Source organism: Labeo rohita, chromosome 9 (genome assembly GCF_022985175.1).
Source record: "Labeo rohita strain BAU-BD-2019 chromosome 9, IGBB_LRoh.1.0, whole genome shotgun sequence".
Taxonomy (NCBI): domain Eukaryota; kingdom Metazoa; phylum Chordata; class Actinopteri; order Cypriniformes; family Cyprinidae; genus Labeo; species Labeo rohita.
The window spans coordinates 37083140-37155228 of NC_066877.1; the positions used below are offsets into that span (position 1 = coordinate 37083140).

Consider the following 72089-nt stretch of genomic DNA (forward strand, 5'->3'; position numbering starts at 1 on the left):
ACTTTTCAAGCACTATTTTTTTATTTTTAAGGACTTCATAGATCATACTTATCAAACAATATCTTCTATTTCAAATTCTTAAAAAAAGAGAAATGGATAAATATAAATACACACTAATAAAAAATGGCAAAAAATTAAGTAAATCACATGCAAAGTATTACTATTAAAGTATTGCAAAGTATACTACAGTTTTACTATAGTAAAACCACGTTCATCATTTTCTTAAGGAAAATGTATTTGTGTGTACTTTCTCTTTGTTTTTATAACTGTACCTTGATGAAAACATCTCTTACTGTTTAAGAAAAAAGTCAGGAAAAAAACATTCGTGAAATCGCTCTAAAATCCTGATCTGAAACAAATGATTCGCGATTCGCGCTTTGAAGTTCCGATCTAAAACAAAAGATTTGCGAACCCGCTTCAAAGTTTCGAACTAAATCAAATGATTCGTGATCCACGCTCTGAAGTTCTGATCTGAACAATGATTCGCAAACCATTATTTCAGCTTAGGAAATGCGTATCGCGAATCATTTCATTTGAATCATTCAATTTGCAAAATGTTTCACAAACCCGTTCCGATCTAAATCAAATGATTCGCGATACACGCTCTGAAGTTCCGACCTGAATAATGATTCGTGAACCATCATTTCAGATCAGGACTCAGAGCGCGGATCGCGAATCATTTGACTTAAATTGGAACTTTGCATATCGCGTATCATTTGATTTTAATCAGGACTTCAAATCGTGTATTGTGGATCATTTGATATAAATCATTCAATTCGCAAAATTATTCACAAACCCGATACGATCTAAATCAAATGATTCGCGTTACGCGAAGGTCCGCGTTGAATCATTTTGCGACGCAGTGGTTTAACTGATTCAGAGATTCGAAAAGCTCAGTTTTGCCCATCACTATGTGCTGTTTAAAATCGATACAAGTGATGTTAAAATTCGATCGAAATTTGATCGAAGTCACGAGTTTGAATCAATCGGAGCGGTTCCAGGCGACTCAGTTGATTCTTTTCTTTAGCCATGTTTACATGACACTTTCTGACACTGAAATAAATGAGAAAGGTACAGTGTCTTTTGAATTGCGTGATTTTTGCATGAAAAGATATGCGCTTATTGACAATATTAAGCAGTTATTTTATAGATACATTGTTTTATAATTCAAGCACTTTTCAAGTTAAGTTCCTCTTCATGAATATTGCTATTTTCAAGGGTTTTCCAGGCTTTGCATTTCAAAAAGTCTAGTACTTCAAGCACTTTTATCACTTTACGAAGCCTGCTTGTCATACATATTGATTAACTTTAAAATGATTGAACCAAATTCAGCTTTATTTTTTATATTAAAGGAAAAACTTATGCTGCCATGACTTATCTTTTTTTTTTTTTTTTTTTCATGTTAAAATGTTAGTTTAAAATGTTAGATAGTCTGACTCTCCACAGACGCGGAGGAGAACGAGACGAGCGTCACCTGTCCACCTTCTGTTCTCCTCCACACTTCACATGAGATGAAAGAGCGAGCGATCCGTCAGCACTACAGCCATCATCACTGCTGCATCACATCTGGAGGCGTTTAGAGCTTTTAACTGACTTCAGGAGAACACAAGGTGAAGGTGAATCTAGTGCAAAAGCTCAATTCTGAGTTCACATCTTGCAATTAATTTTTTTTTTCTACAATTTTGATTTATTTATTTATTTTTTCTCCAGAGAGTTTACATTTTGCAATTAATTTTTTTTCCAGAATATTGAGTTTACATCTTGCATTTTTTAATAGAATTTTGAGTTTATATCTTGCAATTATTTTAAGAAGTCTGAGTTGACATCTTGCAATAATTTCTTTTTCTAGAATTTTGAGTTTACATCTTGCAATTTTTTTAATTGAATTTTGAGTTTATATCTTGCAATTCTTCTTTTTTTTTTTTTTGGATTCTGAGTTTACATCTTGCATTTGTTTTGTTGTTGTTGTTTTTTAAGAATTCTGAGTTTACATCTTGCAGTATATATATATATATATATATATATATATATATATATATATATTATTTTATTTATTTATTTTTTTCCACAAATTTGATTTTATTTTTATTTTTTTTCCTCCAGAATTCTGAGTTTACATTTTGCAGTTAATTTTTTTCCTGGATTTTGCTTTTTTTTTTTTTTTTTTTTTGGAATACTGAGTTAACATTCTGCAATTTAAAAAAAAAAAAAAAATCTGAGTTTACATTAATCTTAAGTTTTACATTTTGCATTTTTTTTGGATAATAATTGTGTTTACATCTTGCCCTCTATTTTTTGTAAGAATTCTGAGTTTACAATCTTGCAATTCATTTTTTTTTTTAAGTTTTTTTCTTATAACTCTGACTTATTTTCTGAATCCTCCATGTGCAAGTCAGGAATTCAGGGGAAAGAAGGTGAGAATTGTGAGTTGTAAACTCAGAATACTGAGAATTCCAAAGCAGAAAGAATGAAGTATGTTCTTGTAAAACATACTCCAAAAAATGTATTTACAACTTCAAAAAAATTTGTACAGTGTAGGAATCCTGAGAAAAAACATCCAGTTTCTGCATGCAGTATGGCTTCTTAATATGGCTTTTTATTTTTTCATAGGACACGCTTCCAAAGGAAATAAACATCTATGGAGTTTCTGTATAATCAAATCTCTTATTTCTAATTTCTCCATGTAACTGCAGCGCCCTCTGCTGGACAGACCATATTCGTCAAGAGAGTACTCAAGTTTATTAAGATTTATAAAGCCAGTCATTAAAGATTCAGATGTTTTTAAACATTTTGATCAAACAGGATGAACCATTTTAAGTAACAAACCAACGAACATCACAAAATAACATGCAATGATTTAATTAGAACTCTGTGATGCTTTGATAAAAGAAAATCAGCTGATTTTCCTCTTTAAAAAACCTTTAATATTTAATGTACAAATTTTTCCAAACTTTAACACTTTACCCAGTACTTTCACACATATATAATGAAGACATGACAGTGTGCTGTACAGTACAATTGATCCTCTTCACATTAAATCATCATGTTCACCTCAAACTCCTTCTGAATTGTTCTTCATAAACGCCCTTCTTTTGATGTGCTAATCTTGACATCATCATGAGTTCTGTAAGGAAGCTGATTTCCACCACGGAATAAAATTATTTTTAAAAAAAAAGCAACGGTGAGTTTATATCTTCCAACTGCAGATTATAATCTCAAAATTCAGCGCTGTTTTTCTTAGAAATGCAGTTTCAATTTTAGAGTTCCGCATGTGCATGTGGAGTCAAGGAGTCTAAACATTTTGGGGAAAAGTCAGAATTAAAATATAAACAGAATTCTGAGAAAAAAAAGTCCAAATTGCAAGATGTGAACTCAGAATTCAGAGAAGGTCAGATGTAAAATTGCAAGTGCATCCTGCAAAACTAAAACTGCAAGATCTGCAAGATTAAACTCCAAACTGACCAGGTGTGCTGTATCTTTTCTAACTGATCCGACTTACGATTTTCTTTAAAATAATGATTAAAACTGGGAAAAATCCCTTAGATTTACACTGACGGAATGTTCAAATGAGCAACACTATTCAAACTACAACTGACAAAACTCCCAGAATCCCTTGAGACTAAAAACTTCCCTATGTACTGTATTTCTAATCCATTCAAACTCATTCAAACTCATCTATCTGTCTGTCTGTCTGTCTGTCTATCTATCTATCCATCCATGCCTAGCAACCAGAATCATGCTATTAACTTTCTAATTATGCTAGAAATATGCTAGCAACATGCTAACAACTTGCTAATCATGTTAGAAACGTGCTAGCAACTTGATAATCATAAAAAAATGCTAGCAACATGCTAGTAACATGCTAATCATGCTAGAAGCATACTAGTAACATGCTAGTAAGTTGCTAATCATGCTAGAAACATGCTACTGCCATGTTATTAATGTTAGAAGCAGACTAGCAAACATGTTGATAACTTAATCATGCGAAAAGCAGACTAGCAACTTGCTAATCATGTTAGAAAAATGCTAATCGTGCTAACATGCTCTTAACTTGCAAATCAGGCTAGTGACATGCTAAATATGCTAACAACATGCTAGTAACATGTTAATCTTTATAAAATTGTAAGCAACATGTTAATTATGCTAGTAACTTGCTAATTATGTTAGCAACATGCTAGTGACATGCTAATCATGTTAGCAACATGCTAGTAACTTGACAATCATGCTAGACACATGCTAGCAACTTGATCATGATAAAAACATGCTACTCATGCTAGAAGCAGACTAGCAAACATGCTAGTAACTTAATAATCATGCTAAAAGCAGACTAGCAACTTGCTAATCATGTTAGAAACATGCTAATTGTGCTAGCAACGTGCTCTTAACTTGCAAATCAGGCTAGTGACATGCTAAATATGCTACCAACATGCTAGTAACATGTTATTCATTATAAAATTGTTAGCAAAATGCTAATTATGCTAGTAACTTGTTAATTATGTTAGCAACATGCTAATCATGTTAGCAACATGCTGGTAACTTGACAATCATGCTAGACCCATGCTAGCAACTTGATCATGATAAAAACATGTTAGCAACATGCTAGTAACTTGATAATCATGCTAGAAGCAGACTAACGACTTGTTAATCACATTTGAAACATGCTAGCAACATGCTAATCATGCTAGCAACATGCTTTTAACTTGTAAATACTGCTAGTGACATGTTAAACATGCTAACAACATGCTAGTAACATGTTAATCATTATAAAATTGTTAACAACATGCTAATTATGCTAGTAACTTGCTAATTATGTTAGCAACATGCTAGTAACTTGACAATCATGCTAGACACATGCTAGCAACTTGATCATGATAAAAACATGCTACTCATGCTAGAAGCAGACTAGCAAACATGCTAGTAACTTAATAATCATGCTAAAAGCAGACTAGCAACTTGCTAATCATGTTAGAAACATGCTAATTGTGCTAGCAACGTGCTCTTAACTTGCAAATCAGGCTAGTGACATGCTAAATATGCTACCAACATGCTAGTAACATGTTATTCATTATAAAATTGTTAGCAAAATGCTAATTATGCTAGTAACTTGTTAATTATGTTAGCAACATGCTAATCATGTTAGCAACATGCTAGTAACATGCTAATCATGTTAGCAACATGCTGGTAACTTGACAATCATGCTAGACCCATGCTAGCAACTTGATCATGATAAAAACATGTTAGCAACATGCTAGTAACTTGATAATCATGCTAGAAGCAGACTAGCGACTTGTTAATCACATTCGAAACATGCTAGTAACCTGCTAATCATGCTAGCAACATGCTTTTAACTTGTAAATACTGCTAGTGACATGCTAAACATGCTAACAACATGCTAGTTACATGTTAATCATGTTAGTAGCATGCTAATAACATGCTATCTATCTTTATCTCTGACAGACTGTGTTGCCTTCAAAAAAATTCAAGCTTTAACCTTTTTAAACTACTTTAAACTTAAAACTATTTCAGACTGAAAACCATCAAACTTGAAACTTTTTAAAACTTTTCAACTTTCTGGTGTGACTTTATTTTATCTAGTTTATTTTATTGTTGTATATTATTATCACATTTTCTGTAGCACTTTGAGATTTTCTTTAATGTAAAGTGCACTATAAATAAAATGTGTTGTTATTATTATTATTATTATTATTATTATTAATTTTGAAATAGAAAGAACTGAAAGGTGTAAACTCAATTGCAATTTTATAACTCGCAATTCTGAGAAAAATAAAAAATTGTGATATGTAAATTCATACTTCTAAACAAATGTCAAAATTGCAGTAAATAAACTCGCAACTATGAGGAAAAATGTCAAAATTGCAAAGTCAGAATTAAAAAAAAAAGTCAAAATTGCAATATTTGAAAATGCAAAATTGCAGTTTCATGCAATTTTAAAGAAAAAAATTCTGAATTGCAAGAAAAAAAGTATGAATGGTTGGATATAAACTTGCAACTGAGGAAAGAAAAGTTACATTTCTCTTCTTGTTTTTAAATCTATTTTTATTCTGTGGCAGAAATGAGCTTCCGTATTTCAGTCCTTCATTGTGGTCCTGCAGGCGTGCGGTTGGTCTCCTCACAGGAGCAGAAGGGGAAGGTCCCGCAGCAGGGCTGCAGCCACGGCTTCCACAGGACGTTCGCCCACGTCAGCTGTTTCTCCACCGGCGTCAAAGTTCTGCGGTGCTCCGTCACGGCCCGCTCGACCCGCTCCAGCACCTCTGCGAAGCGCGGCTCGGTGTCCGGTGAGAGCGGACGGCTCTCTGACGGATCCCTGCTGAGATCGAACACCAGCGGAGGGCTGTGATACGTCACGTAATCACGGTAACACAAGCAGATGTTGATGTCGTAACAGCCGACGGCTCCCGCTGGAGAGAAGTTTGGTGTGAAGAAATGGACCTTGAAGACGGAGTCACCTGAGAACGGTTTGTTTAGTCTTGATTAGTACAAAAAATTACAATTTATGTTAGAATATCTCTAGAATGTCTCAGTGTGTGTTGCTGTTACATACAACTGGGTAATAAACTAAATTTTTCTTTTATGCCAAAAATCATTAGGATATTAAGTAAATATCATGGTTCATGAAGATATTTTGTACATTTCCTCCCGTAAATATGTAGAAACTTAATCTTTGATTAGTAACAACATTGCTAACAACTTCATTTGGACAACTTTACAGGCGATTTTCTCAATATTTTGATTTTTGTTTTGCACCCTCAGATTCCAGATTTTCAAACAGTTTTATCTCAACCAAATATTACTCATCTTTCAGATGATGTATACATCTCAATTTTTTAAATTGACCCTTATTACTGGTTTTGTGGTCCAGGGCCACATATGGAATGCCAAAGCTGCCAAATAAATAAATGAAAATACATATAAATAAATAACTCAAGGCTTCATCCTTTCTTAAGCCAGAACTATTTTTAATACTTTGTCTTTTAAATAAAAAAAAAATAAAAAAATAAAACATAATTATACAAGTGAATTCTTCCTTTGAAGACATTTTTTTTTTTTTACCAATGGTTATTCCTTATTTTTCCTTCCACTTTCTCTTCCATTCCCTTTTTTCCCCCCTCCGTTTGTGATAATACCCACCACCAACACATTAACAAAATAATTTATTAAATAAAGAAATAAATAAGATTTACATACACAGACACTTTTACATTTGAAAAACAGGGACAAAAAAAAAATTAAATAAATAAAAATACAGAACACAGTCACATATTCATATCAAATCTCATATAATCTCTAATTCCTAGTAATTCAAATAATGTTTTTTAAACAGAAGCCAGAACTCTAAATAAATAAATAAATGTGAAAATAAACATGGAGATAAATTAATGAATAAATAAGTGAAAAATAAATGTGCAAAAAAAACAATTAATACATAAATAAAAGTAGAAATACTCATTTATCTATTTATTTATACATCTACCTGTAGATGTATGCGTTTATTTATTTATTTATTTTTATTTTACTAGTGCTGTCAAATGATTAATCTCAATTAATCACATCTAAAATAAGTGTTTGTTTGCATAATATATGTGCGTGTACTGTGTATATTTATGTATGTATGAAGACACACACATACAGTAAATATTCTTAAAATATTTATATGTATTTCCATGTATATACACAGTACATATACATAAATTATGTAAACAAAATCTTTTATTTTGGATGCGATTAATTTTATATTTCTTTGAATATTTATTTATTATGGCAGCTTTGGCGTTCCATAATGAAAGTGTTCAGACAGAGATTATTTAATATTTAAATTTAAAGCTAAATCAGTTTAAACTTTGTTTCAATGGATCGATTTAAAACTGATTCAAATAATAACAGTGAGACACACAATAACCGTCAAAAGTTTGGCATTGGTATGTATATTTTTTTTTTTTTTTGTTTAATGTTTTTGAAAGAAGTCTCTTCTGCTCAGCAAGGCAGCATTTATTTGATCAAAAATACAGTAAAATTGTGAAATGTTATTCTAATTTAAAATAACAGTTTTCTCTGTGAATATCTGTTAAACTGTAATTTATTTCTGTGACCAAAGCTGAATTTGCAGCATCATTTCTCATCTTCAGTGTCACATGATCCTTCAGAAATCATTCTAATATGATTTGATGCTCAACAAACGTTTCTGATTATAATCAATGTTGAAACACTTATGCTGTCCATTATTTTTGTGGAAACTGTCATAGATTTTATCTTTAAGGATTCAGAGATGAATAGAAAGTTCGAAAGAACAGTAATTATTTGAACTGGAAATCTTTTGTGACATTATAAATCACTTTTGATCAATTTAATGTGTCCTTGATAAATAAGATCAGCAGTGTAATTGTCGTGTGTTTGCGTCACTCACTGTGAGGCGGGTGCCAGCGTACAGCGTTCAGGTATATGCCGCAGTAGTGGAACATAAACTCGTGCTCTGAGCGGTTGGTTTTACCCTCCAGCAGAGGCATCAGATCATGACCGTCCAGAATCCTTACAGAATCACACAGACACACAGACCGCACTTACACATACAGCATTTACTAGGTGGTTGCTAGAGCATTGCAAGGCTATACTAACATATTATGTATTATTTGCAATAGAGATGCACCGATGGATCAGCCAGGGATTGGAATTAGCCAGTTTCTAGTCATACAGATAATCGAAACCGTGAACGTTTTGCTGATATTTCACATTCACAATAAAAACAAATCTTTGTGCTTTTGTAAAATAAAGAAAAATAGGATGCCGCTTTCAGCCATCTTCCTTTCGTGCAGCACAAAAAATGAACCAAATCTCTTTCCCCAACACTGCTCACCCCCTTGTCATTCAAGATGTTTGTGCCTTTATTTCTTCAGTAGTAAAGAAATTGTTTTTCGCTACAGAAGTACCAACCCAGTCTTTGCAAAGTGAACATGCAAAGAAGATCAAACAACCTTAACAAAAAAGGTAAAACAGCAATATGGGATGATTTTGAAGTTGAGGGAGAACAGGAGTTTTTCAACATACCCAAACTGTCATGAATCGGAACAAAAGCAGTTTAGGCAGAGTAAGACAAGACGAGTGCTGTCCGCAAAAAAGCTCATGAAATACTCATATACTGAGGCGGCAGAGGCTGAAAACACATGAATGTGTGTAGTAAAGAAAACTGCCCGTCTGCGCCATTCACTAACACAGACACGCCACTGATCTATAATAGAGAACTGGATAGCTCATGACGTCATAGAAGTGAAGCCACTGCGCCGCCATATTGCTATTCCCTAGTATTCGCGTTCATATACATTACAGCAGCAAACATCAGATAAACATGATAAACATCGGACGTTCACCATGTTTACAAATGACAAAATGCTCATTCTGAAGACTGAAAGATTTATGCTTTGTATAAATATATTTTGCCTTGTACAGTTAATAATTGTTTATGCCGTTTTGTTACAGTGTTTTTATTCGTAGCGTTACAGGCTAAATGCATGTTTCAACAATGATTTCGTTAACATCATTTTGAAGCAGGTAATGATTTAAACGTTTGTTAATTCAGCCTACATAACATTCATGTTGAGATAAATGTTAATAATAAACGTTAATAATGCAAAAACGTTAAATGTAACATTTTGAATATAGGAACATCAAATAATTTAAATAACTAAAAAGATAAAATGAAAATGAAACTTTAAAAATTTTAATTTAAAACTGTCAGCAGATGGCCGTAAATCACTGATTTTATCACTGAATCATTCATTCAAGAATGAAGCAACACTCTTCACGAATGGGTAATTGAATCAATGACTCAGATTCGTTTAAAAACGCAGGTTCATTCATAAACGGAACACAGCTGTGTTTGAATAGAGATGCGGCTTGTTGTGACTTTGTTTCACAGTATTTTCATTGACGAAATTGAGCAAAATCAGGTAGTGTTATAGTCAGATAAATGTAATTTAAGGCACTTAATGTAATAGAATTTGCACGATCTTTAAGAGTTTGAAATAGATGTTGCTCACTTAGGGACATTAAAATATACACATCATAACTTGGAGAAATAACGCTGACTAATTACATTTGGTACGGATTTAAAGACATCAAGCTTTATTTCCAAGATTTGAATTTCAGTTCAACATAGAGCAATATAACAGGCTTGTATTGTATTATTTATTGTATATTCGAATCAATTTCAGATACTAATTCCAGATATATGTTCATGTTTACTATTTCCTGCATAATTCCTTACGTTAAGAAATATATTTTGTGTTGGATCAGAACTGTGTCGGCAAGTGCTCAGCTGAAACACCCACCTGAACGATTTCAAAACATCGTTTTTCCTGCTCGAAAAGACGATAAACACTGCAGATAAGATTTTAAGTAAAAATTAATTTACATACACATATCATAAAAACGAGTCCTGTGTGACTGATAAGCTTAAAATCAGGTGATTTTAGGCCAGCGGGTTAGCTGTGAGTCTGTGGTGGAGCTGTGATGGCGGATCGAACACTTCCGGTGGCTTCACTGCATAACGGCAGTTTAGAACGCAATGAGCGATCCAGTCATATATATAGATCAGTGAGACATGCAGAAATACAGCTCTTATTAAAACACATTTTTAAAGTACCGGTACTAGTAAAATGCAGAATCGTACAGTTTTTAAAAGCAGGGTATCACGATATTTAAGTAGCTGTGTATCGTGCAACACTAGTTGATGCATCTCTAATTTGCAAAGCTCTGTGCTCTCAATAGTTCAAGTGTGTGTTTTCTGCAGCACTAGTTGCTGTCTGAGCTACAGAAGTATTTAAGGTGCTGGTGTTGTGATGTTGTACCTGTTCTCCGGCAGCGCTCCGCCTGCCAGCTTCACCACCGTGGGAAAAACATCCATCAGACTGGTTGGTTCTTCCACTTCCTTTCCCGGGATGAGACGTCCAGGCCAGCGGAATATTCCCGGCACTCGGATTCCTCCCTCCCAGCCGCCCATTGCTTTCCCACCTAGACATAAGAGGGTCAGTAATGACAAAATCAGATATTTTCAGCATCAACATTCACCTAAATGTTTGCTTTTGTGTTTCGTACCGCGATAGATTCCGTTCCAGCCTCCATTCGGACCGTCTTCGATGTGGCCGCCGTGATCAGAGGTAAAGTACATCAAGGTTTTCTCCGACAGGCCGAGTCTTTCAATGGTCTCCACCATTCTACCTGTGATCAAACACATGATAAATATAAAAATAAATACTAATAAAAATCAAGTCAGCAGCTACTGGCATTTTGAGAGTTAAGGAAAGCATATCAGGCAACACAAAATTAATACCCATAGCTTCTGACGACATACTGACATCTTATGAAGTGAAACAATCAGTCTGTGCAAGAAACTGGACATTATTTACAACATTATTACCTCAAAAGCCTCAGACGAACAGTGAAATCTGATTTTCTTTTTCTATGAACTGATTCTTTTGAACAGTTTGTTGATTCAATTCACTAGTTCCTTTACGTAATCAGACAATTATGTAACATATATGCAGTTAAATCACTAAAGCATCCAGTAATGATGTGAAACACTGATGACTTACACATCTAAAGTTTATACAGTTGAGGTCAGAAGTTTAATTACACTTTGCAGAATCTGCAAAATGTTGATTTTACCTAAATAAGAGGGATCCATACAAAATGCATGTCATGTTTTTTATTTGCTACTGACCTGAATAAGATATTTCACATAAAAGATGTATATAGTCTGCAAGAGAAAATAATAGTTGAATTTCTAAAAATTATGCCGTTCAGAAGATTACATACACTTGATTCTTAATACTGTGTTGTTTCCTGAATGATCCACAGCTGTGTTTTTTTTCCTTCTTTTTAGTAATAGTTTGTCCTGAACAGTTAAACTGCCTGCTATTCTTCAGAAAAATCCTTCAGGTACTGCAAATTCTTTGGTTTTTAAGCATTTCTGTGTATTTCAACCCTTTCCAATGACTGTATGATTTTGAGATCCATCTTTTCACACTGAGGACGACTGAGGGACTCGTATGTAACTATTACAGAAGATTCAAACACTCACTGATGCTCCAGAAGGAAAAATCATGCATTAAGATCCAGGGGGAGAAAACTTTTGAACAGAACGAAGATGTGTGCTTTTTTTTTTTTGCCTCAATATAATATTTTTTAATGCAGTATTGCACTTCAGAAGATACTTACATGTTTCCCAGAGGACAAAATACATTAAATTTACCCTGATCTCCACATTTCAAAAGTTTTCACCCCCAGCTCTTAATGCATCGTGTTTTCTTCTGGAGCATCAGTTTTTGAATCTTCTGTAATAGTTGCATACGAATCCCTCAGTGTGAAAAGATGGATTTCAAAATCATACAGTCATTGTTGGAAAGGGTTCAAATACACAAAAATGCTGAAAAAACTAATTTGTGGCACCTGAAGGATTTTTCTGAAGAACAGCAGGACAAACAAGGGACTTATGAACAACTATCACTAAACAAAAAAACACAGTGTGCTGCTCGAGCCGTGAACTGTTTTGATTAACTGATTTAACTAGGTTACTAAAAAGAATCTGTTCGAAAGAATGATTCATTCATGAACCAGATAACACTCTTGAACATTTGTGGTTGAGGTTCTTGATTACAGGTAATGTTGTAAATAAAGTTCAGTTTCTTGCACTGATCGTTTCACTTCATAAGATCTCATTATATCATCAGAAATCATTTTGTGTTGCCTGATGTTCTTTTTTTGACTGTCAAAGTGCTGGTAGGCATTGGCTTGCACTTTATGAATCACTTTCCACTCTATTTATTCCTTGTCACTTACCAACCATCCAGTCCGCCTCTTCCACGTTGTCCCCGTACAGCCCGTGTTTGCTCGTTCCGGCAAAGCCTTCAGACACGAAGAGGGGTGTGTGCACGTGTGCCAATGACAGGAAGAGCAGGAAGGGCCCGTCTCTGTGTCTGACATCATAAATCACATGATTAATAATCACCTTAAACCGAAACCAAAGACATTCCCCACCGCAGGCACATGAGATGAGTGCGTGGGAAACGGCTTGAGATGTACAGCTGATTTGTCAGGACAAGTCTAAGATTTTCTGCAATTGCACATGAAGCAGGCATGCATGCAAATCACAGGGGAATCTCCCCAAACATGTCAAGAACCTGTGAACACATTCAACAGAATTTAAGAAGAAATTATAGTCTGAATGAAGAAAATGAAGCTTTATTTATTTACTAATTAATTTACTGACTACAAATCCCATTTTTATTACTGTAATAACAAGACCCTAAATTGTAAAGTTTTTTTTTTAGTTTAATATTTATTTTATTGCAGTGTTATAAAACAATACCTTTTTTAGGTAAAATGAGATGGGTGGTAGGTGGTTGCTAGGGCGTTGCTAGGATTGCTGGGTGGTTGCTAGGGTGTTGCTACAGTGTTCTGCTGGTTGCTAAAGAGTTGCTATGTGATTACTAGGGTGTTGGGTGGATCCTAGTGCATTTTTAGGGTAATACTTGGGTGTTGTTAGGGTGATTCTTGGGTGTTCTGAGTGGTTCCTAATGTGTTGCTAGGGTGTTCTGGATGGTTTCTGGGGTGTTGTTAGGGTGATACTTGGGTGTTCTGAGTGGTTCCTAATGTGTTGCTAGGGTGTTCTGGATGGTTTCTGGGGTGTTGTTAGGGTGATACTTGGGTGTTCTGAGTGGTTCCTAATGTGTTGCTAGGGTGTTCTGGATGGTTTCTGGGGTGTTGTTAGGGTGATTCTTGGGTGTTCTGAGTGGTTCCTAATGTGTTGCTAGGGTGTTCTGGATGGTTTCTGGGGTGTTGTTAGGGTGATACTTGGGTGTTCTGGGTGGTTGCTAGGGTAATTTTAGGGTGATTCTTAGGTGTTCTGAGTGGTTCCTAATGTGTTGCTAGGGTGTTCTGGGTGGTTTCTGGGGTGTTTTTAGGGTGATACTTGGGTGTTCTGAGTGGTTCCTAATGTGTTGCTAGGGTGTTCTGGATGGTTTCTGGGGTGTTGTTAGGGTGATACTTGGGTGTTCTGCATGGAAGGTTTGCTAGGATATTGTTAAGGTGATACTTGGCTGTTCTGGGTGGTTGCTAGGGTGTTTTTAGGGTGATTCTTAGGTGTTCTGAGTGGTTCCTAATGTGTTGCTAGGGTGATATTTGGGTGTTCTGCATGGAAGTGTTGCTAGGGTTCTAGGTGGTTGCTAGGGTGTTGTTAAGGTGATACTTGGTTGTTCTGGGTGGTTGTTAGGGTATTGTTAGGGTGATACTTGGTTGTTCTGAGTGGTTCTTAATGTGTTGCTAGGGCGTTCTGGGTGGTTGCTGGGGTGTTGTTAGGGTGATACTTGGGTGTTCTGAGTGGTTCCTAATGTGTTGCTAGGGTGTTGTTAGGGTGATATTTGGGTGTTCTGCATGGAAGTGTTGCTAGGGTTCAAGATGGTTGCTAGGGTGTTGTTAAGGTGATACTTGGTTGTTCTGGGTGGTTGCTAGGGTATTGTTAGGGTGATACTTGGGTGTTCTGAGTGGTTCCTAATGTGTTGCTAGGGTGTTCTGGGTGGTTGCTGGGGTGTTGTTAGGGTGATACTTGGGTGTTCTGAGTGGTTCCTTCCTAATGTGTTGCTAGGGTGTTCTGGGGGGTTTCTGGGGTGTTGTTAGGGTGATACTTGGGTGTTCTGCATGGAAGTGTTGCTAGGGTTCAAGATGGTTGCTAGGGTGTTGTTAAGGTGATACTTGGTTGTTCTGGGTGGTTGCTAGGGTATTGTTAGGGTGATACTTGGGTGTTCTGAGTGGTTCCTAATGTGTTGCTAGGGTGTTCTGGGTGGTTGCTAGGTTGTTGTTAGGGTGATACTTGGGTGTTCTGCGTGAAAGTGTTGATAGAGTGTTCTAAAATGTGTAATGTAATGGATTATGTTACTAATTACATATTTTGTCATGTAGTCTGGAATCAGTAACAGATCATATCTAGTAACTGCACTGTTCCTGTGTTCATTAGTGACTGACAGATGTCACACCTCTCTACGAACTGCTCCGCTTCTCTCATCAGCCTCGCGTTCAGCGTCTCCAGCTTCATGGGCTGCTCCACCACCTCACTGTTCCTCATGATGATGCAGTTCCAGGTCTGCAGGAGTTCAAAGATCACAAACCACACCATGAAGCTCAGCAGTGACAGAACGGCCAGAAACGCCATGAGCGTCCAGCTGATCCGCAGCAGACCGGCGGCCCGGACTGCAAGCAGCGTCAGAATTGCCAGCGCCAGCAGTGCAGATGTCTGCCACAGCATCTCCTGCACGTCCACCAGGACGCCTTTACCCGCACCGGGTTTGCAGTCTTTGAACAAGGTGAAGGGAAGCCCGTAGAAGAAGTCAAAGCCGTGATTGTTGGGATGGTGGCAGTGATCATTCCTGCTCTCGCAGTTCACACCCAAATGCCACTTACCTGGAGAGTGAACACATTTATTATTTATTTAGTTAGTTGTGTTTTATTTATTTGTGTATTTTATTTCTTTAGTGTATTTTATTTATTTATTAATTAGTATATTTTAAATTAATTAATTAATTTTGTGTGTATTTTTTGTGTGTATATTTTGTTCATTTTTTTCTCCTTAATACTCCTCCATTTTTCATATACATGCAAGAATGTGAAGGGAAATGTGCTTATTTGCTTTGAAAATAATGTCACAATGCAAAATGTCTTTAATTGATCATTCACCTAAAAATTCTGGCATCATTTACTCTCATTTGTGTCATTTTAAACCTCAGTGACTTTCTTTCAGGGTTATTATCATTAACTAAATCTAAAACCATAAAAAAAAATAGTTAATTGAAATAAAATGAATGCTAACTTTAACATTAAATAAAAATATTTAAAAAAATAATTTTCATTTAGCTTAACTTTAAGTACTATAATTACTAAAACTGAAATAAATAAAAAATAATATAGACATTAAAAAAAACTAAAATGTTAACTAAATTTAAAGTGAAGATGATCAAAATAAAAAATGTAAAACAAAACAAAATAAACAAAAAAAAAAGGTCTTTAAGGGATAGTTCACAAAAATGGTAATTCTGGCATCATTCCAAAACTATATGACTTTTTCCTTATTTGAAATAAAATAAATGTCAACTGGTAATGTTAAATAAAATAAAACAAATAAATAAAATAAAAAATGTATAATTTTCCATTTAGTTTTAATTAGTACTAAAATAACTAAAACTGGAATAAAGATTAATAGGAACTATATAGACATCTAAACAAATTATACAACAAATGACAAAAAACAAAATTAACTAAAATTCTAAAAAGAAAAAAACAAACAAAACACTATTTTTATTTTATTATCAAATAAGCTTTGCATTTATGTATGGTTTGTTAGAATAAGACAATATTTGGCCAAGATGCAACTATTTGACAATCTGGAATCTGAGGGTGCAAAAAAATCAAAAGTTTATGAAAATTGCCTTTAAAGTTGTCCAAATGAAGTTCTTAGCAATGCATATTACTAATCAAAAATGAAGTTTTGATATATTTACAGTAGGAAATATACAAAATATCTTCATGGAACATGATCTTTACTTAATATCCTAATGATTTTTGGCATAAAAGAAAAAAAAAAACGATCATTTTGACCCATACAGTGTATTTTTGGATATTGCTATAAATATACCTGCGATACTTAAGACTGGTTTTGTTCTCCGGGTTCACATATATTTTTGACAAATCTCTTGTGTTTTGTTTTTTGTTTTATTTTGTCTTGTTTTGACAGTCGGTGTGTTTGGTCTTCAAATGTCATACAGGTTTGGAACAACATGAGGGTGATTATACGATCCTTTTGGGGTGATCTGTTGCTTTAATGGTTTTCTATAATTTTTGATTTCTGAATATGATTCATCCCTATATTAGTGCGTGTATGTCTTACCCACAATGCCGGTGGTGTAACCCTGCTTTTGCAGAAGTTTAGCGAAGGTGGTTTCATTAGGTGGAAGACCTCCAGATCCAGCAAGAAACAGAATCACCTGAACTCGACCTGTGCTGCCCAGACCTTCATATCAACACAGACACACACAGTCACCATATCAGACACAAACAATAAACCCGCTCATATTTGATATTCACACTCAGATTAACGCATCACACACACTGCTTATCTCGTTTTCTGAAAAATGCATCAAAATGAAGTGAGTTTTTGCATAAAACAAGAACAAATATCCGCAAGTGGGGTCAGAAAAATAAGTCCATGGAAAGATATTTGCTCTTGTTTTAAGCAAAAATAAAACTTGCAATCATTTTGCTTCTCTAGCAAATGTAACATGGTCAAAACAAGACAAAAATACTGAGGAAGAACATCATTGCATGTCATTTGTGCTGTATTTTAGAGTTGGACCGGATAAAGCGGGTGTTTTTGGCTCCTGTGGGTCTCACCGGCGCGTAGAGCGTAGCGTCCCGTCATGAAGGCGGTTCTGCTGGGAGTGCAGAGAGGAGCCGCGGCGAGATGTTGGGTCAGTTTCACTCCGTCTGCCGCCAACCGATCGATATTTGGTGTCCTTCAAACAAAGACATTTAATGATTATTCCAATAGCTGACAATAAATGAACAGTCTGTCATTATTCACTCATGCTCATGTTGTTTTAAACCTGTACACTGTTACTTTTTCAGTAAAACACAAACGATGATCTGAAGGATCTTCATGCAGCTCTGCTGTGTTTACAGGTAAATTGAATTACTTATTTTGCATGTTGTTTTTATTCCAGCAATTCATTTTCAATTGATCCACAATTTTTTTGTATTATTAATGAAATATGCATAATGCATATTACATAAATCATTTTTGTAATTATAACAATGTAATGGCTTTGCCAATATTATTATTTTATACTGAAAATTATTTAAAATGATTTATATTAAATTCAAAATACTCTGCATCCATAAAAAAAACATTTTTTTTTTTTTTTTTTTTAGAAAAGAGTTGCATGAGTATTATTGTTAAATATGCATAATGCAAATGTAAAAAAAAAACTATAAATAATAACTGCATCCATAAAAAACATTGATTTTTGACATTGCATGAAGAGCAACATTTTAGTTGTATTATATATATTAATACTACTGATTTTTGTGGATATTATATCAAAAAAGCAAAGAAAAAGTTGAATGAAGAGCAACATTTCATTCTATTAATATTATTATTAAATATGCATAATGCAGATGTCAAAAAACAAAAACAAAACTATAAATAATAATTGCATCCATAAAAAACTATTTTTGATCAAAGGAAAAATATTTGCATGAAGAGCAACACTGTATTTTATAATAATAATAATAATAATTAATTATTATTATTATTATTATTATTATTATTATTATTATTAATGCATATTACATATTTTTATAATCTAATGATTTTGCAGATATTATTTTTGTCAAAAAGCAACAAAACAACTATATGATAACAGTAATTGGGCACTTAAAAAATTCTCTGCATCTATAAAAAGAAATTTTGTTCTCTAGGAAAAAAAAAAAAAACTGCATGGAGGTTCTTCAGACATTCTGAGAAATGTTGTGTTCCAAGGACAAAATAACATCACACAGGTCTGAAACAACATGAAAGTAAGTGAATAATGACAGAAAACTTTATTTTCAAGTCAATTATTGTTTTCATAGTCATTAAGTGTAGCTTCATTAACCTGATGGTGTGGTTTCCATAGCAACCGACGTCTCCAATGCCCAGATCATCCACCATCATCAGGACAAAGTTGGGTCTGGAATCCTGAATTTGTGCATTTGTGATGTATAAACCGGACTGGAGCAAAACCAGCAGAGCAGTAAAGAACCTGCAAAAGCACAGCAGAGCTGGATGAGTTTTTCTAACTGCTGTCATATCGATATCTGTTGTGAAATCTGCAGATACACAAACCTCAAGCTGCTGTTTTCCAACATCATGTTCCTTTAAGAGATGAAAAACATGTTTAGATGTAAAGAAGAAAAAGCAGCAGAACTTGTTCTCCAAATTCCCGGATGAACTTTGATTTGTCAAATTCGGGGAAACACGGAAGCGGTCACAATTCCACACTTTTCGCTTCCGCTGTGGAATGAGAGGAGTTTGACCATCAGCTGATTTAATGATTGATTATTAACAACAGATCGCAGACACGAGTGCAGGAGAAATCAATCAGTGTGCTTTATTTGACGCTGCTTCCGGTTGCTTTCTTCACATAAACTCTGCGATCAGCGCACAAACTCTCTTTGGGCTGCTTTTATTCTCTTACCTTCCCTCAAACAGTCAGTTTTCCCGATTCCTGACAGGATTCCCACTCACCGTCTCTGCTGACAGGAAAATCTCCCACATTCCCGCTGTACCTGTGAGAGACTGTGAGTTTACCGTAAACACGCGTGTACAGACGCATTTACTCATAAACGAACCACACAAACTCAGTTTATTTCCACGTTACTGTCTAATTTGCTCAGAATGAGCGCTTTTTATTCCACACAGTTCTGTATGATTGTATTTTAAGTTGTTTTATTTCAAGCGGGGTTTGTCAAAAGCGAGTGCGCTTAAAGCGGACACTGTACGGTAGATTCAAACAAAGAGTCATTTATAAAGCTCATTTTTAAAGTTTGTTTGCCTGGAAAAGCTGCTCTGCACAACTCAAACATCTATTTAAATGTGTGTAGTGATTATTTACACAGATATGTAATGAACATTGAACATTTAATAATAATAACAATAACATACAACAATGTAAACTATAATTACAATTAGTAGTAACAGTATAATAATTTACATGATTGTATATTTGTATGAATTTATATTTATAGTAAATTTATATGTATAATAAATATATACAAATTTGTATATATATATGTGTGTATATATATATATATATATATATATATATATATATATATATATATATATATATATTAGGGATGCCGAAGCCAAAAACAAACAAGTATTCCCATGTATTTTGCCAATTTAAGTTAGTATAATATATATGGATTTTTTTATTATCATATTTTTCTTGTGTTTGTGTTTATTATTATTATTATTATTATTATTATTATTATTATTGTTGTTGTTGTTGTTGTTGTTGTTTGCCTTATATCAAAATAACCCAACTGCAGTTTGATTGACATTAATTGGAATGCACAATAAAAAAAACATTATTTTTGAAAATTGTTAAAAACTGAGTTACCTGTTTTTGCAAATGAACTCTTCATATACTTTTTGGCATTTTTGAGACCCTCTTTTTAAATTAGTTATGTATTTTTTATTATTTATTATTTATTTATTTTTACTGTACAAATGATACACAAAGTAAAAATTATTCAGACACCAGATATAATTTTTAATATTTTTTTTTACTAGTGGGAGCAGGACACTCTAGTTCGTTTATGTAAGTAAGGATAGCAAAATAAACTGTGACATTCTTTATACAGTGGACTAACAGTAAAACCTAAAAATTGGGGACCAACATTTATTCAGATGATTTTTTGCGTAAGTGTTTGATCTTTAATTGCTAATGTGACATTTTACACCAGACTGTATATATATTGAAGTATTTATATATATATATAATTTATATACAGTATATTTAATATGTATGACCCTGGACCACAAAATGTGTCATATGGATTTTTTTTTTTTTATTATTTATTTAGATTTATGCACCATCTGAAAGCTGAATAAAGAGCTTTCCACTGATGTATGAGATAGAACTATTTGAAAATCTGGAATCTGGGGTGCAAAAAAATCATAATATTGAGAAAATCAACTTTAAAGTTGTCCAAATGAAGTTCTTAGCAATGCATATTACTAATCAAAAATTAAGTTTTGATATATTTCTGGCGTAAAATCGATCATTTTGACCCATACAATGTATTGTTGGCTATTGCTACAAATATACCCGTGCTACTTAAAACTGGTCATATTATAATGTTTTATCATATACAGCTAATATAATAAAGGGTATTTCCTCCAAAGAAGTTAATTGCTTGTACAGAGGACCTTTTCATGTGTTTGCAGTTCTGTGTTTGTGTCGTTGCATTATGAAACTTTGTGCAATAAAATGCACACACAGTCATTTAAATGTAACCAACCCTTTTATTCAAACAATTATTTACAGAATTTTAAAACAAAAACAAACAAAATTGAAAGAAACGTCCTATGAATTCTATTTGGTCAGACACAATTTCAAAGTGAATCATTCCACGGTGTGTGATTTGCTTTTTTTTTATGAATCAAACAAAACTGTGCGATTAATGACACCGTAACAAAACTAAACAACTCTTTTTAAAGTAATGAAATGAAATGCCTCTCCCCAAAGGCTGTCAAATTACACATGCATACGCACACACACATCCCATCACACTCGAACAATGTGAAATTACATTCAAAAACATTATTAACAGTCCTGGTGCTAGTTTAGAACTGTAGTCGAAGCAGTAGGAAGATACAATTATGCAAAAGTTAAGTCTTAATCTGCATCAGAAACTCTGTGCAGAAATGCTATTTGTGCTGATGTTCTGTACTGTGAATGTGTTTGTAAAGCTGACTCCGGTTCTCTAGATGCGAGTAGTTGCAATGTGCTGTTCCAATGTAAAGCACTTCACAGTAGCTTCATGGGAATTGGCTGCTTCACTGCTGGAGTTCAGATGATTTCAGGAGAGAGTTTGAAACTGCGGATGAAAAACAAAAATATCAAAAATACAGTAAGCCCTTTACATCAGTGTCATGTGGGTGTAGTTTATGGCAGCGCTTCTCAACTGGTTTTTCCCTTCAGGACACGACTGGGCATCACATGCCGACCAGCACAGTACTGGAATTGTTCATTCATCGTATAAAAACAAACAAAATGTCTTTAGAATCAATCCCTAAATTCTATTAATATTATCATAAACTGAACAGGCCTTGTTTTATAGATGATCGATTGGACACACGACCTTTGACATCAACAGCTAAACAGATGAGAAGTGTTTCTTCTCCTTCTGAGAGTTGGTAAGTCTGTTCATTTTGATCTAAATGATGCATGATTATGTGGTTAGTTGTAATTTAGCAAATAGGGCATTGCTAGGTAGTTGTTAGGGGGTTCTGGAGGGTTGCTAGGGTATTGCTGGGTAGAGTTTGAATGTGTTTTTTTTATGGTGTTGCCAGGTATTCATTAGAGGGTTCCAGGTGTTGCTAAGTAGTTAGGTAGTTCTGGTTGGTTGCCAGGCTGTTGATAGGTAGTTTTATGGGTTTCTGGGTGTTTGCTAGGTAGTTAGAGGGTTCTGGTTGGTTTCCAGGGTGTTGCTAGGTAGTCGTTAGGGTGTTCTAGGTGCTTGCTAGGTAGTTGGGAGGTTCTAGTTGACTGTCAGGGTGTTGCTAGGTAGTTGTTAGGGTGTTCTAGGTGGTTGCTAAGTAGTTAGAGGGTTCTGGTTGGTTTCCAGGGTGTTGCTAGGTTGTTGATAGGGTGTTCTAGGTGCTTGCTAGGTAGTTGGGAGGTTCTAGTTGGTTGTCAGGGTGTTGCTAGGTAGTTGTTAGGGTGTTCTAGGTGGTTGCTAGGTAGTTAGAGGATTCTAGGTGGTTACTAGGGTGTTGCTAGGTTGTTGTTAGGGGGTTCTAGTTGCTTGTTCGGTAGTTGAGAGGTTTTCAATGGTTACCAGGGTGTTGCTAGGTAGTCGTTAGGGTGTTCTAAGTGGTCGCTAGGCAGTTGGGGGTTCTGGTTGGTTGTTTGGTGTTGCTAGATAGTTGGGAGGTTCTAGCTGGTTGCCAGGATGTTGCTAGGTAGTTGTTAGGGTGTTCTAGGTGGTTGCTAGGTAGTTAGGGGATTCTAGGTGGTTACTAGGGTGTTGCTAGGTAGTCGTTAGGTAGTTGTTTGGTAGTTAGTGAGTTCTGGTAGGTTGCCAAGGTGTTGCTAGGTAATCGTTTCGGGGTTCTAGGCGGTTGCTTGGTGTTGCTGGGTAGTCATTAGGGGGTTCTATGTGGTTGCTCAGTAGATGGGTAGTTCTGGTTGGTTGCCAGGGTGTTGCTAGGTAGCCATTAGGGGATTCTGGGTGATTGCTAAGTAATTAGGAGGTTCTGGTTGGCTGCTAGGGTGTTGCTAGGTTGTTGTTATGGGGTTCTATGTGGTTGTTTAGAAGTTGAGAGGTTTTCATTGGTTACCATGGTGTTGCTAGGTAGTCGTTAGGGGGTTCTAAGTGGTTGCTAGGTAGTTGGGGGTTCTAGGTGGTTGCTTGGTGTTGCTAGGTAGTCATTAGGGGGTTCTAGGTGGTTGCTCAGTAGCTGAGTAGTTCTGGTTGGTTGCCAGGGTGTTGCTAGGTAGTCATTAGGGGGTTCTAGGCGGTTGCTCAGTAGCTGAGTAGTTCTGGTTGGTTGCCAGGGTGTTGCTAGGTAGTCATTAGGGGGTTCTAGGCGGTTGCTCAGTAGCTGAGTAATTCTGGTTGGTTGCCAGGGTGTTGCTAGGTAGTCATTAGGGGGTTGTAGGCAGTTGTATGCACGATTATGTGGTTAGCTGTGTTTTATTTTTTCCTTTCATCATTGTTTCTCCCTGCTGAGCAGATCTGAGAGCCACCAGCTGAGAAGCGCTTGTTTTCAGCACTATCCAGTGCCATATAAACGCAATAATATTCAGTGAAAACCAAGATTTAAAAGCGAAAATAAGCAGCGAATGTCTCACCCTGTGGGTCGCCCTGTGTGCCGTTCTCTTCTCTGGCGCTCTCTAGGTCACCTGAAGAGAAAGCATATGTCCTCATCACACTTCCAGCTTTATCTGTGTTTTTTATGCGAGTGATAGTGTAAAGACCCACACACCTCTCTGGACCTTGAAGCACAGTTTCTTCTTCAGATATGCGAAGTATCCGGTTATGGCACCAACAGCTGCGACTGCAATCCCACAAACAACACCAACAACCGTACCAGATCCACTGTCTGCAACAGAACAGGTATTCACTGTCGTGTTACTATGTGTCTATATAGTCATCAAATGTTCTGGGTGGTTTCATAGGTAGTTGTTAGCAGTTCTTGGTAGTAACTGATTACTTGTAATCTGGATTACATAATCAGACTCGAAAAATGAAGTACTTGTAGTTAGATTACATTGCATTTTAAAATAAACAAATAAGGTCAACAGTAATGTAAAAGCAGTGTGATTATATGACCTTAAATGTTTAATGTAATGGATTATGTTACAAACTACAACTTTTGTCATGTAGTTTGGAATCAGTAAAGGATTACAGTTTGTTAGGGGGTTCTGTGTAGAAATCATAAGGAAATTCTGGGTTATTGTTTACTGTTTTGCATGAATAGATTTCAGATCTTCAGGTCTGTAGATGTGGCTTGGTTCCTCTCGTTTAAAGCCAGTCTGTGGGATTTTTAACCTGTTTTAACCCCCATTGCTATAACAGTGATGCTTGATTGAACAAACACCAGTAATAACATGATCATTTCCAGTTAATCGTCCGTAATTCCTGCCGTCCCACCCTGTCTAACAGGCACAAAGATCTGCATGTTCCTTATTCTGCTTCATGTGTTCATTAAAGTCATCAAACATGGAACCGTTGTTAAAATCACTATTTATTTTGTCATAATATTTTTGGATAAGAAAAACGAGATTTACATAATGGTCCACTAGATGGCAGTGTTATGTTGGAGCTAATTCAGGTTTATACTGAAGCCTACTTCTACCACATATGAAAAAAAATGCTTTCATAAATCATAATTATGATATAAAATCATTAAGTACTTTAAATGAAATACTTACAACTTAATTATGAGATAAAACTCAAAATTATGAAATACTAAGTCATAACTGAGATTAAAAAGTCAGTTGACAAAAAAAAATTAAATTATGGCATAAACTTTATCTTAATAGTTTTATCTTTACATTCTATCTCATAATAATTCTGACTTTTTCTTACATGAAGTATGTTAGATGATATTAGTCAGAATGTTTGTGTTTTATGACATCAATGCTTTTTATTTAATAATTATAGCATTTTATATCATCATATTTTGAATTTGAAATGTTTCATATTTTAAATTTGAAATTTTTACTTTTTCTCAAAATTATGGCTTTTTAAATGCCATTTTTTTTTAAATGTCATAAACAACATTTTATCATAATTTGGGGGGGGTTGTATTAATTTAGTTTTTTTTTAAACTCATAATTTAAACATATTTTGTCATGTCACAAACCCGTATTACTTTCTCAAACACAAAAAGAGTAAATTTGTCATAATTACATTTTTTTTTTTGTTTTATTTTATTTTATTTTGTAGTTGACTTTTTACTCTCATTAATTGACATTTTGTCCTAATTTAGATTTTTTTTTTTTGATCTCATAATTTTACGATAAAGTATTTTTATAACATTAATTCAATTTATGATTAGACTTATTTAATAATTAATAATAATAATAATAATAATAAAGACAACTTTATCTCATAATTGACTCATAATAATAATAAAAAAAAACATAATTAAGTTTTTAAAGTAAGAATGTATTTTTATTTCAACCATTTATTTCTCCAATCCAACATTATTTTCTTCATTCCATTAAACATATAAGATGATTTTTAGTCACACTGGTTTTATCTGATAATTTTGCATTTTTAACTCTCTTTTATTTTCTCATAATTGTAACTTATGTCAGTTTTTTTTATTATTATTTTAACATGTTGCTCAAACCCACATTCTTTCTTCCATTAAACATGTATGAATATTTTTAGTCATAATTCAACATTTTATCTCATAATGACTTAGTTTATCATAATTGTGCCCTTTTCTTATAATTCTGTCATGTCAGACAGTGTTTTTGTTTTATAATGTAAATCTCTAAAATCATGTCTTAATTGTCATAATTTATGCTTTTTATTTCATAATTATACCATTTTATGTCATCATTTTTTGAATTTGAAATTTTTACTTTTTCTCAAACTTATGGCTTTTTAAATGCCATATTTTTTTAATCTCATAAACAACATTTTATCATAATTTAGTTTTTTTGTATTAATTTAGGTTTCTTTAACTCATAATCTAAATTTATTTTGACGTCACAAACCCGTATTACTTTCTCAAACAGAAACAGAGTACATTTATGTCATAATTATTATTTATTTTTTTTTTTTTTACATTTTGTAGTTGACTTTTTACTCTCACAATTGACATTTTGTCATAATTTTGACTTCTGTCCCAATTTAGATTTTTTTTTCTCATAATTTTAAGATTAAAACAGATTAAACAGATTTTTATAACATGAATTCAATTTATGATTTAGACATATTTAATAATTAATAATAATAATAACGACAACTGTGTCTTATATATTATGACTTTTTTTTACATTCTATGTCAATTTCAAAAGAAATGGGAAACAAGAAAATATGTTTTAACTATAAAAGTCTTTAGTTTTTACACCTGTCAGTTTCTGATATTATGACGCAGATGCTTCTCGTAGCTACAGGTTGGTTTGTGCTTCAGTTTTTATCACCAGCACTAATGCAGCACTGACACTTATCAATAGTCTACCCACAATGCCTTGCTGCAGAGAAGCATCAGTACGCCCGTCACAGTCGGTCCCACCGGACGCCTCCTCTATGCCGCAGGATTCAACGGAGCGGAGCGAGAGTCCACACATGCGGTGACAGGAATGTTTGTGAGGGAAAAGCCCTCAAAGAGACGACAGGCAAGACCAAACCTGATTTACAGATCCTGCAGGAGATGAAAGAGAGCGAAAGTGCCGCCCGCGGAACAAAAGACGCTCAACAGGAGTTTATTTACTCAGTGACACATAAGAACCATGAGAGGAAACGTGGATCCTCAGAGTCACTGATAATAAAAACTGAGCCGTGATTATTCTGTCATCATTTACTGCCTCTTATGTCACTGCAATCATTTATGGCATTTTATGTCATCGTTTTTTTTTTTTTTTTTTTTTTTTTTTTTTTTTTTTTTTTTTTTTTGAAATTTTTACTTTTTCTCAAGATTATGGCTTTTTAAATGCTATATATATATATATATTAGATTTAGATTTTTTATATCAATTTCTCAATTTTTTTTATTAATAATAATGATAAAGACAACTTTGTTTCAGAACTATGACTCTTTTTTTTACATTTTAGCTGTGATTTTGAAATCGTAATTCCATCTTTTTGTCATCATTTCTATTTTTTTTTATTTTGACATGTCACTTCATGTTAGATGATCGTGCCAGAATGTTTGTGTTTTATAAGGTCAATCCATACACAGACACAGTTTTACATCACTGGTTCCTGCGTGCGTTGAATGCAAACATGACGTGTTCAGCAACTGATCTCTGTTTGTTCTGAACACATGAGGCAGAAGAAGGAACGAGCAGATCCTTTGTGTCTGTTAGTCTGGGTGGGACGGCAGGTGTTACAGATGATCAGCTCATGCAGGACATCACGATCATTGCTGTCATGTTATTACTGCTGTTTGTTCAATCAAGCGTCACTGTTATCAGTGCTCAGCGTTAGGAGTTTGTTCTAAACACTAAGAATTAGTACTTATAAGTGACAAATATCTCACAGTTTTGTTTCAGCGAGGGACCCAAGCCACATCTACAGACCTGGGGCCAGTTGATAAAGAGGGATGTTAAGACAGTGAAACAAGTCCTAAGAAGCAGTTAACCAAAGGATAATCATTATTAGATTCAGCTTAGAATAATTTACATTTTTCTCTAACTGTTTTTAAATAAACTTACCAGTCTTAAAGAAAAAAATCTGACTAACTTTTTAAGACTAGTCTAAACCTTTTATGCTCTGAACCCCAGATGATTACACCCTGAGTAACCAGAACCCTCTAATGACTACCTAGCAACCACTCTGAACTTCCCAGCATCTAGCTAGCAACACCCTAGAAACCACTCTGAACCCCCAACACCCTAGTAACCACCCCCAAACCCACTAACGACAACCTAGCAACACCCTAGTAACCACTCCGAACCCCCAACACCCTAGTAACCACCCCCAAACCCACTAACGACTACCTAGCAACACCCTAGTAACCACCCCCAAGCCCCCTAACGACTACCTAGCAACACCCTAGTAACCACTCCGAACCCCCAGTACTCTAGTAACCACCCCCTAACGACTACCTACCAACACCCTAGTAACCACTCTGAACCCCCAACGCCCTAGTAACCACCCCCAAACTCTCTAACAACTACCTAGCAACACCCTAGTAACCACTCCAAACTCCCAACGCCCTAGTAACCACCCCCAAACCCCTTAATAACTACCTAGCAACACCCTAGTAACCACCCCGAACCCCCTAACAACTACTTAGCAACACCCTAGTAACCCCCAGAACCCCCAACGACTACCTAGTAACACCCTAGTAACCACCCAGAACCCCCAACGTCCTAGTAACCACCCTGAACCCCCTAACAGCTACCTAGCAACACCCTAGTAACCATCCAGAACCCCCAACAACTACCAGGCAACACCCTAGTAACCACTCTGAACCCCCAACTCCCTAGTAACCACCCCCAAACCACTACCTAGCAACCATCTAGAGCCCCCTAATAACTACCTAGCAACACCTTAGTAAGCATCCCAAACCCCCCTAACAACAACCTAGCAACCACCCAGAACTCTCTAATGACTACCTAGTAACACCTTAATAACCACCTCAAACCCCCAACACCTTAGCATCCACCCAGAGCCCCTAATAACTACCCCGAACCCCCTAACAACTACCTAGTAACACCCTAGTAACCACCCTGAACCTCCAATGCCCTAGTAATAACCCCGAACCCCCTAGCAACAACCTAGCAACCACCCTAATGACTATGTAGCAACACCCTAGTAACCACCCCAAACCCCCAACACCCTAGTAACAACCCTGAACCCCCTAGCAACCACCCCGAACCCCTTAATAAGAAGAATCCACCCAGAACTTTTACACGCTTCTCACAAGCATGTAAAAACATTTCTAAACACGTCTAAGAGATGTTAGTTTATATGATGTAGATGGAGAGTTTGATACCGTTCGGCTCAGAAACGGCTCCAGCGCTGCGGGCTGTAATGACAGAGAAAACTTAATGAGATTCAACACAGATATTGGCAATAACCACTGATGTGTAATTTGAAGAAAATACAGTTGCCCTGCTTTCTCATTTGTTTACTGTAGATGCTTTTTGCCGCACACATTTAGCCAATGTATTAAATATAATGCAATACTTAAAACAAAAAGTGCCGTACCTTTGCCTTGACCTGCGCTGTGCCGGCCTGCGTCTCCTACCACTATTATCAAGTTGAATTTGTAAATTTCAAAAGCAGCTTTTGAGAAAAATATTACATGTTCATGTGTGTTTATGGATATAGATTGTTACCTGGATCCACTGGTAGTGCTTTCTCTTCTGTGAAGTAAATGATAATTTTTATTGTTTATTATTTATTTGCACACACTGTCTAATTCAAAGCACATGTGTTTTGTGCTGAATTGCTGCAGGTAAAGTTGTGCAGCTGGTTTGTGGGTTCTGCCATCTCACTGTGGATCACTAATCATCTCTTTTAATCGTTGGTTTTCGCTCACCAAACCAGGAGCAGCAAATAAATGAGATGTGTGATGTTTACCAACAAGAAACACACACCACTAAATTCTGTTCCAGATCAGTCATGTATTACGTGAGCACTTGAAATGCGCTCAAACCGCAGAGACATGAGGCTTTTTCACATGCAGAGTTGTGAGATGCGTCACATGTGCAAAGTCATTGGACAGGGCCAACGAGGTTTGGAATTTACTTCCATGCATTGGATATTTGTGCAGTGACTTTCAATCATGCACTTGAATAATGCACTTGAGGTTTAGAATAATTAAGATTGTTTTAATGTTTTTAAAAGAAGCAAGGCTGCATTTACTTGACCAAAAGTTCATACAAATTGTGAAATATTATTGCTATTTAAAATAGCTGTGTGAATCCATACTAAAATATAATTTACTGTCACTTTTGATCAATTCGTTGCATCCTTTCTGAAGGATCATGTGACACTGAAGAGTGGAGTAACGATGCTGAAAATTCAGCTGCGCATCACAAATAAATTACATTTTAACAGATTCACTTTATATTAGAATATTTTACAATTTATGTTAAAAACATGCTAGCAACTTGCGAATCATGCTAGAAAAAAGCTAGCAACATACTAATCATGCTAAAAACAGGCTAGCAACATGCTAATCATGTTAGAAACATGCTAGCAACTTGCTAGTCAAGTTAAAAACATGATAGCAACATTCTAGCAACTTGCGAATCATGCTAGAAAAAGGCTAGCAACATGCTAATAATGCTAAAACGTGCTAGCAACTTGTTAATCATGCTAAAACATGCTAGCAACATGCTAATAATGTTAACAGCATGTTAGCAACATGTTAGCAGCTTGCTAATCATGCTAAAAACATGCTAGCAACTTGTTAATCATATTAGAAATGTTAGCAACATGTTAACAACTTGCTAATCATGCTGGCAGCATGTTCATCATGCTAGCAACATACCAGCAACTTGCTAATCATGCTAGAAACATGCTAGCAACATGTTAATCATGCTAAAAACAGGCTAGCAACATGCTAATCATGTTAGAAACATGCTAGCAACATGATAGCAAGTTGCTAATCAAGTTAAAAACATGATAGCAACATTCTAGCAACTTGCGAATCATGCTAGAAAAAGGCTAGCAACATGCTAATAATGTTAAAACGTGCTAGCAACTTGTTAATCATGTTAAAATATGCTAGCAACATGCTAATAATGTTAACAGCATGCTAGCAACATGTTAGCAGCTTGCTAATCATGCTAGAAACATGCTAGCAACATGATAATCATGCTAGAAATGTGCTAATCATGCAAGCAACATACCAGCAACTTGCTAATCATGCTAAAACATGTTAGCAACTTGCTAATCATGCTAAAAACATGTTAGTAACATGCTAGCAACTTGTTAATCATGTTAGAAACATGCTAGCAACTTGCTAACAACTTGCTAATAATGCTAGCAACATGTTCATCATGCTAGCAACATACTAGTAACATGCGTATGATGTTAGAAACATGTTAGCAACATACCAGCAACTTGTTAATCATGCTAGAAACATGCTAGAAACATAGTAGCAACATGCGTATCATGCTACAAACATGCTAGCAACATACCAACAACTTGCTAATCATGCTAGAAACATGCTAGCAACGTGCTAATCATGCTAGAAACGTGCTAATCATGCTAGTAACATGCTAGCAACATGTTACCTTGCTAATCATGCTAGCAACATACAAGCAACTTGCTAATCATGTTAAAAACATGTTAGAAACATGCTAGCAACTTGCTAATCATGTTAGCAAAATGCTAAAACATTAAATAATCATAATTATTCCAAAAGTTCGAGCAGCAGCATAGAGAAGGAGAAGGTGAAAGCTCAAGACTGATGCCTGCAGTTTCTGTTAAATGATGAAGAATGCAAGTTTAATTCAGTGTTAATGTACTGACACAACAACACAGCGTTACAGCATTAACTGTAATAGTCAGGGATCATTTTGTGTAATTTCAGACTGAAGGCACGTAATTTGCTCGCCTGCTTGTGAACCGGCTAAAAACGAACACAAATGCACTAAAGCTTTGTGATAATTTCTTACCTGTATCTTTATCGAAAGCATCAGAAAGATCAAATTCTTCAAGATGAACTGGAAAAAACATAAAAGCACATGTAAACAGCAGCAGGACGAGTTTTCATGGTGTTCAATGATCTAAACGTGTCTGAACGTAAAGGCTTTATTAAATGACAGATAGTTCAGTGTCAAACCTTTCACTGATTCATCAGGGTTCACAGGTTCCTCTAGTACAGCAGTCAAGTCTAGAAAACAAACAAACAAACAAACAAATAAACATTTGTTATGTTTAGTTCACAAAGCAAGGCTCAAATAACTATATTCCAGTAAAACTAGCATGAATCTCATTAAATGTGTTTTGATATGTCAGTAATGAGAATTTGGGAAAATATGCGTAACAAAAACAATGTAAATATAAATTGTAACACAAATATTTTAAAAATTAACATGCTTTATGTTAAATATTCTATTTTTTTTCTTTTGATTATGGGCAAATAATAGGTCATTTTATTTATTTTTTTACATGATAGCAATGAGAATTTAGAGAATGTGCTTAATTGTCAAACTAATGTAAATATTTTAAAAATATAAAATTAATATTTTAAAATGAATGTTTATTTTTATATATTAAACATAATATCCTATTTATATCTTTTGATTATAGGTGAATAATAGGTACTTTTTACGATAACAATGAGAATTTGGAGAATGTGCTTAATTGTCACAAAATAATGTAAATATTTAAAAAATATAAATATAAAATTAATACTTAAAAAAATTAACAAGTTTATTTTTATGTTAAATATAATATCCTATTTTTTTCTTTTGATTATGGCCGAATAATAGTTTTGTTGTTGTTGTTGTTGTTGTTTTTACATGGTAGCAATGAGAATTTGGAGAATGTGCTTAATTGTCACAAAATAATGTAAATTATTGCAATTATAGCAAACACTAATATAAGTTTCTGATGTTCCTGCTCCAATTCCTGTTTTTTGATTGACCCTGTTCTCATTTGAATTTGTTTCAGTTATAGAGGAAATGATCACGAGTCTCCTGAGAGAAACTAACCTGTTTCACCATCATCTGTGTCTGCATCGGTATCTGCATCTGCATCTGCATCTGTATCAGTATCTGTTTCTGCATTTGTATCTGCATCTGCTTCACCTGCAGATGTGACAAATGCAAACAAACAACATCATTTCACTGGACACTGGAAAACCCTCAGCTCATCTGAGCTTTCAGAACAGTTTCATAACTCTTCCTGTGCACCATCTAAAGCAGCATCCCAACAGGAACCTCTGAGTAAGTGATTTTAGTTTGTTTTCCACAGGAAGTGACTCAGAAAAAGAGGATTTGATGCTCAAGTGATTTCAGTAGAGTTTGGTACAGACATGTCTCTATGTTATCATCATAAAAGACCCTTTTCACATTTCTGTGCTTCACAGAAACAGTCATAGTTGAGTGAACTTTTATGGCTGCAAATGGAAACTACAACAAATACACTACTGCTTAAATATTTGGGATCAGTAAGACTTGTAATGTTTTTAAAGAAGTCTCTTCTGCTCATCAAGGCTGCATTTATTTGATCAAAAATACAGAAAAAACAATAATATTGCAAAATGTTATTGCAATATAAAATAAAGGTTTTTATTTGAATATACTTTAAAATATAATTTATTCCTGTGATGCAAAGCTAATTTTTCATCAGCTGTTACTCCAGTCTTAAGTGTTACATGATCCTTCAGAAATCATTCTAATATGCTGATTTCTTATTAGAATTATCAATGTTGTAAATATATATTTTTTTGAAACCTGTGATTCTTATAATAACAAGTTTAAAAGAACAGCATTTATTCAAAATATAAATCTTTCAACAATGTAAATCTGTTCTATCACTTTGTATTAATTTAACACATCCTTAGTGAATAAAAGTATTAATTTCTTTCAAAAAAAGAAAGAAAGAAAAAAAATTACTGACACCAAACTTTTGAGCAGTATATATTGTTACAAAAGATTTCTATTTTAATTAAATGCTGTTCTTTTTAACCTTTTAATGATCAAAGAATCCCGAAAAAAAGAATCACAGGATCCCATAAAAATATTTGTCAGCACAACTGTTTCCAACATTGATAATTCTAATAATAAATCAGCATATCAGAATGATTTCTGAAGGATCATGTGACACTGAAGACTGGAGTAACAGCTGATGAAAATTCAGCTTTGCATCACAGGAATAAATTATATTTTAAAGTATATTAAACTAAAAAACATTATTTTATATTGTAATAACATTTTGCAATATTATTGTTTTTTTCTGTATTTTTGATCAAATAAACGCAGCCTTGATGAGCAGAAGAGACTTCTTTAAAGTCTTACTAAGTCTTACTAATCCCAATGCAATGTATATTTTTGCACTCAAATTGCAAAAAAAAAAAAAAAAATCCAATAATGTGTCCATGGCTTTCCGAAAGAGGAAAAAATACGCTAATTTCGTCAGTCTGAATAGAGAAAGATGTCAGATTTGTCATTGTGTTAGAAACACTCAGACAGCACACGAAATATAGTGTTATAAATCAAAACTAGTTAAAAAAAAGTTTGTCAAAACAAACTTTAGGTTGGCTTTAGGTTAGGAAAGCCGCACCAGAAAGTTTAAAAAAGTTTAAAAAGTTTAAAATGTTTTTAAAAAAAAAAAAAGTTTGATGGTTTTCAGTCTGAAATAGTTTGAAGTTTAAAATAGTTTTAAAAGGTTAAAGCTTGAATGTTTTGAAGGCAATACAGTCTCACATAGATAGTCTCAGATAGTTACTAGCATGTTTCTAACATATTAGCAAGTTGTTAGCATGTTGCTAGCATGTTTTTAGCCTGATTAGCAAATTGCTAGCATGTTGCTAACTTGTTTCTAGCATGATTATAGTGTGATTAATAAGTTGCTAGCATGTTTCTACCATGATTACCAGGTTGCTATTAAGTTTCTAGCATGATTAGCAGGTGCTAGCATGTTACTAGCATGATTTTAACACGATTAGCAAGTTTCTAGCATGATTCTAGCATGATTAGCATGTTACTAGCATGATTTTAACACGATTAGCAAGTTTCTAGCATGATTCTAGCATGATGAGCATGTTAATAGCATGTTTCAAGCATGATTAGCAAGTTACTAGCATGATTCTAGCATGATTAGCATGTTACTGGCATGTTTCAAGCATGATTAGCACGCTACTAGCACGATTCTAGCATGATTAGCATGTTACTGGCATGTTTCAAGCATGATTAGCACGTTACTAGCATGTTTCAAGCATGATTAGCACGTTGCTAGCATGATTCTAGCATGATTAGCATGTTAATAGCATGTTGCTAGCATGTTTTTAGCCTGATTAGTAAGATGCTAGCAAATTTTTTTCGAAAACTATAAGTTGGATCAATTAGAAAAGAGACAGCAACCTGAGTCAGATCAATCTGAACTTCAGAAATTTGGCTAATAATAATCATAATCATAATAATAATAATCATAATCATAATAATAATCGTAATAAGCTGAAGTAGTTTTCTCAAGCCAACCTAATGACATTTTTTAACGCTGTTCTGTGCTGAAAATCTTGGTGTTCCTGGTCAAAAATGACTAGTCTTTTGTTTGTAAAAGTTCTGATTGTACTATATTATCACCAGATATTGAATCCAATCTTTTATCAGCTATTTTTCTTTCAGTTGGCGCAGGTTCTATGTTTGTTTAAGGATCATGACAGGAATACGTGGATTCATTTAACAAAGAGCATTGAGTCCTCAAATCTATTTTAACATTCCCAGCATTCTCTCACACACACAAACATCCAGACAGAAAACATTCCTCAAAACTTATGAAGTTGACGACATTTTACCTCCTTCTGCTTCCTCTTCTGGTTCTTCTTCTGCGTCACCTGGAGCTTCTTCAGGTGTGATCACTGACAAAAACACTGTGTTTAGATCTTCTAGCACGAACAATCAAAATCCAATGAATCGTATACGTTTTGTTATTGTAGAAAATTTGTGAAAATGTTCATATGACGTCAAAGATGTTTGTATGTAATGAAATCAGTTTTATAAAGATTGATAAAACAATATTTACATAACGCCATAGTAACGCGTTTAACTGTAACAATAAAAGGCTGTTCATAAACATCTATTGTTTCTATGTAGCGAAAGCAAAGTTTCTCGATGATGTCACATTGTGGCTTTGTGAAGATCAAACTGTGATAAAGACGACTGTAAATCTTTGTTTCACCATCTTCAATCACTTCAGGATCAGCAGGTGGATCGGCTTCTGAAAGTCAAAGGATTCGATGTCTTTAACCTTCAAATAATCTTAAAGCAGAATAATAATACGGATATTTTCTGCTGTTATGATAGAAAGTGAGCTGCGTACCTGTTTCAGTTGTGTCGGCTTCATCTAGAACGACAATGAACAATTCTATTAATACAGGCCTTGGAAATAATCACAAAATACTTACTCATAAATTTAAGGTTTATGTGTTTTAATTGCATATAAAATGTCTGTGCATTTGGATTACACTGATTTAATATAAACGAACTAATAAACTTAATGTAATGCATATTTGGCAGTCATACATAACACTGTTATTATAGGTAAATGAAACTAAAATAAAAACATTCAAAATTCTGTTTTGTTTTTTTTTAATAAAACAAAATGTTAACTGAAAAAAAAAAACCTTTTGATAAACTAAAATGAAAATTAATAAAAACTATATAGGCATATTTAAAAACAACAACAAAAATACACAAGAAAATTACCAAAATGTTAACTAAAATTACAGTGAAAGCAGAAAATATACAAATAAAATCTAATTCAAAATCTAATATGAAATAGGAAATTATGATTTCCATGATGTGGAAAACACTGGAATTGCAGAATCCAGTCATAAAAACGGAATTTACTGTATAATCACAAAATTTGACAAATTTTGGATGGATAAATCAAAAGTAGGTCAATACACTTCAATTAAAAAACAATCAAAATTAAAAATTAATTTATTTTGAAGAAAAATGTAAATACACAATACTTAAGTTCTAAAAAAAAATAAGGAAATAATATTTTTAAAAAATTAATTAATTAGAGATGCCTTTTCATTATTAAAATGTAATAAAAACATTAAAATGGAACCCAGAGAATTAATGAAAAACAGAATTTGTTTAAATAAATAAATAAAAACTGATTTGAAAAAAAAGCAAAACATTTCATAGGGCTTTGAAAAAATGTTAAATATTGTAAGTTTCATGATTTCAGTTAATTAGATTTGCTCTTTGAATAATAAAATTTAATTCAATCATTAAAACAGAGTTTTAAAAATTTAATTCAGAAAATGTATAAAAAAAAAACAGAATTTGGGAAAAAATAAAACTGATTTTATAGGGCCTTAAAATTGTAATTTTTGTTAAACTTTTAATAAAGTGCTGTTAAATATTGTAATTTTGATGACTTCAAATAATTAGAATGTTTTTTAATATCTATTTAATCTATTTAACAGAGTCTAGAAAAATTAAAATGGAAAGAAAATAAATCCAGAAAAATGTAAACACAAAAAAATTGGAGAAAAAAAAATCAAACAGATTTCAGCACTCAAATTCCATGCCATAGTTTATTATTGGCTATTTGCATCTATTTGACTGAATTAAAATAATTATATTCAATGATAAATATATATTATTGTGCATTTAAAACACATTCGGTTTATTGTGTAATCCAAAAAACTAAAATGTTACATGCAAATACATAAAAAAATGTAAAAATATTTTTTGAATGCACAAACTTTGACGTCAGTGCTTTAGAGGTCAGTTTCCAATATAAATTGTTAACACAAAACTAATATTTCAATTCATTTTTAAAAGCATTAATATCTTTCAAAGTTGCTTTAAATAAAAGCATCTTTACTCACGTTCAGCCAGTTATTACAAGTGAACAGGGCTTTTAAGCCCTTTAGTCCAGCGATCACAGAAAGAGCTCCAGTATGGATTTAGTTCCCATTATGAGGTTAGAGAAACTAAATAAGGATGAGTTTGGGAGAAAACTGTCCTGAATACCTTTTTGAGAAAGTCATTTGAAAATGCCACAGAGTTTGACTGCCAAAGCAGCGGCCACACGTGTGAAAATATCAGAGAGAGCAGAGGAAAGCAGAGCTGCTAGAAAGACATTTAACGTGACGTTTTGTACCTGCTTTAGCGGGAGCATCAGTTTCTGCTTCTGCTTCTTCTTCTTCTTCTTCCTCAGCAGCAGCAGCAGGTTCCTCTTTAGCTGATGAAGCAGAAGCAGTGAAATATGAGTGAGATGCACATGACGTTTGTTTGCAGTATACAGTGTGTGTGTTCATTCGATAACATCAGTCCGTCTGTGTGAACAGAGTGATTGTCTCACTTTCATTTTTTCAGCTTTGTTTTGAATTTTAGTTTTGTGTGTTTTTGTCATTTGTATTTGTTTTGTTTTTTTTAAATATTTCTATTTAGTTTTCTTTTTTTTTTTTTTAGTTTTTATTAATTTCCAGTTAGTAATTTTAGTTTCTCATCTTAAACTTTTTCATCTTCCAAGGTTTTTTCTATTATTATTTTATTTTACCTTTTTTCATTTACTCTTAAGTTTTGTTTTTTTCTTTCTTTCTTTCTTTTTCAGTAACTTTAGTTTTTAATAGTTTTAATTCAGATTTATTTTTTATTTCCATTTACTGACTTAGTGTTTTAACTCATTTTATTTAGTTGCCAGTTTTTGTTTTAATTTTAGTTTTGTTTGCTTTTGTCATTTGTATTAGTTTTTTTTTCTTTTTAATCTATTTAGTTTTAATTTATTTTTATTTTTCTTTTTAGTTTTTATTCATTTCCAGTTAGTAATTTTAGTTCTTTAATTTTAATTTAAACTTATTTCAGGTAGATGCCAAAGCATTTCTTTAATATTTTACTTTAATTTATTTTATTTTATTTTATTTTAGCTTCATTTCAGTGACTAAAATGATTTTTTATATTGTTTAAAGTTTTTCATCTAATATTTCATCTTTATTTCAATCATTCAAAATTATTTTTAATAGTTTTTAATAGTTTTAATAGAGAAATTTTAGTGTTTCAACTCATTTTATTTAGTTGCCTTTTTTTTTTTAGTTTAGTTTTGTGTGCTTTTGTCATTTGTAATAGTTTTTTAAAATATATTTCTATTTAGTTTAGTTTTATTTTTTATTTTTTTATTAATTTCCAGTTCCAGTGAAGCTAATTGCTTCAGCTTTTCAGTTTTTTTTTTTTTTTTTAACTTTAGTTCTTCAACTTAAACTTCTTTCAGGTAGATGCCAAAGCAGCATTTCTTATTTTATTTTATTTTATTTTATTTTATTTTATTTTATTATTTTTTTTTTATTATTATTTTGTCTTAATTATAATTATTGAAAATTATTAAATTAATTATTGAAAATAATTTAAGTTTTAAGTTTAATTTTAGTGCTTGAACTATTTGTTACTTTCCAAGTTTTTTTTTTTTTATCTAATTATTTTATTTTAGCTTCATTTCAATTACTGAAATGATTTTTAATAGTTTAAATGCTTTTTAATAGTTTTAATCCAGATTTTTTTTTTATTTCCAGTTAGTTATTTTAGTGTTTTTGTTTTAATTTTAGTTTTGTGTGGTTTTGTCATTTGTAATAGTTTTTTTAATATTTCTATTTAGTTTTAATTTATTTTTTAATTATTTTTAGTTTTTATTAATTTAGTTTTAAATTAATTTATAATTTTTTTTATTATTATTTATTTGAGCAGTTAGCAGCATTTCTGACTTATTTTATTTTATTATTTCAATTTTATTTTAATTATTGAAAAAGATTTATAAGTTTTAAGTTTAATTTTAGTGCTTGAACTATTTATTTGTTTAATCTAACAATTTTTTTTCGCTTCATTTTAATTACTGAAATGATTTTCAATATTGTTTACAGTTTTTCATCTAATATTTATATTTTATTTCATCTTTATTTCAACCATTCAAAATGCTTTTTAATGGTTTAAATTCAGATTTCCGTTTTATTTAGTTGCCAGGTCAGCACGTCTGATCCGTCGCGTCTGTTTTTTCAGCTCCCGACTCTCAGCGAAACGGCAATAGAGAGGAAAATATGTCATAGTCAAAACCACATGATTATTACAGGCTTCCCGGCCCTCCGACCGACGGATTTCTATGAGTTTTCCAGGCCTTCATGGTTACAGGATATTTGAAGGATTTTTAAAATCATTTTATTAAAGATTGCGTTCAGTAAGTGCAGCTTCTGGCTATGAAACGTATTAGGACTGAGAATAACCAGGACACGTTATCTGGTAGAAATTCCCATGACTTTTCCAGGCCGTCTTTTATAAACTCCTGATCTATCCAGGTGTCTACGGCCGTTGTATTGATGTGTTGTTTGTGGCGTGTAATGACTGTATATTTGGTTGCGATCACCTGCTGGTGTTTCCTCAGGGTCTTCTGCCGCGGGCTGATCGTCTGTCGCAGCGTCTGAGCAAAAACACATCAGAGGTAAAACACTTTCATACATCACTGAACGCTGAAACACACCTGTTTGGTGAATGAACACTGAACAGCTGTAGTAAATAAATTGTACCTGTCTCAGGGTTTGTGTCTTCAGCTTCAGGCTCTATTGACACACACAAAAACAACACATTTGCTGCTGTTATTATACACATTCTATATTAAACTGTGTGTTACAGTGATTTTACTGCAGAAAACAAAGGCTATTTGCATTGTGCCTAAGAATCAGGATTATTTTAATGTTATTTAATTACTATTTATTGTTATTTCTATTTTGAATAAGCTGCTATTTTTATGTGCCTTTGTTTCAATTTTATCAGTTTGTATATATATATAAAATATTTACAGTTTATATATAATATATATATAAACTGATAAAAAAAATTTGTTTTAGTTTTTATTACACACACACACACACACACACACACACACACACACACACACATATATATATATAATTTTTATTTATATTTTGAATAAGCTATTATTATATTTTCAGTTCTTGGTTTAATTTTTAGTAATTTTCTGCTTGTGCTGCATTTTTATTTTATATGTAATTTACATATATATATTTTTATTTCACACACACACACACACACACACACACACATATATATATATATATATATAATTATTATTTATAGTTTGAAGAAGCTATTATTTTTATATTTTCTGTTTTTAGTTTAATTTTTAATAATTTTATGTGCTTTTGTTTAATTTTTATCAGTTTTTATTTTATGTAATTTCTATATAGAGTTACGTGTTTTTTTGTTTGTTTATTTCACACACACACACACACACACACATATATATATATAATTTTTATTTGTATTTTGAATAAGCTATTATTTTTTTATTTTCAGTTTTTAGTTAAATGTTTAGTAATTTTGTGTAATATATGTGTGTGTATATATATATATATATATATATATATATTTTTTTTTAATAAGCAATTTTTAAGTATTTTTTGTTTTTAGTTTAATTTTTAGTACTTTTATGTGGTTTCAAATTTTTATTTTTTTTAGTTTTTGTATAAAATCTCTCTCTCTCTCTCTATATATATATAAATAATTTTATTTATATTTTGAAGCTATTATTTTTATATTTTCAGTTTTTAGTTTAATTTTTAGTATTTTTATGTGCTTTTGTTAAATTTGTATTAGTTTTTATTTTATATGTAATTTGTATTTTTCTCATTTTTTCAGTTTTAGTTTTTGTTTTACATTTTTATTTAGTTCATATTTTTCATCTAATATTTTTTCATTCTTTTAATTAATTCATTTTTGTTTCAGTTTTAAATTTTTTTATTTTTTTATTTTATTTATATACATGCATGTGTGTATTTATATATATATATATATATATATATATATATATACATAATAAATATTCACAGTACACATTTATTTATGTACACAAAATCTTTCATTTTTGATGCGATTAATTGTTATTAATCATTGCCCAGCACTCATTTTTTTCATTTTTTTCCCCACTGTTATTTTATTTTATGTAATATTTCTATGCATTTTAGCTTTCATTTAGTTCTAGTTCTAGTCAATTTAGTTTTTCAGTTTTTCATCTAATATTTATTTTTATTATATTTTATACTATATTTATTTTATATTTTATATATTTTTCATGTTTTATTTTTATTTAATTGTTTATTTATTATTTTTATTTTTTTCATGGTAAAATCACTGTAAAGTGCTTTAATTTGGATGTTTGTGTTTGTTTAACCTGCAGGAGCTGCTGCCTCATCCACGGTCTCCTCCGCTGGATCTTCAACAGGTTCCTCAGGTGCTGTTTCTTCAGGTGCTGTTTCCTCAGGTGCTGTTTCTTCAGGTGCTGTTTCTTCAGGTGCTGTTTCTTCAGGTGCTGTTTCTTCAGGTGCAGGTTCTTCAGGTGCAGGTTCTTCAGGTGGTTTTTCAGCATCTGCAGCTGTAACATCACAGAGATCTCACAGTGAGACAGGAGACATGGTCCCACAGATTTGTCAGCATGAGCTGCTGTCAGATCGTAACTCTCCAACACGTGGCGTCTCTCATTTACGCCTGCAGCGTCACAAACACACAGATGACCATAAATCACACTCACCGTCTCCATCGGCCTCGCTGGAATCTAAGTCTCCCGTGTTTTCTGCGTATAGAAGATCTATATGTTACATGTCAGGACAGTTCAGCATTTCTACCGTAACATCAGAAACATCCATGAGGGAGTTTCTCAAGAACAAACCTGTTCCAGACCCTCATATCAGCTTTACAAGAGCGCTTCATTACCAGGACAGAATGACAATATACGTAAGAAGTCAGGATAAATTTAAGCCTCTGTACACTGATAATCTTCCTCTCATATCTCAAACATGACACTTGAAAATGAATAGCGTTTCCCATCATGTGATCTCTTTAAAAAGTTATATGTTAGGACAAAACGTTCTTAAAGTAACATTTGTGGAATGTAACTTATAACTTTAGTAATATTTGATACACATTGTCATAACATTCTGAGATCAAAACACTCAAACTGTCTAGGAAACGTTATTGTAACATTTAAATAACATTCTAATCATGACACGACCACTGGACGTTTTAACGTTTTTAGAATATTACAAATAAACATTCAAATAATGTCACATTTTGGGTGAAAATAAAATTAGTAGAATGTTTTAGAAACATTTTAGTAACCTTTAAATAAATAATGTTCTAATCGCAAGAAAACATTTTTAAAATGACAAAAATAAACGTTCAAATAATGTTAGTACTATTAGTACAACATTTGAGTAACATTTTTGGAACTTTTTGGATTTTTGGTTATAATCACAACATAAAAACGTAACATTTAAATATTACATTGTAACATTTCTAACAAAAATAAATGTTACATTATAAATGTTACAAATGTTACAAAACATTTTTAGTACATTTAAAAAATGTGTGTAACCTTTAAAGAATGTTACAATCATGACAACTGGACTTTTTAACATTCTTAGAATATTGAAAATGAATGTTGAAATAACACTCAATTTTTGGTGAAAATAACATTAGCAGAATGTTTAAGAAACATTTTTGTAACCTTTAAATAAATAGTGTTCTAATAACAAGAAAACATTTTTAAAATAACAAAAATTAACGTTCAAATAATGTTAGTACTATTCGTACAACATTTAAGTAACATTTTTGTAACTTTTAAATAACATTAGATCACAGCACAAAAATGTAACATTTTAACGTTACATTGTTACATTTCTAACAGAAATAAATGTTACTTTGTAACATTAAAAATGTTACAAATGTTACAAAACGTTTTCGATACATTTAAAATCACATTTTTAGAATAACAAAAATAAATATTCAAATAATGTTAGTACTATTAGTACAACATTTAAGTAGCATTTTTGTAACCTTTAAATAACGTTATAATCACAACACAAAAACGTAACATTTTAATGTTTCCAGCAAAAATAAATGTTACATTGTCACATTAAAAATGTTACAAAACTTTTTAAACATTTTAAACATTTAAAAACGTTTTTGTAACCTTCTATTAACTGGACTTTTTAACATTCTTAGAATATAAAAAAAAAAATGTTGAAATAACATTCAATTTTTGGTGAAAATAAAGTTTTAAGTTTTTGTAACCTTTAAATAATGATATGACCACAACAATAAAACTGGACATTTCAACATTTCAGAAGCATTTTGTTTTTCTTTTACATCTTATTTTTTATTTTATTTCCAGATAGTAATTTTAGTTTTTCAGAACGTATTTTTATTTATTTATTTATTTTTTTATCTAAAATTCATTATATTTTAGCTTTAAGTTAGTGAAAAATATTTTAATAGTGGTAGTTTTAGTTCATCCTGATTAAAATGCCACTTACTCATGGTGAAATCACTGTAAAAACTATATTGTATCCAAAACTCACAATATTACAAGTCTTGAGAAGTCATATAATGCCTTGTGTGAGGAAAAGATTGTCATCTTACCGAAACTTTAATTTTGGGGTGACTTATTTCTTTAAACTTGAAGGAAGTATATCTGATGTCACGTTGACGTACGGTCTGTTTCAGCTCTAACAGGTCTGACGGTCAACACTCTCACGTGTGTTTCAGGCTCTAACAAACTCATTACTCATCACTGCGTTAGAAAGAAGTACTGGTGAAGGCAGACAGACATTTAACTAGTTACTAAATCCTACAAAACCTCTGAATCGGTGCCTTTGAGAGCCGGTTTTGACAAAAAGTTCACTTTCATGCTCTGAACAAAGATGAAGTTCAGAACGGGGCATTCCTGAAGCACAGACTCACAAAACCTGGTCAGTGGTTTACATTCGGAGAAAGCCAGAAACCACTGCCAACGCTTACAAATGGTGGGGAATCATAATGATACGGGCACACGTCTTAACAACCTCATTTGGTCGTACGATGCCATTGCCTGAGAACATTTAGAGGCCATTTTACAGGACAAAGTATCTACTGGTCAACAAGGATGCATTTGTTTGATCTAAAATGCTGTAAAAATTCTGAAATATTATTATAAGTTAAAATAGCTGTTTTCTATGTGAATATCTGTTCAAATGTAATTTATTTCTGTGTTATTTCACAGCTGAATTTTCAGCATCATTACTCCAGTCTTAAAAGTCAAATGATCCTTCAGAAATCATTCTAATACGCTGATTTGCTGCTCAAACATTTCTGATTATGATCAATGCTGAAAACAGTTGTGCTGCACAATTGTTTGTGGAAACTGTGACGCATTTTAAACTATAATTTTTAATAGTTTTAGTGTTACCTAAATGTTATAGCTTTTATTAATTGTTTGAATTAGTTTTTATTGTATTATTGTATTTCCTGTTCATTTATTTTTTAATAAGTTTATATAGTTTTTATTCTTTTTCTTTTCAGTTTTAGCTTTAGTTATTTTAGTTCAACTAAATTAAAAAAAAAAAAGAAATATTACCTTGACAGCAAACTAAATATTTTTTTAAGGCAATTTTATTTTATTTCAATTAAAATATGCTTCTAAATGAGCTTTTATTTATTTATAGTGCATCAGCTTATTTTATGTAGCTGCCAAGCTGAAGTTTTTCATCTAATATTTATATTTTATTTTTATTTCATTATTTATTTATATTATATTTGATTTTAGTACCTTCAGTTTGTAGTATTTAGTTTAGGGTTTTTTTGTTTTTTTGTTATTTGTTATTTTATTTCCATTTAGTCAAACCTTATTTTAGACCTTTGATTTCAGCTTTATCTTAGTTACTAAAAATGACTTTAATAGTGGTAGTTTTAGTTAACCCTGATAAAAACACCACTTATTCATGGTAAAATCACTGTAAAAACTATATAGTGTCCAAAAAGCACTATAATGCTTTGTGTAAAGAAAAGATTGTCATCTCGAATCCCAAATTCAGGTTTGTTTTGACATGACAAGAAAATGATGCATGTGTTTGATCAAAAATGCTGTAAAAATTCTGAAATATTATTATAATTTAAAATAGCTGTTTTCTATGTGAATATGTGTTAAACTGTAATTTATTTCTGTGATGCGCAGCTAAATTTCCAGCATCATTACTCCAGTCTTCAGTGTCACATGATCTTTCAGAAATCATTCTAATATGCTGGTTCACTGCTTAACAAATATTTCTGATTATTATCAATGTTCAGATGAATAGAAAGTTCAATAGAACAGCATTTATTTAAAATAGAATTCTTTTGGAACATTAAAAATATCTTTACTGTCACTTTTGATCACTTTAATGCATCCTTGATGAATGAAAGTAATAAATAAATAAATAAAACATTTTAAATCTTTCCCTAAAGTTCTGAATGGCAAATAAAAATCTAAATTAATGTAAACTTTTGTAGTAATTTCAACCATTTTATATAATTTTTCGAATACCATTTAATCTCCAGTTGTGTGCTGTGTTGTTTTCATAAGTAAGTTGAAGATAAGACGATATCTCTTTCTCAAGGATTTGGTTGTGAAGCCATAATTTTCCATTGCTTTGGGATAAAAACACCTGTTGAATTCATGCTGATCAGAATTCTTGGAGAAGCACACTATAAACTAATATAAAATCTAAAAAAAAAAAACTAATGCACTCTTGAGCTTATTTCACTATCATTTCTCCTCTGTCTCCGTCTGTCTGATAGCGGATAGAGGAATCAGTTAATGACTTATTTGGACGTCAGACAAAACAGTTTGTGGGTTTTGGCTTTCAGACAAATTTCTGTGTTAAACAGATAATGAATATCATCCGACGGGATCCAATATTACATTTCCTTTTTCCAAGGAAGTTTTCAAGAAGGATTTAATGATCACATACACATCAAAATAAAGGTCGAATCAATAGAAGAAGCATTTTTGGCTCCCAGAAAACCTTTCAGAGAACAGTTGCTAAAGAACATTTTAATAATCTAAAGAAGCTATAAAGTAATGAATTTGAAATGATCAATGCCAGTGAAGAACCTTTATTTTTAAGAGTGTTTATATACATTTTTATAAAAGGGTTCTCTTGCACTTTAAAAAGAAATTAAGGTGACTTACTACCACAACTTAAATAAGTGCGTTTAATTAAACATTTTAAGTTGCAAACATTATTTTAATGAGTTCTATTGACATACCATTGCATCAATTTAATACTGTGCAGTTTAAAACGTAAAGTGTAATTTAAAAATTAAATTTTGCATTAATTGATTTGAACTTGTTACTTGACAAACTGTGCAGTTAAAATGCATTAATTGTACATTTCTAGTTGTCGGTGTGCATTGCACAGGAAGTTTTTCAAAGGTCTGAAATAAGGTTTGACTAAATGGAAATAAAATAACAAATGAAAGTAAAAAAAACAAACAAAAAAACTAAACTAAATACTACAAACTGAAGGTATTAAAAATCAAATATAATATAAATAAATAATGAAACAAAAATAAAATATAAATATTAGATGAAAAACTTCAGCTTGGCATAAGGAGAATAAATGTTGATTAAGCGTCACTGCATATGTTTTCTAGTGAGGAGAAAAAGGTTGTTAGTGTTTTATGCTGTTATTTGACATTGAATAGAGTTTCTGTCACATGTTTATGGTTGTGTTTGTCTACATGAAGGTTTAAATCACATTTACAATATGAGCAATGACTGCACTAATGCCAGTGATAAAAAATGTCTCACTTGTTCATTAAATTTACATGTGAAATAAGTTACAATTAACATGTGCTGTGCTGTTCATTTCAACTAAATAGTAGATCGGAATAATTGGTTTAACAGCTGATGCTTAATTATGTTTTTGTAAGTAATCTACTCAATAATCTGTGTTAATGCTACAAATTATTATGTTTCTCTAACTCACTAGTTCAGCAGAACTTATTTTATTACATGTTGTGGAAACATTGTTTTCAAATGTTTCATTATTTAAATGTTACAAAAAAGTTTCTTCTAATTTACTTTCAACTGTTATTTTACAATGAGGTGTCATTTGTTTTACTTTTACTTATTGTATTAACCAACATGAACAAACAATGAACAATATGTTTATTACACTATTTATTAATCTTTTTAATGTTAATAAAATTACAGTTGTTCGTTGTTAGTTCATATTAGTTCACAGTGCATTAACATGTTAACAAACACAACTTGTGATTTTAATAAAGCATTAGTAAATGCTGAAATTAATATTAAGCTTAGTAAATGCTGTAGTATTAAGTATTGTTTATTCTCTGTTCATGTTTAACTAATGTAGTTAACTAATTATCGTAAGGTGTCAGAGTTATTTGGTTATATTCCAACGCACTGTTAAAAAAAAAAAAACAACTCAAGGCAGCACAAACACTAAGTTGTTTCAACTTAAAGTGTTCGTGCTGCCTTAAAATTTAAAGTTTACACAACTCAAATATCCACGTTTTCATGTAGTACAACTTAACATTTCATGTTGATTAAACTTAAAATTTAAAGGCAGCACGAACACAGTTTTTTACAGTGTGGTGTATGCACAACAAATACACCCAATTTGCCTGTGAATTTGTCTATTCATGTCTTAATTATTGTAAAAAAAAAAAAAGTGTCCAAATAATCAATTTAGCTTTTGGTGTGTACACACACCACTGTAAAAAAAAAAAACTATTTGTTGAGTCAACTTAAAATAATTTGTTACTCTGCTGCCTTAAATATTTAAGTTCAGTCAACTCAAAAAAGTTTAGTCAACTTGAAATGTTAAGTGACAACTTAGATATTTAAGTTGATTCAACTTAAAATTTTAAGGCAGCTGGGTTAAACCACATTTTTTGTTAAGGTTTTTTTTTTGTTTGTTTTTGTTTTTAAAATTTGTTTGTTAATAAAAAAAAAACATTTTCACTAAACATTATTAAAATGTTTATCAAATACAAATAGTGCCTTAAAAATCTCAATAACATCATCACTGTAAAAAAACACTTTGTTGAGTCAACTTAAAATAATTTGTTAACTTTACTCAAAGTTTAGTCAGCTTGAAATGTTAATTTGCACTAAGTGACTAAGTTGATTCAACTTAAAATTTAAACTTAAAACTTACACAGCTTAACCACATTTTTAAGTCAACTCAAATATTTAAGTTGTCACTTAGTACAACTGAACATTAAATTGACTAAACTTAAAATTTTAAGGTTCACAAGTTGAGTTGACTGAACTTAAAATTGTAAGGCAGCAGCGTAACAAATTATTTTAAGTTGGTTCAACGAATTGTGTTTTTTTTGTTGTTGTTGTTGTTGTTTTGCAGTACATAAGAATGTCAGTCCAGTTTTCTTTAGAATGTTATTTAAAGGTTACAAAAATGTTTCTTACAACATTCACAACATATTTGAATGTTTATTTTTAAAATTCTAAGAATGTGTGTTTAGAAAATTATTTAAAGGTTCCTGCAATGTTTCTACCCAAAATAAAATGTTTAGTTTTAATATTTTGAACATTTTCTAAATAAAAAATAATTTTTCAAACAGTGTCTTAATTGCAATAACATCACTGTAAAAAAAAAACAATTTGTTGAGTCAACTTAAAATAATAAACTCAAAAAAAGTTTAGTTAAGTTTTACTAAGTGACAATTTAAATATTTGAGTTGATTCAACTTACAATTTTAAGGCAGCTGGATAACAAACACAGCTTTTAAGTTTAGCCAACTTGAATATCTAAGTAGTCACTTAGTGCAACTTAACATTTCAAGTTGACTAAACTTATTTGAGTTGACTGAACTTAAAATTTTAAAGGCAGCAGGGTAACAAATTATTTTAAGTTGACTCAACAAATTGTGTTTTTTTTTGCAGTACATAAAGATGTTAGTCCAGTTTTTTAGAATGTTATTTAAAGGTTACAAAAATGTTTTTAACAACATTCACAATATATTTTTAAACGTTTATTTTAAAATTCTAAGAATGTAAAAAGTCCAGTTTTCTTGTCGTGATTAGAACATTATTTAAAGGTTCCTACAATGTTTCTTACGACATTCTACTAACTTTATTTTGACCCAAAATAAAACGTTTAGTTTTAATATTTTGAACATATTCTAAATAAAAAACATTTTCACTAAACATTATTAGAATGTTCATCAAATACAAATAGTATCTTAATCACATTTTAAATTCAGTCAACTCAAAAAAAAAAAAAAAAAGTTTAGTCAACTTGAAATGTTGTTTTACTAAGTGACAACTTACATATTTGAGTTGATTTAATGTACAATTTGGCACTTAGTACAACTTAACATTTCAAGTTGACTAAACTCATTTAAGTTGACTGAATTTTTAATTTTAAAGCAGGGTAACAAATTATTTTCAGTTGACAATAAATTGCTTTGTTTGTTTGTTTGTTTGTTTTACAGTGGTTGCTGAAACATCTTCTCTTTATGAGACGTTTGTTACAATAGGACAATATTTGGTTGAAATACAACTATTTAAAAATCTGGAATCTGAGGGTGCAAAAAAAAAAAAAAAAATCTAAATATTGAGAAAATCACCTTTAAGGTTATCCAAATGAAATTCTTAGCAATGCATATTACTAATCAAAAATTAAGTTTTGATATATTTACAGATTTACAGTAGGAAATTTTCATAATATCTTCATGAAACTTAACTTAATATCCCAATGATTTTTGGCATAAAAGACAAATCTTGACCCATACAATGTATTTTTGACTATTGCTACAAATCCATGATACTTAAGGTTTTGTGGTCCAGGTTAGCTGGGTTGTTAGGTCCAATATATATAAACTTTCTGTACATTTTCTTTATTTTACACATACAGAAAGAGATCTACACAGCAGCACTTTGCATAAATCCTGTAAACAACTACACAGGTTGTTGTGGAATGAAATACAAGAGTGCCGTTCCTGTGAAATCAATCACACCCACAAATTACTGCATGAAAATGATCTCTTGCTGCTGTATATGCTGTAGATCACTGGTTCTCACCTGCTTTTGCTTCAGGACTCAGATTTTTTTTGTTGGATATCGAGTGGCGACGATACCAAACCCGTATTTAATATCGCCCGGGTCGTACTTTCTCCTGTTTTTGGTTTTGTTGATGGTTTTTGAGCATGAGGGCATGAACACCGTGTCCATGTTGACATCTGTCTAATTTGACTACATTTGCGTAAAACATTATCACGGTTTCTGACGTCAGAGAATGAAGGATGAAAGTTTCTCCTCCGTTTTCATAATTCAGTTTACTTTTTATTCTAAATATGCATGATTCGTGTTTTTGTGTTTCGCATTTAGCATCAAGATCTCCTGCTGTAAACTCAATTGCATGAAGCTTATCATCACCTTCATCAGGAACGGTTGATTCCTCTGGGGCAAGGTCATCCGCCGGAGAATCTGAATATGAGATAAAAGGTAAATTAGCAACCCACATTTATCATTGCTATCATCAGCAGAAAAAACGACACAGGTGGGGCGGCAGGTGATGTACTGGACACGTCAACAGGCTGACTTGAATAAACACACTGTGAGATCGCAGTTATGAGGAACTGTAACATAAACCTGATGTGAGAGCCGTAAAATCTTGCCATTGCTCAGTTTTATTGCTTTGGCACGTCACAGAGGAAGTTCGCTATCAGAGAAGGGTGTGGTCAGTTATTACAGCATACAGGGTTATGGAAACGTACCGGCATTCTCTGAACCTTCCGCTCCATCGTCTGAAAAACAAAAGACGGTTATATAACATGAGATTTAACCTACAGAATTAATAGATTCACAAATATTTGGTTTATTCACACAACCACTCACTCATTTAGTTTAAGTTTTCATGTCTTCACTTTTAGGGATGCACTATATATTAGTACTAAATGGGTTATTAATATCTGGCAATATACTGTATATCAACCAGTAAATGTTATATTTAATTGTGCATGCTCATTTTCCCAAATTCTAACATTTACAATGTCTTTATGGTCATCTAAAGTCAAGGCTATTGTAGTTTTCTAAAACCAAAACCATATGCATTTGAACATACTTGAAATAAACATTTGAAATAAAGTAACATTTGAACATACTTAAAAAATGAAGTAACATTTGAAATAAAGTAATCTTTGAATATACTTGAAATAAAGTAAATGTTAGCTAAAATAAAATAAAATCTAAAATACTTATTTTATTTCAACTAGTTTCCAAGGCAAATTATTTTCATTTGTTTAACTCGTACTTAAAATAACTAAAACTGAAAAAATAGACACATTTAAAATAACAAATAAACATACAACACTACAAAAACACAGTAAAATTACTCAAAGTAAATTGAAAGAGAAAATATAATAAACATTAATAGTATCTCAATGATACAAAACACTTAAAGTTACTCTTTTAGAGTACTAATAATTTAAAATAACATCTATTTTTCATAAAATACATTATAATGTTTTGATGCATAAAGTCAGTTGTTACATTTAAAACAATTGATTTTAGTTGTTAGTGTTTTGTTTTTCATTTTATATCAGAAATAGAATGATCAAGAGTTTAATATGTGCAATTTTTATTGGTTATCAGCAACAAAAAAAATATTTATCAGTATTAATCTGAATTTTTATTTCATTTCATTTAACCTAGTAAAAAAATAATAATTTAAAATGTATTTATTTTATACTAAATATAGTTCAAGACTAATAACATATTTACTGACATATCGCTTGAGACTTTATTGACATAAAAATTAAAAATATAAAAATGCTGTAATTAAACTTTATTTGGAGTACTACTTGTGCACAATGCAAATTTTTCTAATACTAAGCCTAAAATATATTTTAATGTCACTGTTGATGATCTTTAATTAATATTGATCTTTATATGCAAAATATTTCAAGTGTACCTAAAGTATACTTCAAATAGTTCAATCAGAAATACTTAAGAATATCTTGAGTTGGACTTCAGCACTACTACGTTTAGTAGTTGTTCTAGTTTAGCAGATTTTAAATGTGTCAGTTTAGTATACTAAAAGTACAATTGCATGGTATTTTTATGAAGCACTTAATATGTAACTGTATTTGTAGTACACTTGGTATGAAACACATGTATTTTAAATACATTTATACAGTCTGAGATACTTCCAAACTCAACAGGATAATGAAGAGATATGTTTTGAAAGGATCTTTGATTTGTCTTAAACAGATGCAGCTTCAGTTTTAATGCAAATGTAGTGGTATGTTTAGTCTACCAGCAGTTTTGTTTGTTTTATTAGTCAGCTCGCTCGATGTTCCTCTCACACATCGAGACTTCATTTGCTTTTTGTGTTATAAAATGACGCAGACGCATTATGTAACACCTCCTTTCAGGGTCGTCACGTTTCTCGTTTCAGCGAAAACCTGCTTGTGTTTGCACAAGCGCTAATGACTTAAATGATTTTTGTTCCTCAAGCTTTCGGGCCTTTCATTTAATGTCGCTGGCACAGTTGGCAGATTAAGAGACACAAAGGACGTTCACTCTACGAGGCACACAGAGCAGAGAGGAGGACGGCAACACACCTGTCCACACAAACAGCAAACAAAGAGCGTCTCTCGGCAGACGACAAAATTGAAAAAGCCAACGCATGGGCCTCTCGCACCGGGACGGAGGCACGCAAACTCCCCCGGGTGCATCAAAAGCATCCCTTTCGCAACTCCATGTTCTCCATATAGGGTGTGGTCTACATCTGGGACTGGATTGAGTTTCTCAGACTACACCTCAGCCTTTCTCAATTTACAGCAGTGAGCTAAATGCATGTTTCCCCTCTACATCTGGAGGAAATTTTGCATATTAGCAATAAACAGGCCCGTAAATCACCAAAGATCTGGAGGAATCGATATTAAGATGGGATTTTTAACAGCAGACACTTAAACCTTTTTACACTCGCTCCTCACGATCCTAAACATTTGGTTACATCCTGTAAACGTTTAAGAAGTGGGGAAACATTTGGATGAAGTCACTGAGACTCTGAGCAGCCAAAGCTGTTAGTCAAGAACACAATGTACAAAGGGGTAAACGCAGTTAGCTGTGCTGGCAGAGCTGGGTAAGGCTTTACAGCGTCAACTAATCATTTCTGAGGATTTTATATTAGTGACCAACTCAGAATGATTCAGTTTTACATCATGCATGGTTAATAATAATAGTCCTTTTGTCTTAAACATGTGACTCTCTCTATCAAAAAAAAAAGACATGCTTTCCATTTCATTCCTTCTTTGTTAATCTATATAAAATGAATACATTGTATAAGTGCAGTATTCCATGTAAAAGTATATATCACTTAATGACGTGCGTGGATACAGGAAACAAAGAAACCTTGACTTGTTAGTATCTTTTAAACCAGTTTAAGGAAAAGCTTACCTTGCATCTTCACTCCAGTCACGATTAAACTTCCAAGGACGAAAATCCACAAGTATGACATCATTGTGCCTTGAATGAAACTGAGCTGAATAGAGTCTGAAACGATGCTTGTTTTAATGTGTTATCACTTTTAGCGCGTGTAGGCTGAGATGCACGCATAAATCGTGTTCGCACGCGTGTAAAGGTGGTTGCAACTTTCCCGCAACCTTTTGTTGTCCAAACTTCACTGGGTGTGCAGCTCTGAATCCACCGCCCACCCACATGTGGGACTGACTTGTGCAGGATCCAATTGCAGGTCTGTCTCGCTTTTTCTCACTCGAGTCTCACGCACGGAGGATGCATCTGATACATTGTGACCTTATACGAGTTAAAACACATGCGCGTAGATTAACGTCATATAGCGCAGTGCACGACGTTCCCACTACTGATGCATTTTCGTTTCCTTTAGAAATTAGGTCATTCTTGACCTGTGTGAACTTAAAGTCCTTTGCCCTGAACATCCACCCACCCAACCCCCAAATACGTCTCTGTACGCTTCTTAAACATTGAGAGGGAACTTCCCTAGAGCAACGGAACGCAATGAATGGAGCTGGTTTAAAACCTATCGACCTGCGTACTTTGGGCTTCAGCATTGGCTTTCAGTTTGCTGGGAACCCACCTATGCCTGAAGTGCGGGCTGGGTTTTCAGACGCAGCTCCATTCATCCGTTTCGGACCTCTGGGGAAGTTCCCTCTTTAACGTTCAGGAAACCTTTTGCTATTGAACTTGAGCCACCCAGCGGGTGAACGCAGCAGCACGCACTCGACTCAGGAGTTGAGTATCATACCTGTCTTCGGGAGCGTTTTGTCGCTCAAAACGCAAACTTTGCTAATTCTTTGTTTGCACAGGGAACTTATCAAAAGGGCGCGGTGCGGATAAGGCTTGATCCGCTAACGTTAGTAAACATGCAGTTGGAATGTTTTTAAGTAACCACATAACGTGTACACTGCTAAAAATGAACGAGCATTTGAGGTAGAACTAGGCTTAAGTAGTATTTTATTGTAAAACATATTCCAGTAATCATTGTCTTATTGTTGTTGTATTTTCACCTGGCCGTAAATATACAACCCGATCTCACAGCCAAGGGCGTCGCTATGGTTTCAGGGCCCCCGTGAGGAAATCGCGTTCGGTAGAAATCACGTTTCTCGGGAGACATCGCGTTTGGGGCCCCCCTCCCTCGCCGGGCCTTTGGAATCGTCCTAACCCCCCACCCTCTTAGGGCACCCCTGCTCATGGCAGTTTGTACATATTTTATGAGGTGTCGAATTCGTACGTTTCGTAAAAAATCATATGTATTTTACAAGGTGGCAAATTCATACGAATTCGTGCATTTTGTGTAAAATCGTATGTATTTTACAAGGTGGTATATTTGAATGAATTCGTAGGTTTTGTGAAAAATCATATGTATTTTACAGGGTGGTAAATTTGTACAAATTCATGCATTTTGTGAAAAATCGTACGTATTTTACAAGTTCGTAAATTCGTACAACTTTGTGCACTTTCTGAAAAATCATGTATTTTACAGGGTGGTAATTTTGTACAAATTTGTGCATTTTGTGAAAAATTGTATGTCTTTTACAAGGTGGCAAATTCGTACGAATTTGTGCGTGTTGTAAAAAAAATCATATGTATTTTACAGGGTGGTAAATTTGTACGAATTCGTATGTTTTGTGAAAAATCATAAGAATCTTACAAGGTGGCAAATTCGTAGGACATATTGACCTGGCATTAAATGGACCTTCGAAGAGTAAATGACTGATAACTATAGCGACAGTACCCGACTTACATTATAATCGGATGAAAATTTAACAAAACATTTCCAATATTTGACACTTTATAGTGTTTTTTTTTTTTTTTTTCATAAACATCTCCGATGTTACTCAGGGCACGCACTTACACTTGGAGTTTAACACGAATTGCTATTGCTTGTCAAGGTAACCTTGGCAACAGTATGCGATGTGAGCGATTTATCGGCTAAAACGAAAACCATGCCATTATTTGACACTTCATAGTAATATTTATCACAAAGACACCTCTGTACAAGTTAGTCAGGATGCCTAATTTTACCTTGCGCCAAACAAGCGCTTCCGAACGGAATCTATAGCTGAGGAGGTAACCACCCAACTGAACACGACTTGTAATCGGATAAAAAGTTAACAAAACAGTGCCAGTATTTGACACTTTATAGTGTTTTTTTTTTTTCAGAAACATCTCAGAAGTTAATCAGGGCATGCATTTACACTTTAACACATTTGCGAACAGTAATTGCAATCGCTTATCAAGGTAACCTTGGCAACAGTATGCCACCTGAGCGATTTATCGGCTAAAACGAAAACCATGCCATTATTTGACACTTTATAGTGATATTTATCACAAAGACACCTCAAAAAATCTGTACAAGTTAGTCAGGATGCCTAATTTTACCTTGTGTCAAACAAGCGCTTCCGAACGGAATCGCTATGGCTGAGGAGGTAAGCATAGCAACTGTACACGACTTATAATCGGATAAAAAGTTAACAAAACAGTGCCAATATTTGATACTTTATAGTGTTTTTTTTTTTTTATATATAAACATCTCAGAAGTTAATCAGGGCACGCATTTACACTTGGAGTTTAACACGTTGGCGAACTGGAATTGCGATCGCTTAACGAGGTAACCATGGTAACAGTATGCGTTGTGAGGGTTTATCAGCTAAAACGAAAACCATGCCATTATTTGACATTTTACAGTGATATTTATCACAAACATATCTTACAAAGTCAGTACAAGAACGCCTAATTTTGTCCGGCGTTAAACAAGCGCTAGCGAACTGAATCGCTACCGCTGAGGAGGTAACCATAGCAACTGTACACGATTTATAATCGGATAAAAAGTTAACAAAACAGTGCCAATATTTGACACTTTATAGTGTTTTTTTTTATAAACATCTCAGAAGTTAATCAGGGCACGCATTTACACTTGGAGTTTAACACGTTGGCGAAGGGGAATTGCGATCGCGTAACGAGGTAACCATGGCAACAGTATGCGATGTGAGCGATTTATGGGCTAAAACGAAAACCATGCCATTATTTGACACTTTATAGTGATATTTATCATATCTTACAAAGTCAGTACAAGAACGCCTAATTTTATCCGGCGTTAAACAAGCGCGAACGAATTGCTATAGCTGAGCATGTAACCATGGTAACTGTACGCGATTTATAATCAAAGGAAAATTTAACAAAACAGTGCCAATATTTGATATTTTATAATTTTACTTATCATAATCTAAGAAAGTCAGTGTTTGTTAAAGAAAAAAAGTCTGGAACCAGCCAAAATTATAAGTAAATAAATATGTTAACCCTTGAAAATAGCTGTATCAGTGGCCACAGTAGAACCCATCTCAAAAAAAAAAAAAAAAAAAAAAAAGGAATCGTATTTATGTCATAAATTTACAAAGAAATGTTAGCACTTCATAACGTTCTTTGTTCTTTTGTTTGTTTCTTTCCTTCACTGAGGGTCAGTCTCTGTGGTCTCCCCCCTTAACACGGGTCTTCATTGGACAATTCCATCTGATGAAGTTGAAAAGGCGAATCAACCTGTTCCACACCAGAGCCAGAGCCGCTGCGTCTGCTCTCCAATCCGAACATGATCAACAGCAGCCGGCTCTCTCCACATGATCGCTCGCGATGCCTCTTCACCACGAACGACGGGAACGCGTGTGAATAATCCGCTGGAGATGTCAGTGCGGGAGATTCTATCGTGAAAAGCCAAAGGTCTGGTCGGATGGTGAGGAGCGAGCGGGCGGTCGAGCATCCATGCGCCTCAGCGGACTGTTGCGAATTGAGCTGTGCTCTTGCACCGGCTGCTGAAATGCAGTCTCTCATCTCACCAGTGACTAAGGCTATCCTTGTAGCTCTGTTTATTTTTGCCATTTTGCTCATCCTCTATGTGATCCTGTGGTATATATGCAGAGACGTGGACTGTGATCACGGCATTTGATTTTGGAGACCGAAGCTGCGGATCCGCGGAGAAGTCAGGGTGACCCCGGTAAGTGCGTCCGCATGCCCTTCATTCACACGTTATCTTTGGCAAATCGCAGTGGACACAAATCACCATTTGTGAGTTATGCACGCGTTCGTTTTCCATTACAGCGCGCTATTGCACGCAAAGTGATAGATATGTCACTCCGCAATGACTCCACGGCACATCAAACCATCATCAGCTTGTTCTTTACGAACGAAACGACATGCACTTGAACGGGTTTTCACGAAAAAGAACATCTGAATAGATGTGTTAGCTGATTATTCAGATTTGGTTCCATGCACGTTCTGGGAACATTAGTTTATTGTTGTTAAAAATAAACCAGACCGTTCTTGGTGCACCAACGTTATGATAACGCTCTGCGTTTAATTGGTTTACATTCGTGCATGAAGAAGAAACAGCCAAATTTGAATCCCAAGGCATTTAACGCATTGTCGAAAAGTAGTTAAAAACAAAAGTCCGACGCAAACATGCATCATCTTCATGCACGAAGCTTATGGCAAATAAATAAACTGTTATTCCAGATTGCAAAATGCATTTGCTGTAAAGAAGATTTCGCTACTTAATGCAAATTTCCAGCGAGTGTTTTGTTTTTCAGTAGTCTGTCATCATGCATTCTTGCACTTTTGTGGCAAGCAAACGTTGAGCTGAGGGACACTGAGACTGACCGCTGCTTTGCAGCAGTTTATTGCAGTCTGTGCTCTTTGAACTTGTTAAAAGCATTTCATTCATGCAGCTCTGGGACTTGAGGAGACAGACAGCGTGTCGGGGGTAATGGTTTTCAGCTTCCCTGTAGAGATCCTACACAACGCTCTTCTTCAATATTACCCTTGCTGTCTTCATTTAATACCTTTAATCTCTCGCTTAATGAACATGAGTTGAAGCGCTCTAAACTCAACGCTAAAGTGAAGCATGCACATTTCACGCTCTACATGCATGCATTATTGGTTAAAATGGCCATTATGGCTTGTGAAGGAGAACCCAAGGGCAGATGCAAATTGCCACTGCAGTGTGTTTGAGGAGCACTGTTGAACTCCTCTCAGCGGGGTTCACGAGGAAACTGGCATTTCGTACGCCTTAATTATCACAGTCACTTATGCATTTACACCAGTCGAATAGACGTTAATCTGGGCCAGTTTATTCATGCAGATGTCTGAGTCTTTTGAGCGAGATGTGCTGATTAGTGTAGTAATTAAGAGCAAAACATGCAAAAGGCAGAATGGATCTCGGCTGCGGTGGTTAATGTCATTGTCGTTCCCGCCCGGAGTGGGTTGGAACGGGAACAGACAGAGAATGAAGTGGCACACTGAAAGACAGAAGGTACGTCCCCAGACAAATCATATCAAACGCTGCTGTTAGTCCACTGCTGCTCCACTGCCTGCCCGTCTGTCTGTCACTCAACAGGTTCTGATGGGCATGTTGGGGAATTCACTGGACCACAGTTCCTTTATTCGGTCCCTATCCAGTTGACGCATTAACGACAAGGCTTTGTAAGGCTATCACTTAAGTGTGTGAAAACCTGTTTGTGCCACAGGATTCAAAAAATAAAAAAGCCAGCTGTGACTTTTGATCTTGCAATAGAAGGAACTTTGAGATAAAAACTTGCAACTTTTTACATTTTTATTCCATGGTGGAAACAAAATGGAAAACAAAGGTCAGAAGTGTGAGTTAACATCTCCTGACTTTTTTTATCTCAGAATTCCAAGTTCATTTCTTGCAATTTTGATCTTATATCTCACAATTCAGAGAAGAAAAGCTAGATTAACTCAAATCTGAGGGAAAAAAAGTCTTAACTGCGACATATAAATTCTGACTTTTTCTCTAAAATTCAGAGAAAAAGTCAGAATTGTGAGATACAAATTCAGAATTCAGTATAGTTTCACATGTTTGAATGCTGCAATAATATGCAAGCGACTTTAACTGCAATATGTTTTTTAAAAATATTTTAAATATATGACTGTTAAAGTTCAATCTCTAACCCTAAACACTGCACAATTTAAAAACATGCAAATACTGTAAAAGTCACGAATCATAATATAGTTTAGAAATGACAAGCCTCATTGAAGTCCATGCAACTTGTGCCCTACATTTTATTCCTCAGGTGTAATAAGTGCATTACAGCATGTGAGAAACATGACGGCTTAAATCATCACAAAGCGATTGTGTTTCTTCAGAAGTATTAGAATACTTAGATACTGTGCAAGAATAATGGACTGCGTTTAATATATTAGTGATTTGTGAAGCTTAACAGAAAATATCAATGCACACTTTCACTGGACACTCTTAAAAATAAAGGTTCCTAAAGGGAGTTTTTACAGCGATATCATAGAATAACCAATTTTGGTTCCCCAAAGAACCTTTCACTTATCAGTTCTTAAAACAGTTCAGTTGCTGTTAAAAGTTCTTCATGGAACCATCAGTGTCAATTAAAAAAAAAAAAAAAAAGTTTTTAATTTTATATATATATATTTTTTATTTCATTGGAATCGTATGAAACTTGGTTTTACCAGTTGTGCTCTTCAAGGTCAGAATTGACCACATTGGAAATGAAAGGGAAGTGAATTTAATCTAGTAGAAATGTTTGGTGCTGCGCTGAAAGAAAATGTCACTAATCGTGCATTTTTTTGTGATATCAACCTTAAATTTGTAACACAACTTGTTTAGATTTATGGCTTTGATTTTTATGCAGTTCTTATTCATTTAGAATAAAACATGGTTTGGAAAATATATATTCCTTTTAAAATTTAAAGAGACCAAACTTAAATCTGTGCTGCAGCTCCAGTTTAAGTTGAAAATTGCATTTTCAAGTCTATGCTCAAACAGTGGTTAACCATTAACAAATGCATTATGAGTATTCCATAAATATAATTTAATACCATAAATCCCCTAAAAATATAAAATATTTTTTTTTGATAAATTTCTTAATATATTTATATAATTTATAAATAAAATGTAATAATTAATATAAATATAAATATTAATTAATTAAATACGATAATTAATATAAATATAATTTAATATATATTTAATTAATAAATAAAATGTATTTATAAATTTATATAATTTATTGAGACTTGTAATAGCACTTGCATGTAATTGTTCTTTTGTTGATTTTGATTGCTTCCATTGTCCTTTTTTGTAAGTCGCTTTGCATACAAGCTAATTGTATAAATGTAAAATATATAAATTTTGGTCATTTTTGATGCCATGTGAGCAGCACCAGACGGTTAATGCTGTTAAGTTTTGTCAGATGTTGGGAAGGTTACTTTGGAAATGTAATAGGTTACAGACTACAAGTTACTTGATTTAAAATGTAATAAGTAGTGTAACTTTTCAATTACTTTATTAAAGTAATGTAATTTATTACTTTTAATTACTTTTCTAAATTTCTAATATTTTCAACTGTTAATCATTTTGAAACATTTAAACCAGGCAGAGTGAACCTTACAGTAGCACTCAACACTGATTACTGTCAGACTTTCAAAATCCTTCATCACTTGAATTAAGATTATAATAAGGGAGGGATAATATACATCTTTATTTTGTGAGAACAACTGGCTGAATGTACATTATCTCACTTATTAAACAGCTGCTTGATAGATTATTTAGATGTTTCGTGTCAAAATTATTAGACACGAAACACTGATCTGAGTTGAAATATTTGAACGCAAAGGTTCCATGAAGAAATCAGTTGCTAGCAAACAGCAAGTTCAAACTGGACATTTTAAGGATACAGTGCAGTCATACCAGTATTCTTACACAACATTTCACTACATAAATAATAAAGTAGTAGTACTAGTTTGTTAGTAATTTTTTTTCCATTACAGTGTACAAAAAAAAAAAAAAAAAAAATGGCAGCAGCTGCATTTGTATTAAACAATAGAGCAAGTCTACGATGCCAGGATCACAGAATTAAGAAATTGTCTACATAATATTGAATTAAGCTTTAATATTTTATTAGCTAACCAAACGCAAAGCTTCCGCCAAGAAAAATTATCAAGTATAAAGCACTGACTTAAGTTGCCCCGAAAGAGTCTGAGCGGTGTAATGAAAAACTGTGTAATTTTTGGGGCTTTTTATGCCTTTTGTTGTGATAGGACAGTAGAGAGATGACAGGACAGAGCTGGGAGGAGAGAGGGGAGCAGGATCTGCAAAGGACCTCGAGACGGGAATCGAACTCGGGTCACCGTGAGCGCAGTTATCGAATAAGCATGTGTCCTGTGTCCTAAACTCCTGAAACATTGGTGTCTCATTTTAGAGCAGTCAATGCAATTTATGAAAGAAGTCAGTTAAATTTGTAAGTGTGGGTGGGTGTGTGAAAAAATTCAGATGTAACCCTCTTTGTAATCACTGGCATTTTTCAAAAGTAACTGTAATTTAATTACATATTTTTTCTCAGTAACTGTAACTAATTACAATGACATTTATTTTGTAATTAAATTATGTAATTCCGTTACACGTAACTAGTTACTCCCCAAAACTGCTTTCTTCAAAGTTTCTAATGTTGTGATGCTCCTCGTGGCTGGTTGATTTGGTTCATGGCTCATAGTGCTTTAACCAAGACTTTTTTTTAATCCCTATGTGGAAGATGAATGGGAATAATGCATCTATATTTCATTTGAATACGAGACTGACATTTGGGTGCAGGATAAGTCATTTCTCTGTGACAGCGTGTTTCATCCCCTTCTGACCGGCTCGGCGATGTGTGTTTAAATTCCTGGCCTGGATTGGCGGCGGGGAGCTTGTGTTTGGTGGGATGGCAGATAAGGAACTCCTGGAAACGTAATAGAGTGGCAATCATAGAAAGTGGGCCAGGAAGGGTTCTCTCGGGAGGAATCTGAAGCCGTCCATGTTTCTCCTCCCGTGAAACCGCCAAACGCTCACTTTCAGCTGTCAGTCGGATTCCTTCCACCCAAGCTTCTGTGTGACACGGGAGATATAATAAAGTCAGACATGGATGCGGGGTTATAAATAGATGATATGAGTCAACTGTTATGTAAAGTTACAATTTTAACTGCCTGTTTACGGAAATGGATGTAATCTAGATTTGAGCTGGATTAGAATTGCCCTTTTTGGTTCCACACGGTTGCATTGCACCCATGAGATTTTTTGTATTTTTTATTTCAAGAGAGGACGGGAAAGTGTCCAATCACATACACAATCACATTGGAGTGATGGAGCAACTCACATTGGGCCTGTTTCAGGTTTCCTACAGGTTTTAAAATTCTTAATTTACCTTTTTTATTAAGGTCTAAAAAGTCTCAGATCAGAGCAGAAAAGTCTTGGCTTTAAATTATGTTCTTTACTTGGTCTTTAAATGGTCTTAAATTGACCTTGATAAAACCTGCAAAAACCCTGTGTTTACACCTGGTATAAACTAACCAGCTGTAATCATAACTAATGTTAATCCCAGGTTTATTAGTTAAAATTTAAAGGAGAAGTCCACTTTCAGAACAACAATTCACAAATAATGTACTCACCCCCTTTTGATCCAAGATGTTCATGTCTTTCTGTCTTCAGTTGTAAAGAAATTATGGTTTTTGTGGAAAACATTTCAGGATTTTTCTCCATATAATGGACTTCACTGGTGCCACAATTTTGAACTTCCAAAATGTAGTTTAAATGCAGCTTCAAAGGCTCTAAACGATCCCAGCCGAGGAAGAAGGGTCTTATCTAGCGAAACGATCGCTCATTTTTTTCGGAAAATAAAAATTTGTATCCTTTTAAGCACAAAAGCTGGTGTAGCACAGGCTCTGGGATGCGTGTCCACGACGCTACGTACTATTGAATCACGTCGAAACATCACACGGAACTACAGACCCAGTGTTTACAAAGCGAACACGCAAGAAAGTGCAAGTAAGTCAAACGCTGCTTACAAACAAAAAGCTACAACGATGTCGGACGATTCTGAAGTTGTACGAGAAAATAAGATGGAGTTTTTCTCCATCCTCAGTACACAGACGATGAACTTACACATGATTCGTAGTAGTGATGGGAAGTTCAGATCATTTCACCGACCTTTGAGTCTCGTTCGGCAAAATGAAAAAATCTTTTTCCGAGTCATTTTGTTCATTTTAGCAAAATGTAATTTAAACGTTACGTGTTACTTCCCTAACACATCTACTGCTTACACAAACGTTGATCACACTACAAACAAGACAAAACTATAATGCTATAAGAAACAGAAAAGATTCATTCTTTGTTTACCTGGGTCTTTAGTCTATGATTAGTTCACCTCACCTCTTCTCTGACAAGTTTTCGGGTTTGAGTCATTCGTTCATCATGTGACGCCCCATAAGATGAACGAACGTCTCGAAAAACCCAAAGACTCCAAACAGGTGAACTAATTCTAGTACAGAACCTAATAGGACGTTGCACATGCACGACTGAACGAATCACTCCCCGAGACGACTCGTTCTTCCCGAGTCATGTTAAAGATCCGTTTAAAATGAAAGAATTGTTCATTTCTCTCAGACCTTTGGAGCCGTGAGTCAAACAGATCCAACAAGTTTCATTTCAAATCGGCCTCTGTTAACCTTGTCTAATAGGTGCTCAAACATCATTGGCCAATGACGGACATGTTTTTTTGAGATACACAAATGTTCTTATAGACACTCATGGCACTTTGGATCAAGACCAAACACAGCAATTTTCGTGTTGATAGGACAAATGGTTGCATAGTTATAGCCATTTTTATGTTTTTTCTAACATAAAAATGATACTAAATACTAAATGTGGCTCTGCCCCCTTCGAAAGTTTTGTCGAAAGTTCAACTTTTTTTTGATAATTATTGATATTTGCTCTCTAGAGAATCTTTCTGCACTGGTTTGGTTCCGATCGGGTGACAAACCCAGGACTATTTTACAAAAGTAGGTTTTGCAAAAAAATGTGAAATACCCCAAAATTTCACCTCACGATTGAATCTGAATTGACATTTTGTCCGGTGTGAGCCAAGAACGACATAAGACACTTGAGCCTGCGACTGACAGTTTATGAGTTATGAGCGATTTCATACTTTTGTTCGCTGTAGCGCCCCCGTCAGGCCGATTGGGGCGAGCATTGGTGACGTTGTAGGTGGTGTGAGTACTACCATCACGCCAAGTTTCAAGTCTCTACGACTTATGGTTTGGTCTGCACAATCAGTTTTACATGGAAATCGCTGATCCGTGACCATTCTAACAATTACAATAGAGTTTCAGTGCTATGCGCTTGAACCCCTAAAAATTAATAATAGTTCATCTTAACATGAGTTTAAACAGGGCAATTCAGACCTTGCAGTTAAAAAAACTAGTAAGGCATCTCTGAAACCTCTCTGGTTTTTAGTCATTGTTGTTGAATTTTACTCTAAAACAGATCAGTTTCCCTCATCCATCACATGACAGCAAGATCTGGTTGTTTCCAACGAAATGTGCTGTAGAAAGCTAAAGGGCGGCCCTGTATTTAAGCAGCCGATGAAGGCAGCAGATACTGTAGTTTCTCCAGACTCAGGTCCTCCTGCTCCTGTCTGGGATAAGCTGACCCGACACTGCCTGTGAATTTCAATCACAGCGTCCTGTTGTGCCAAAAGAACCACACATAAACATGAAAACGGATTGCAAAAACGGTATTTATGAATGTTATGAAAAACATTCTAGTGTTTTTAGCATTTTAAGAAAACTTCTTGGTTTTGTGAATTCAATTTTTCATTTTGAAAATGTTACAAGCAGTGTTGGGGGTAATGCATTACAAGTAATGCCGGTTACGTAATCAGATTACTTTTACAGTATCTAGTAAAGTAATGCATTACTTTTACATTCACTTAAGTTAGTTCTTAAAGTCTAAAATTCTTCAGAAATCATGTTTACACGCTGCCTCGGAAACTTTCTTCCGTCATAAAAATTTGATTCGTTTTTGGTGTTTCGAAACCTTAATGTTCTGTGCATGATGAATTTTGACAAATACAAAAAAAAAAAAAAAAACATATGATTTCGAACCCAGTGTCCAAGGACCCTAAGATCTTCCAGAGATATTTCCTTCAGTCTGAGGCTTATTCATTTCACTTTTGGTGTGAAAGGGCCTATACAGTTGTCAAAAATATAACTTTTGGTTTTTTTTAGTGTTATTAAAAAATAAATTAGCAAGCATTTTTTTCAGGTGAAACAAAGTAATGCAAAAGTAACGTAATGCATTGCTTTCCATAAAAAGTAACTAAGTAACGCAAATAGTTACTTTTTCATTGATTAACGCAATATTGTAATGCATTACTTTGAAAAGTAACTTTCCCCAACACAGGTTACAAGAATGTCACGTTTGAATGTTCTCTGAACATTTAAAACACCAATTTTTATATATATACATATATATATATTTTTTTTTTTTTTTTTTTTTGTGTGTTATTCGAACATTAGAGGAACATTCCATTGTTTCATTTTGAAAACATTATTTTTGAATGTTTTTATTTTTTTAACAATCAGGGTTTTTTTTTTTTTTTAATTAGGAATGTATCTTGGTTGCGAACATTGGTAGAACATTCCATTCTATTGCTGTGAGAACGATACATTGTTACCACTGATGAATGCAGAAATAACATCATAAGCACGTTCTGAGAACACTGTTCTAACATTGTTTCCTCTCAACATGACAAGAACGTGTATCAAATATTAATAATGTTATATAACATAAACATTGCTTTAAGAATGTTTTGTCTTAACATTTACATAGCCTTGATGGGAGCAATGAGGCAAATTTATGGAAAAGTCAGGATATTTCTGACTCTAAATTCTGATTGGTTGAGGTGTGCGTTCTCAATGTGAAGAGATGTAGTGTCACTCCTGGTGAGGACGCAGCGTAACGCTCGGCCTCTTGTGTCATTCCGCTTTAACACCGGCTGCTAATGAACAGTGTGGCATGGAAGTGTTTGCTGCTGTCTCTGCTAACGTGTCAGCACACATCTTGCGCGTTCTGGCACTGAGGATAAACACAGTCATCCTGCATTTCTGAGACGACAGGCCTTTTGTCGTGGAACAGCTGGCACTGGAGATTCAGTAGCTGCGCAGGAAACCGTCAGAGTAGTTTAGTAATGTTTTTCATCTATGTCGACAGAAGAATACAGATGTTCAAGAAACTTTAATGGAAGTGAACATCATGAAATCCAAATGCAACCAACCTAGTTATCAGCCAATGCTAATAATCTTGAAATATGACGCTGGTCCACAAAACCAGTTGCAAATAGCACTGGGATTTATGTGTAGCAATAGCCAACAATACATTGTATGGGTAAAGACTTTTCTTTTATGTCAAAAATCATTAGGATATTAAGTAAAGATCATATTCCATGAAGATATTTAGTAAATTTCCTACTGTAAATATATCAAAACTTAATTTTTGATTAGTAATATGCATTACTAAGAACTTCATTTGGACAACTTTAAAGGTGATTTTCTCAATATTTATTTATTTATTTTTGTGCTCAGATTCCAGATTTTCAGTTGTGTCTGTTCAGTTGTATCTCGGCCAAATCTTGTCATATTCTAACAAACCATACATCATTGGAAATCTTATTTATTCAGCTTTTTATGTATAATAATAAACAAATTTTTGGAATCTTAAAAAAAAAAAAAAAACACATATGAAAATTTCTGACTCAGTGTCCAAGGACCTTAAGTCTTCCTGAGACACTTCCTATATTTGCCAAAAATATAACTTTTTTTTTTTTTTTTTTTTTTTTTTTAGTGTTATTAAAAAACAAATTGGCAAGCGTTTTTTTTTTCTTAAGGTGGAAAAAAAGTAACGCAAAAGTACCGTGACGCTTTACTTTCTATAAAAAGTAACTAAGTAACACAAAAAATAATTAACACAACTAGCTACTCTTAGTTAGTAATGCAATATTGTAATGCATTACTTTGAAAAGTAACTTTCCCCAACACAGGTTACAAGAATGTTACATTTGAATGTTCTCTGAACATTTAAAACACCACAAATCTGTCATCATTTACTCACCCTCAGGCTGCTGGTAGCCACTGACTTCCATAGTATAGAAAAAAATACTATAGAAGTCAATGGCTTCCAGCAACTGTTCGGTTACCAACATTCTTTAAAACAGGTTCTTTTGTGTTCAGCAGAAGAAATAAATGATTACATGTTTGGAACAGCATGAGGAGAGCATTTAAATAAATTTTCATTTTTGGGTGAACTACTCCTTTAAGAGAATGTTACATTGTATCATTCTGCAATCCTTAGGGGAATGTTACTTTTTGAATGTTCTCTGAAAGTTCTAAAACAAGTAGTAACATTTAAAAATGCTAGAAGAACATCCAACTAAAATGTTTCAGAAAGAAATTATGTTTGAATCATTTTTTGTGCTAATGTTTTGAGAACGTTATAAAAGTCTAGATAACTCTGAACAAATGTTTTGGTAAAGTTACTGGAAGAATGTTTGTTCATAACTTTGCCAGAATGCCGGACGGTGTTTCTAACATTTGCATAAAGTTTAAAAACGTCATTTCTGAATTTTCTCTTTTTTTTTTTTTTACGGGAACGTTAAGGGAATTTTGCAAACCTTATGGGAACTTTACTTTTGAATGTTTACAAGAAAGTATCTGAGTTACTTTTTCAAAAAAGTAATGCCTTTGTTTTCCAACTTTTTTCCACTGACATGTCTCCTGTCCCGTGTTGTAAGAAATCGGGAATAAAGGTATTTGCACACTGATTCTGAAATTCTTGTCTGAAATTCTCCACGTTAAAAAAAATAAATAAGACCTCACGTTGTGTCAATCATGTTTACACTGCCTCGGAAACTTTCTTCCGTCATAACGTTTTTTGAATCTTTAAAAAAAAAAAAAAAAAAAAACGCATATGAAAATTTCTGACTCAGTGTCCAAGGTTCTTAAGTCTTCCAGAGACACTTCCTATATTTGCCAAAAAGGCAAATCTGTCATCATTTACTTTAAAACAGGTTCTTTTGTGTTCAGCAGAAGAAATAAATGATTACATGTTTGGAACAACATGAGGAGAGCATTTAATAAATTTTCATTTTTGGGTGAACTATCCCTTTAAGAGAATTTTACATTGTATCATTCTGTAATCCTGATGGGAATGTTACTTTTTGAATGTTCTCTGAAAGTTCTAAAACAAGTAACATTTAAAAATGCTAGACGAACATCCAATTAAAACGTTTCAGAAAGAAATTATGTTTGAATAATTTTGTGCTAATGTTTTGAGAACGTTATAAAAGTCCTGATAACTCCGAACAAAGGTTTTGGTAAAGTTACTGGAAGAATGTTTGTTCATAACGTTTGCATAAAGTATAAAAACATTATTTCTGAATTTTTTTTATCAGTCGTTTCTGTAGCGGAACGCAAAACTCAGTTTAATCTCACGTGGGTCTCATAAAGGAAAACACACGGAAGTCTGACGAACTCCAGCATCTCAGACAAACATGTGGATTTTGTCAAACATTATTCCCGTTCTAAAGCTTTATTTTGTCGGCCTGAAGGTTTTGCTTTACCAGCTCTTCCACAAAGGGTTTACGTTACCAGGTTAGTGCTGTCATTCGCGTTACACCCGCTGTGCAGTTTGGATGCAACTACATGATCTGTTATTATCAATAAATATACACCGAAAACACAGAACGTTTAAATTATGTTTGTTCGTCGCTTACTCGGTGTATGATTTAATGTTTTTTAATATTTCTAATAAAATCTCACGCATAAAATGTTGCTACTACACGACATGTTGCGACTTCGATCTAGTAAAATATCACACGTGTTAGCACCAGACGCTGTAAACAGTAAAAGAGCGTGAGCGAGCGCCCCGCCCCTCTAGCCAATCAGAAACACTCATTGCCTGTCAATCATTTTCGAGACAACGTGATTTGCTGGATTTCTCTGGGCGGGGTTTTACTTGCTGAAGAGGAATGTTTTCACAACTTTCATGATGTTTCACGTTTTTAGAGGTTAGGACAAAACGTGTTTGAAGTAATGTTTGTTAAATATTCTCATAACTTTATTAATATTTGATGTACACAGCTGATGACATGTAATTTGGATTACGTAATCAGATTCCAAAAATGAAGTACTTGTAATTAGATTAAATTACATTTGTAAAATACTCATAATCAGACTAGTTACTTTTATGAATTGCATAATTGCATATTATTTACACAATAGCTATAAATTCTTCATAACTTATTGATTCCCTGTAAGTTCTCCTTTTAATCTACTTTTTTTTTCTTTTTTTTTCTAAAGTAGCCTATTGCTTATCCAGTTTTGTGGACATTCACATAAAGATCAGTCAGTATTCAACACTGATTTGCAAAAAGCATTTCCAGCTTAAGAAGTCTTTTAACATTGCATCAACTACTGACGAACACCTTGATTTTAATTTGAATTATGACTCAGTGTGTTGTTTATACATGTCTTTGGAGGGCATTTGTCTTCCAAAAACATTAAAATGCTACATATTACTTCATCTGATCCCCTTACCTAATATATTTACTTGAAGTACCGCTGAGATTCTAAAAATAAATATTTTAATAATTACGTATCACATTTGCATGTTCATTGGTTCTGTGATGTTGGTTAATGGTCACATGAAATGCACGTAAACAAAATGTAACAGAATGTTTTTTATTTCGCAGTTTTGCCCAAACAGAATGGCAAGGTTGCTATAGTGACGGGCGGCGCCAGAGGACTGGGCTATGAGACGGTCAGACAGCTGACGGATTTGGGAGTTCATGTCATAATAGGTAAAGTCCAGCCGTACCATCAGTTCTCCTAATACAATCCACAGCCATTGAGCTCTGAGCCTCCGCTCTGCAGAAATGGCAAAAGTCGGTTTGCATCGTGTCATTAAGCCTCACGGAATGTTATTAGGATGTTGAAATAAGATTGTGGGGCCTTTCAGACGTCCCAGTGTGGCATTTGAGTCCGCTTTTGATTTATACGTGTAATATATGGTGGTACAGTTCAAGAAACGGTAAACTGAGCGTTCATCGTTGAATTTACAGAAAAATCGGAATATTTGTGACATGAAACAATTATAACCAAACAGAGTTAAGAGATGTCAATATTTTAAAATAAAATGTAAAAATAAACTTAAAATAAACTTATTTTATTTAACCTTTTTTATTTCATTAAACTTTAAAATCAAATAAACTTATATTTTAAAAACTATATATACATATAGATTAAAAACTATATATACATATTTTAAAAAAAGTGATTAAAACAACGAAAATGCACAACAAAATGACTAAAACTTTAACTAAAATTAAAATATTAAAAGTAAAAACAAATTTAAAATGCATAAAAATTTAACAAAATTAATAATTAAAAATATAGTAGTTGTGGGTTTTTCAGTAGTATTTTGCTATCTATTAATTATTAAATAAATATATTATTAAGTATATTATTAAATAATACTTATTTTGCACAGTATTTAATATGAAATTTTTACTGCAAAATTTTAAAAATAGACTGGAAAATTTTGCATATATATTTAATGCATCTGTGTAAAGATATATGCGGTTTTATTTTAGCATATTCAAGATATTATTGTAGCATTTCAATGAATGTAATGCATATTTAACTTTTAAGAATTTCCTACAAATTTTGGATGCATATAAATTTATATGCGTATATATTATAATAATATATAGAAAATACATAACATACTATGCTTATATTTCTGCATCGTATAGTTGTTTTTTCTATAATGTAGTTATATGCATATAGCAAATATACAAATACAAATATATATGCATGGTATATAACTTACTATAAAAAATGGAAATGCATATTCATGCATACAAATTTAAATGCATGTATTATGCATCTGCATATAGATATGTGCATACTAATTTAGAATACATTATAACATATGCTTACTATGCAATGCAATGTAGAGTATATATTTTCTTTATAGTATGTAAATTAACATGCATATGCATATACATTTAAGCTATCTATTAATTATTAAATAATTATATTATTAAATATATTATTAAATAATACTTATTTTGCACAGTATTTAAGATGAAACTTTCACTGCAAAATTTTAAAAACAGACAAATTTTGCA

General features: G+C 33.3%; 3 protein-coding genes across 6 annotated transcripts in view; 1 reads left to right on the forward strand and 2 right to left on the reverse strand.

Annotated features, from left to right (window-relative positions):
- Nucleotides 1–2584: 2584 nt before the first annotated feature.
- arsh (arylsulfatase H) lies at nucleotides 2585–19398 on the reverse strand. Of its 3 annotated transcripts, none has more exons than XM_051118438.1 (11): nucleotides 19293–19398; nucleotides 18941–18970; nucleotides 18711–18857; nucleotides 17449–17570; nucleotides 16946–17068; nucleotides 15042–15465; nucleotides 12850–12986; nucleotides 11107–11229; nucleotides 10860–11022; nucleotides 8423–8544; nucleotides 2585–6467 (listed from the first exon to the last, which is right to left on the reverse strand). In XM_051118438.1, exons 2-11 carry the CDS (start codon nucleotides 18964–18966, stop codon nucleotides 6097–6099), a joined length of 1758 nt encoding a protein of 585 aa, XP_050974395.1. In that variant the 5' UTR covers nucleotides 18967–18970; nucleotides 19293–19398; the 3' UTR covers nucleotides 2585–6096. The 3 variants fall into 3 exon arrangements, with proteins under 3 accessions (XP_050974395.1, XP_050974394.1, XP_050974396.1); XM_051118437.1 differs by having other exon boundaries at nucleotides 18941–19108; nucleotides 19293–19388; XM_051118439.1 differs by having other exon boundaries at nucleotides 19343–19380.
- Nucleotides 19399–21107: 1709 nt separating this feature from the next.
- On the reverse strand, nucleotides 21108–54352 carry si:ch211-39i22.1 (serine-aspartate repeat-containing protein I). Its single transcript, XM_051118440.1, has 20 exons — nucleotides 53971–54352; nucleotides 51285–51314; nucleotides 50944–50994; nucleotides 42253–42294; nucleotides 41896–42096; nucleotides 40232–40264; nucleotides 40072–40125; nucleotides 37825–37905; nucleotides 36022–36045; nucleotides 35881–35919; nucleotides 35498–35560; nucleotides 32691–32786; nucleotides 31817–31867; nucleotides 31650–31697; nucleotides 29358–29384; nucleotides 29227–29268; nucleotides 29012–29044; nucleotides 23816–23932; nucleotides 23682–23732; nucleotides 21108–21702 (listed from the first exon to the last, which is right to left on the reverse strand). The coding sequence occupies exons 1-20, from the start codon at nucleotides 54032–54034 to the stop codon at nucleotides 21662–21664; spliced, it is 1188 nt and encodes a 395-aa protein (XP_050974397.1). The 5' UTR covers nucleotides 54035–54352; the 3' UTR covers nucleotides 21108–21661.
- A 15034-nt stretch (nucleotides 54353–69386) lies between these two features.
- Nucleotides 69387–72089, forward strand: part of LOC127170476 (dehydrogenase/reductase SDR family member on chromosome X-like) — a 37612-nt gene continuing 34909 nt past the window's right edge. For both annotated transcript variants that reach the window (XM_051118441.1, XM_051118442.1), the window contains exons 1-2: nucleotides 69387–69549; nucleotides 70650–70757. In XM_051118441.1, the coding sequence (XP_050974398.1) occupies nucleotides 69450–69549; nucleotides 70650–70757 (208 nt within the window). In that variant the 5' untranslated portion in view covers nucleotides 69387–69449. The remainder of the gene's footprint in view (nucleotides 69550–70649; nucleotides 70758–72089) is intronic.

What these genes read in the sequence shown, in the direction of transcription:
- arsh (XM_051118438.1), bottom strand. Translation starts at nt 18,966, where the DNA reads ATGATGTTGGAAAACAGCAGCTTGAG. An exon ending in ACGCTACGCTCTACGCGCCG is followed by an intron (nt 17,069 to 17,448) that starts GTGAGACCCACA and finishes GTTGATATGAAG; the next exon opens with GTCTGGGCAGCACAGGTCGA. An exon ending in AGAGGCGGACTGGATGGTTG is followed by an intron (nt 11,230 to 12,849) that starts GTAAGTGACAAG and finishes GTTTGATCACAG; the next exon opens with GTAGAATGGTGGAGACCATT.
- si:ch211-39i22.1 (XM_051118440.1), bottom strand. Translation starts at nt 54,034, where the DNA reads ATGATGTCATACTTGTGGATTTTCGTCCTTGGAAGTTTAATCGTGACT. An exon ending in ATCAACCGTTCCTGATGAAG is followed by an intron (nt 42,295 to 50,943) that starts GTGATGATAAGC and finishes TTCTATACGCAG; the next exon opens with AAAACACGGGAGACTTAGAT. An exon ending in TCCTGAAGTGATTGAAGATG is followed by an intron (nt 35,561 to 35,880) that starts GTGAAACAAAGA and finishes TGTTTTTGTCAG; the next exon opens with TGATCACACCTGAAGAAGCT.